This window comes from Crinia signifera, chromosome 2, assembly GCF_055691185.1.
Source record: "Crinia signifera chromosome 2, ASM5569118v1, whole genome shotgun sequence".
NCBI classification, from domain to species: Eukaryota; Metazoa; Chordata; class Amphibia; order Anura; family Myobatrachidae; genus Crinia; species Crinia signifera.
This window is the reverse complement of record NC_139218.1, coordinates 8,484,711-8,546,070: the sequence shown is the minus strand read 5'-3', so window position 1 is coordinate 8,546,070 and position 61,360 is coordinate 8,484,711. Positions and strand designations below refer to the sequence as shown.

The 61,360-nt window shown below is 48.1% G+C and overlaps 3 protein-coding genes across 5 annotated transcripts in view; 2 read left to right on the top strand and 1 right to left on the bottom strand.

Annotated features, from left to right (window-relative positions):
• Window positions 1-11,000: 11,000 nt before the first annotated feature.
• NAA50 (N-alpha-acetyltransferase 50, NatE catalytic subunit) lies at window positions 11,001-20,104 on the top strand. Of its 2 annotated transcripts, none has more exons than XM_083171538.1 (5): window positions 11,001-11,314; window positions 16,847-16,980; window positions 17,706-17,825; window positions 18,244-18,310; window positions 19,563-20,104. In XM_083171538.1, the coding sequence occupies exons 1-5, from the start codon at window positions 11,307-11,309 to the stop codon at window positions 19,741-19,743; spliced, it is 510 nt and encodes a 169-aa protein (XP_083027664.1). In that variant the 5' UTR covers window positions 11,001-11,306; the 3' UTR covers window positions 19,744-20,104. The 2 variants fall into 2 exon arrangements, with proteins under 2 accessions (XP_083027664.1, XP_083027663.1); XM_083171537.1 differs by having other exon boundaries at window positions 11,005-11,314; window positions 16,844-16,980.
• A 4,336-nt stretch (window positions 20,105-24,440) lies between these two features.
• USF3 (upstream transcription factor family member 3) lies at window positions 24,441-47,946 on the top strand. Of its 2 annotated transcripts, none has more exons than XM_083171535.1 (8): window positions 24,441-24,543; window positions 26,482-26,662; window positions 29,078-29,207; window positions 30,881-30,949; window positions 32,727-32,755; window positions 35,635-35,717; window positions 38,638-38,734; window positions 39,899-47,946. In XM_083171535.1, exons 4-8 carry the CDS (start codon window positions 30,903-30,905, stop codon window positions 46,114-46,116), a joined length of 6,474 nt encoding a protein of 2,157 aa, XP_083027661.1. In that variant the 5' UTR covers window positions 24,441-24,543; window positions 26,482-26,662; window positions 29,078-29,207; window positions 30,881-30,902; the 3' UTR covers window positions 46,117-47,946. The 2 variants fall into 2 exon arrangements, with proteins under 2 accessions (XP_083027661.1, XP_083027662.1); XM_083171536.1 differs by having other exon boundaries at window positions 29,067-29,207.
• Window positions 47,947-55,386: 7,440 nt separating this feature from the next.
• The window catches only part of SIDT1 (SID1 transmembrane family member 1), a 53,480-nt gene continuing 47,506 nt past the window's right edge, over window positions 55,387-61,360 (bottom strand). Inside the window, exons 20-23 of the mRNA XM_083170647.1 lie at window positions 60,267-60,372; window positions 58,586-58,696; window positions 58,026-58,139; window positions 55,387-56,271 (exon numbers count right to left, since the gene is read on the bottom strand). Coding sequence (XP_083026773.1) covers window positions 56,209-56,271; window positions 58,026-58,139; window positions 58,586-58,696; window positions 60,267-60,372 — 394 coding nt within the window. The 3' untranslated portion in view covers window positions 55,387-56,208. The remainder of the gene's footprint in view (window positions 56,272-58,025; window positions 58,140-58,585; window positions 58,697-60,266; window positions 60,373-61,360) is intronic.

Sequence of the window (61,360 nt, the reverse complement as noted above, 5' to 3'; positions counted from 1 at the left end):
AACCGTCTCCAGCACAGAGCCCTCAAATAGGGACCGTCTCAGGCACAGAGCCCTCAAATAGGGACCGTCTCAGGCACAGAGCCCTCAAATAGGGACCGTCTCCATCAAAGAGCCCTCAAATAGGGACCGTCTCCAGCACAGAGCCCTCAAATAGGGACCGTCTCCAACACAGAGCCCTCAAATAGGGACCAACTCTGGCACAGAGCCCTCAAATAGGGACCGTCTCCAACACAGAGCCCTCAAATAGGGACCAACTCTGGCACAGAGCCCTCAAATAGGGACCGTCTCCGGCAGAGAACCCTCACATAGGGACTGTCTCTGGCACAGAGCCCTCACATAGGGACCGTCTCCGGCAGAGAACCCTCACATAGGGACTGTCTCTGGCACAGAGCCCTCACATAGGGACCATCTCCATCAAAGAGCTGTCAAATAGGGACCGTCTCAGGTAAAGAGCCCTCACATTAATAAACGTACTACTACTACATAGGGACCGTCTCCAACAAAGAGCCCTCAAATAGGGACCGCCTCCAACAAAGAGCCCTCAAATAGGGACCGTCTCCATCAAAGAGCCGTCAAATAGGGACTGTCTCCAGCACAGAGCCCTCAAATAGGGACCGTCTCAGTTAAAGAGCCGTCACATAGAGACCGTCTCCAACAAAGTGTTACGTAACTCAGCTGGGTTTAGACTGATTCGACAGCTGGCAGGTGGGAAAAGGTCAGGCGTGAGCCCGCAGCTGGGACCGCTGTTTAGGACGGCCACAGCGAAACCTACACTGACTCTGTTGAGTCCCCCGGGCAGATGGAATACCCCTGCAAGTGCTAGGCTTCGCCTGTAGCCGCCGCGTTCGACAGAGCCAGTTAGGCCGGCTCTGACCCCGATGCAGCCAGGTGTTAGGTGTAGACAAAGGGTGAACGATCGCCAGGGGGTATCTCAAAAGGATGGTCTAACTAAAAGGGCCTAGCTGAGAAATAACCCCTGACTACCGGCACCAGGCCAAGGACGGGGATAGCGACCCAGTCGCAGACACAAAGGATACAATAGGGAATCTGCGAACGGGGACACACAAAGACAAGTGATTCCCCAAAGCCGGGAGCAGAAGAAAAGGGGTACACCCCTGCCTAAGAAAGCTAGGGCCACAGACAACAACCAAAACAACTGAAAGGAAGACACAACAGCAAAATGGTGAGCCCACGGAGGGGAACCGCCACGGAGGGCAAAGGAGCGGAAAAGGGAAGAAACACCGGGCTCCGAAGGAGCACTTACGTGACCCACAGGTGGATGACGGATGTGGATCTGACGCAGGCTCTGATCCGAGGCTGGAAGGCAGACCAGGTCCAAAGGGGCTGCAGGAACAGAAGGACACTGGAGCTGCAGGAACAGAAGGACACTGGAGTGTCCAGGAGAGAAGGTACTGGAACTGACAGGGCTCCAGGGACCGGGTTCTAAGGCTTATGCTTTAAACAAGCAAAGAGCTATAACCGGCGTCTGTGCCCAGCAGACGCCGGCTATTTATTTAAACCTCGCGCCGCCTGCATGACGTCAGGCGCGCGCGTTCCCTGACAGCCGGGCGGAAGTTCAAGGACGTTGCCTGGCAACGCCCCGACGCCCGTGCTCAGAACGAGGCTTGGGACGTTGCCCGGCAACGTCCCCCGCCTCCAGCCTCTGTGCCAGAACTGCCGTCCGTCCGGGTGCAGCAGATCCCGGACGGCGGCACGCAACACAAAGAGCCCTCACATAGGGACCAACTCTGGCACAGAGCCCTCAAATAGGGACCGTCTCCGGCAGAGAACCCTCACATAGGGACTGTCTCTGGCACAGAGCCCTCACATAGGGACCGTCTCCGGCAGAGAACCCTCACATAGGGACTGTCTCTGGCACAGAGCCCTCACATAGGGACCATCTCCATCAAAGAGCTGTCAAATAGGGACCGTCTCAGGTAAAGAGCCCTCACATTAATAAATGTACTACTACTACATAGGGACCGTCTCCAACAAAGAGCCCTCAAATAGGGACCGCCTCCAACAAAGAGCCCTCAAATAGGGACCGTCTCCATCAAAGAGCCGTCAAATAGGGACTGTCTCCATCAAAGAGCCCTCAAATAGGGACCGTCTCCAGCACAGAGCCCTCAAATAGGGACCGTCTCCAACACAGAGCCCTCAAATAGGGACCAACTCTGGCACAGAGCCCTCAAATAGGGACCGTCTCCAACACAGAGCCCTCAAATAGGGACCAACTCTGGCACAGAGCCCTCAAATAGGGACCGTCTCCGGCAGAGAACCCTCACATAGGGACTGTCTCTGGCACAGAGCCCTCACATAGGGACCGTCTCCGGCAGAGAACCCTCACATAGGGACTGTCTCTGGCACAGAGCCCTCACATAGGGACCATCTCCATCAAAGAGCTGTCAAATAGGGACCGTCTCAGGTAAAGAGCCCTCACATTAATAAACGTACTACTACTACATAGGGACTGTCTCCAACAAAGAGCCCTCAAATAGGGACCGCCTCCAACAAAGAGCCCTCAAATAGGGACCGTCTCCATCAAAGAGCCGTCAAATAGGGACTGTCTCCAGCACAGAGCCCTCAAATAGGGACCGTCTCAGTTAAAGAGCCCTCACATAGGGACCGTCTCCAACAAAAAGCCCTCACATAGGGACCGCCTCCAACAAAGAGCCCTCAAATAGGGACCATCTCCGGCAGAGAGCCCTCAAATAGGAACCGTATCCAAAACACAGAACCCTCACATAGGGACCGTCTCCGGCACAGAGCCCTCAAATAGGGGCCGTCTCCGGCACAGAGCCCTCAAATAGGGACCGTCTCCGGCACAGAGACCTCACATAGGGACCGTTTCAGGTAAAGAGCCCTCACATAGGGACCATCTCCAACACAGAGACCTCAAATAGGAACTGTCTCCAACACAGAGCCCTCAAACAGGGACCATCTCCGGCACAGAGCCCTCAAATAGGGACCATCCCTGGCACAGAGCCCTCAAATAGGGACCATCTCCGGCACAGAGCCCTCAAATAGGGACCGTCTCCGGCACAGAGCCCTCACATAGGCACTGTCTGCATCACAGACCATAGTACCAGTGTCATACAGAGCCACTCGCTGGGCTGCGAGGGATTATCGGATGAGGCTTTTGACCAAAGGCAGCGAGCGAGCCCTTGGTACAGTATATGTTTGCCTTTGCTCGCTCCTTGCAGGGTGTTTCACCCTATGTGCATAACTGCATTCGGCCGGATGGCGTTCACCTGCTCACTGAGCTCTGAACACTTGCAGCCCAGCAAGCAGGTCCGAATCATGCTCTAAATACCCAATAGGAAAGCCTATACCATAAGGGAAAATATGCTTCATTGTCAAGTATACAAAACAAATGGAGGTACTTATGTAATATCTGGACTCCCGTTTTTCTTATGAGACCGCGTCCCCTCGCGGGGCTCGCTGCGCTCACCACGCTTCGGGCACGGTGGCTCGCTGCGCTCGCCACACTATATAAAATCAACTCCATGCGTAGTTGGATAGTAGGGGTATGAAAAAACGGGGTGCATTTAACATGGGAGCCCAGATAATACAGAAGTACCCAAATGGGTTTGAATTTCTGATGCGCAATCAAAAGTGCTGCTAGCCCCCTCTACCAGGAGTTATCAACCTGGTCAAACACAAGCATATATCACAGAAATATTTTTTGGGAGGACAGCGCTCTACTGAGGATAATATACATAAATTGAATAGCAATTATATTTTACCAACTTGAAATCCTGGACTGTGTCCTTTCCAGTATTACTTGGTATGGTTACATGCAAATAGAAACAGAAAAAAAACACAAAATGTGTAGTAGTCCACAAAACATATAGTCTATATATATGCAAGGGTCCCATGGAGCTAGATGAGTTTGGTGAATTCCTCTATGTCCCTTGTGTGGTAATAAAAGGGCTTATTTTAGGGGATCACCTCGTGCCAAAATATGATAACAGCTTACACTCTGCTTACATGAGAAGGTCTAGGGCCCCTTATATAAAGGTTTCTTTCTCTTTATATCAATCAGTAAAAGGTGCTTACTTATGCCCCTTTCAGACCGCACTTTAAAAACGGTATATTGCCGTTTTTTTACCGTTTTAAAACGGTAATGTGTGCGGTCTGAAAGGTGCAGGACCACTTAACCGGTTAGAAAAAAACGTTTTTTTCTAACCGGTTAAAATGCAGGGTCCTACCCGTTTCAGAACCGGTATTTTAGGCTCAAAATCGGTTCTGAAACAGTATTTAGGACCCAGCCAATGAGCTGGGTCCTAAATTCAGCACAGTGAATACTTAATGAGCGCTCATTAAGTATTCACAGCACTGGAGCCCCCCCCCCGCGCGTGTCGACGCCCCCGCGCGTGTCGACGCCCCCCCCCGCGTGTCGACTTACCCCGTGCCGGTATCTCCGTTGTGGTTCCCGGCACTGCAGCTCAGTATGCTCGGAAAGCACTTATGAAAAAAGTGTCTTTCAGAAAATGGCTGCCCCCATACGAAAGACAGTTTTTTTAAACAGGGTTTCCTATGGGGCAGCCATTTTCTGGAAGACACTTTTTTCATAAGTGCTTTCCGAGCATACTGAGCTGCAGTGCCGGGATCCACAACGGAGGTACCGGCACGGGGTAAGTCGACACGGGGGGGGCGCCGACACGCGGGGGGTGGGGGCGTCCACATGCGCGGGGGACGTCGACATGCGCGGGGGGCGTCGACATGCGCGGGGGGCGTCGACATGCTCTCGGTCGACACGCGCGAGGGGGGGGGGAGCTGCACGGAGGGGAGGGCTGAAGGCTGCACTGGCTTTGACCCTGTATTTGGAAAGTTTCCAAAAACGGGTCTGCCAGTGTCAAAAAATCGGCACTTAAACGGTAATATACCGTTTAAGTGCTGCGGTGTGAAAGGGGTTTTATCTGGCAGACCCGTTTTTGGAAACGTTTCCAAATACAGGGTCAAAGCCAGTTATGCGGTCTGAAAGCAGCATTATAGCTTACATGCAAGGGGGTGGTGGAACTCTCATCAAGGTTTCTTTGTACAAAAGTATCTCCAATTCCATTCAGTAAAAAAATCCTCTTTTTATTATAAAAATGACACAAAAACCGGTGCCAGATGAAATACAGAACCAGAAAACACAGAAGCGGCAGATGGAAACCCGGGAAGCACACTCACGGTTTTGCTGGTATAAAGGGCAACTCGGTGACATACAGACTTCGAAAGTAGTGGCACCCCACCAATGCGTTTCGACTTATGGGTTGTCTTTTTCAATGCTTCTTTGTCAGATTGCAGTGTGGACACAGGAATATAGGGGGTGATTTTGGGTGACGCGCAATATAGCGAATTGGGCCCTGTCCCGATGTTTTTGGGACTTGCATAGTCAACGAGCCTTATTCTGGTTCACTCACAAGACAAATTCCTTCTCAAATGGACAAAACCATGCTGCACTGCAGGTGGGGCAGATGTAACTTGTGCAGAGAAAGAGTTAGATTTGGGTGAGTTATTTTGTTTCTGTGCAGGAATAATACTGACTGCTTTATTTTTACACTGCAATATTGATATCAGTTTGAAGTAAACTCCTCCCAAATCTAACTCTCTCTGCACAAGTTACATCTGCCCCACCTGCAGTGCACATGGTTTTGCCCATTTGAGAAGGAATTTGCCTCTGTGACTAAACCAGAATAAGGGCCATTGTGGATATCTCCCCTATAATGAGGGTGTTTTTCATTGTGATTTTCACATGTTTATAGTTTTAGCGCACGGATTTGCACACCTCCCAACATGTGAGGGATGGGAAGTGGGACCTTGCACGCTCCGAAATTTTAGGGGGTGACCTATCGATAAAGGGGCGTGGCCTATACGTTCAATATTCCCATGAGGACACGCCCCATTTTCACAGTGTGGGGGCATGGTCAGCCCCTCTGTCTGGACTGCCAACTGCGCCCCCACCAGGGGACACTACCGGCTGAAAATTGGGACAGTCTGGTATTGCACAACTATGTTTGTGTGATGATATGTTTTTATAGCACCAGTATATTCTGTAGTGCTATATAATTGGGAACAAAACATTTACAGCATGGACGGTGCAATGTTAGCATTACTGCCTCACAGCACTGAGTTCATATGTTCAATTCCCAACATGGCCCTAACCCCATGTTTGCAGGGGTTTCCTCCGAGTGCCCCGGTTTCCTCCCACACTCCAAATATATGCTGGTAGGTTAATTCGCTCCAAACAAATTGAACCCTAAAATGTCTATGTGTGCGTGTACATGTGGTAGGGAATATAGATGGCAAGCTGCATTGGGGCAGGGACTGATGTGAGTGTTCAAATATTCTCTGTACAACGCTGCGGAATATGTGTGCGCTATATAAATAACTGATAATCCCATTGTGCACCAGTTCGGTGGTAGAGGGAACACAGTGAGTTTTGTGTGAACTGTGTGCCCAGAAACAATACCGCTGAGTTGTATTTATTTTATAATATTTTATTATGCTAAATATAGTTTAGTAGAAATTAATCAAGATTAGCCATGTAGGCAGTGAACACAGAGATCCCATGATATAACATGAGTTTACAGAGGGTCCTAGACTGACCAGTGCCCCATGTGCTGAACGGCTAACTGGAAGGTTTCACTTGTCACCCTCTGCAGTGTAATGAAGGACGGAACAAAGGATCAGTCTATTGTTCATTGCCTAAAGCCGTGCACACATGGGGCTATTCTTCTAAGCGTTGACTTCATCGTCAAAATGGCTTAGAAAGTTTGCCTGATTCGCCCCATGTGTACACAGCGGGTGATAGCGTTAGCGTCACTGTCACCGGCCAGACACTGCAGGCAAAAATAGTTTCACTAGACATTGCAGTGTCTGCTGGGGATGGCCGCCAGCTTATGGGCCTGATTCTGGTTCACTCGCAAAAGCAAATTCTCTCTTTAATGGACAAAATCACATGCACTGCAGGTGGGGCAGATGTAACAGGTACAGAGAGAATTAGATTTGGGTGGGGTTTGTACTTCAAACAGATCTATATTGCAGTGTAAAAATAATGCAGCCAGTATTTACTCTGCACAGAAACAAAATAACTCACCCAAATCTAACTCTCTCTGCACGTTACATCTGCCCCACCTGCAGTGCGGCAGGGTTTTGACCATTAGAGCGAAAATTTGCTTTTGCAAGTGAACCAGAATCAGGCCCTATCTCCCACAGCAACATCTCGACTTTGACTGAGAAAATCGCCCAGCCTCCAGCCGGTGTGTACTCCCCTTATGTGTATAATGGGTGATCTGGGTCCAATGTGAAAGCTGGGTCGGACTCGGCTTAGTGTTGTGAAAGTGGTAATATTGGGTCCGATTCAGGTTTAATTGCGCAACTGCGTTTTAGCAGCATGGGTCGATTATCAAATGACTGCGCATGCATACAGCCTGCATTACACATGCGAAAGCCATTAATCCGTCAGGAGCCTGTGATGGCTAGCCATCTGATTGACACCCTGTGGGCATTTGTTGCCGGAAAGAAGGGAGGGCCGCTGATGTCATCAGTGTCTCCTTCTCCCCATGGCCATTGCAGCGCTGAGTAAGTCAGGACTTACTTGGTGCTGCTAAGAGAGGGGGAAGCCATTCAATGGTGAGTACCTTTGAACGGTTTTCCCCTCGTGCATGGTAGTAATCGCATTCGCAGCTGTGCACATGGGCGAGGGAATGCGGTCAGTGCGGCGTTGGGGAGACGTTTACCTGATTGCTGGGCTCAGAAATCCTGCAGCCCAGCAATTAGGTCTGAATTGGGGCCACTGTCCAGTTACACATCGTTCTGATATGTACCCACCCTAAATGGGTGTGGTATAGGGTTCCGACAGTCGGGATCCCGACTGGCCGGACTCAGACAGCATGGCGAGCACAACAAAGCCCCTTACGGGCACGGTGGCTCCCGTATTCTCCCTCTATGGGGGTCGTGGACCCCCACGAGGGAGAATAGCCGGTGGCCGTCGGGAACCCGTCTGTTGGTGTTTTAACATTCGGGATACCGACGTCGGGTAAATGACTGTCGGGACCCCGTCCACCCCCCCCCCCAAAACTGCAGGTTAATCCCAAGTTAGAGGTCACAAGTTTAAGCCTGCACTGAATATACCCCTTGGATTCCCTACCAGACCAAGCTTTCACCCGCTGTGTTGAATGCTGTAGCATCATTTGCTTACTTTATTCTACTGTTATACCGGGCCTTATTCTAGTTCACTCTTTCTGACAAAATCCTTCTTAGATGGACAAAACCATGTGCACTGCAGGTGGGGCAGATGTTACTTGTGCTGAGAGAATTAGATTTGGGTGGGGTTTTACTTCAAAGTGAGATCTATATTGCAGTGTAAAAATAAAGCAGCCAGTATTTACCCTGCACAGAAACAAAATAACTCACCCACATCTAATTCTCTCTGCACATGTTACATCTGCCCCCCTGCAGTGCACTTGGTTTTGTCCATCTAAGAAGGAGTTTGTCAGAAAGAGTGAACTAGAATAAGGCCCACCATGTGCTGTGGTATTGGGGCTGCGGAGCGCTCATGGTGACGATGAATGATTGATGACATATCTTTGTTTGTTGGTTGTGATTAACGTTGCAGGGTTTGAGAACAAAGCAGAGGCCGGAGCAGATCTTTAGTGGTGACCCGGTAGCCGAACCTACCACCATGATGGATTGACGATCCCACTGCATCACTGGTGTCCAGTCAAGGACTATTTTGAGAGCACAGCATGGGGTGGAAGGCTAAAGCATCATGGCAATTTTGGTATGGGGTCTGATTATGCACCATTCCACCCCTGACTGGGACTGGACAGCTATCTTTGCCTGGTCATTAACCCTTTGAGTGTCAATGTCGCTGTGAGCGATCCTCAAAATATCTACTAAAAACACCACAGCGAGTGTTAGTACAAATAAATACATAAGACTTCATAGAGGGGCACTCGCTCATGCCTGATATTGGGGGTCGTGGCCTGATCATGATCTGCGTCTCTCATCCACACTCATTACTTGCTCCCACTTACACTTGCAGGATTTTTGTCGGGCAGCACCCATCCTATGGAATGCCCTTCCACGCACACTAACACTCTCCTCTAGCCTCCAAACTTTCAAGCGTTCCCTGAAAACTCGCATCTTCTGGCAGCTTATCATACTCAGGACTCCCCCACAACCTCCAGTAGCGTTTATACCTATTTGCATCCCATCAGGACTGTCCTGTAATCTGGTGGGACTGCCATGCTATGGAATTCTATCCTTATGTGTCCCTCCTATTATCCCTATAGATTGTAAGCTTGCGAGCAGGGCCCTCCTACCTCCATGTCGATTTGTATCCACCCAGTTTGTTTAATCACTGTTGTTTCCAATTGTAAAGCGCAACGGGATATGCTGCGCTATATAAAAACCTGTAAATAAATAAGTGGATGTGGCCTACAAATTGCATCACTCCCACGAGGCCATGCTAGGGGTGGCCATCGACGCATCTTCCATCGATGGCAGTTTATGCAGGAACCATCGATGGCTATAAACCATTCTATCGGCAGCCATCGATGGTTCCCACCATCGTGTATTTGCGCATGCGCAGCGGAAGAATGGGGTGGCCGCCACCGCCGGGAGGTGCGCGCATGAGCGATAGAACTATAACTGATGCGCTGGATAATAATGTTTCTTCTGCGCCGCGCGCATGCACAAAATAAACCTTATTATACAGCGCGTCAGGTTAGTTAGTTCTATCGCGCATGCGCGCACCTCCCGGTGGCGGCCGCCCAGCCTGGGCCCATTCTTCCTCTCCGCATGCGCAAGTAGTAGACGATGGGCACCATCGAGACCGGCCTGCTCCTCCTGGCTCTGTCCTGCTCCGGAGTCCGTCCAGGGCACGGAGCAGCTGCCTTCAGCAGTGAGTGAGACGGAACTGCAAGTCTACTTGTCTTGTTTCCGGGGGAGTGATGCAACGGCTGCTCACTTCCCCGGGCTGCACTGAGAGACCAGAGGCAGGCCACCACCAGTGCGCGCATGCGCACAAACAACTTCAAGAGACAGTCCCGACTCGCAGTGCTGCTGCAGCTGCGCCACATGACATAATTTATCAATTCAGAAAGTGAGTCACAGTCTAGGACTCGGAGTAGCCGGGCAGCTGGCCAGCAGGGTAAAAAAAAATTAAAATCGACATCGGATGCCATCCATCAATGGCATCAAACTATTCGACCCTTGCCTATCGATGCCCAAAACATCAAGCACTAGGTCCAGACCATCGATGTTTTGGGAACATCGATAGCCATCCCTAATCTGGTTCTCCCCCATCGATGGCGAAAGTATTCGACATCGACCATCGATGATTTCGAATCATCGATGGTCGATGGCCATCCCTTATACCTCCTTATCACCTGCTGGGCAGCAGTGAATAGTTGGTGCAGCTCATAGAGCTGCTGGCCACGCCACCACAATGGCAAACACTGCCATAATACCAACCAACAGACAACTCTATAAACACCCGCTCTCACACAGTGTACCTCATCAGCCGTAACCCCCATAAAATATACTACACAATTACCACCATTCTACACAGCTCACACAAAACTTATATGTGTTCTCTCCCTACATTTACACAACACAAGTCCATGCAGAAGTTCGCTGTATGAACATTGCCATACTAGAGTAAGGGTAGCACAGGTGGAATGAATGGGAGCCTGCTGCACTGTCCCAGCCATCACCCCTAGGACATTGGTGGGAAGGACAATACATTGCTTTGCCGCCGGTAGACTAGCTCACTGGACTGGTACTGTACTGCACTGCACATGCGCTGAACTTCCTGCGTTGATACTGCGCATGCGCTAGTCTTTCCTTGGCCGTGTCATTGTAACCGCGCATGCGCCGTCTAGCCGCTCTGACTACGCATGCGCGCTTCCCGACGACTGTAAGTGGTCACATGATCTGCAACGCGCTTGCGCAATTCCAACCTCCTGGTAAAGGGTTTTGATTGGCTCCCGGCTGGCGCAGGCGTGAAGCTGTCGCCAGCTCCGTGCGCCGGATTGGAGGGTGCTCTGCGCACGCGTGCACCGATCTCCCGGCTCGGGAGCCTTCGCGCCATTCGGAGGAGTGTGGTAGGGGGTGGCGCGTGCACGCGGTCAGCGGGTCACGTGCCTTTAGGTCGCGCACGGGGGGGCCGGCGGTGGCGGAAGAGAGCGAGACCTCGGGCCCAAGTTACCACAGAGTGGGGGGCGCGTTGTCCCCACCGACACCACGGGACTCCGGCCCCAGAGACGTCGCCGTGACACGACCCGTGTCTCCGAGCACCCGCTGTCATCATGAAGGGGTGAGCTGTCACACACCGCCGCCATGTGTCCTCTGTCACACCGCCCCGATCCCCCGCCATAGCTGCTCCCTTATACTGCCCCTGTATATTGCTGCCACCTGTATACCGCCCGGACCCACGTGATAGGTGCCCCCTATACTACTACCACCGTCATATGTGCCACCTATAGTGTCCCTGTATACTGCTGACTCCGTCATAGGTGCCCCCCATGCTGGCCCTGTACCCCAGTATACTGCTGCCACCTATATACTGCCCCTGACCCCTGTCATAGGTGCACCCCATGCTGCCCCTGTACCCCAGTATACTGCTGCCACCTATATACTGCCCCAGACCCCTGTCATAGGTGCACCCCATGCTGCCCCTGTACCCCAGTATACTGCTGCCACCTATATACTGCCCCAGACCCTTGTCATAGGTGCCTCCCATGATGCCCCTCTACCCCAGTATATTGCTGCCACCTATATACTGCCCCAAGCCCCTGTCATAGGTGCCTCCCATGATGCCCCTCTACCCCAGTATATTGCTGCCACCTATATACTGCCCCAAACCCCTGTCATAGGTGCCCCCATGCTGCCCCTGTACCCCAGTATACTGCTGCCACCTATATACTGCCCCTGACCCCTGTCATAGGTGCCTCCCATGATGCCCTTCTACCACAGTATATTGCTGCCGCCTAAATACTGCCCCAAACCCCTGTCATAGGTGCTGCCCCTCTACCCCAGTATACTGCTGCCGCCTATATACCTATGCTTTTTCCTGGATACTACTGACCTGTTGTGCGCCCTGCATAATTCTGACACCTATATGCTGCTGACCTGTCGTGTGGCCTATATACTACTAACTACTTCCATTCTGCTGACCCCTGTCATATGTTCCCAATATACTGACCCAGGTCCACTGTATATTGGTGACCCCTGTCATATGTTCCCAATATGCTGACCCTGGTCCCCTGTATATTGGTGACCCCTGCCATATGTTCCCAATATGCTGACCCTGGTCCCCTGTATATTGGTGACCCCTGTCATATGTACTCTGGTTTGCCTCTGGCCCTGTAATATCTATAATTTGCTGACAGTTATATCATTGATGCAAATCTTTTCTGTAGCTTGTTTCTGTATATACATAGGCTTACAGTAATATTCCTTTAAACAGGGACATTACACAGGTTCTGGGAATGGTTAACTTCAAGCCTCCATTTCCCTTCCTGTTATATACTACATTTAAGTTTTCCCACACTGGCAGTTCTATATTTGTATGTACATTGTGTGGTGGGAGAGTGAGCTGCAGGGCAGATTTATAGCCGCCGCCCCCCCCCCCCCCAAAAAAACCTTTTCTTTTACCCAATCACTTTTTCTCCCACACCCTGCATGTGGGGGGGGGGGGTGCAGGGTGTGGCCAATGGGCAGCAGCATTACACAAGTCGTCAATGAGACGTTTCGCATAATGTGGGATATTTCATATACTACTGAATAAAAACCTAGAAGTGGTATTAAGACATTGGTTATAGTGAATAGGAAGGTCCAGTCATTAGCCTGTATTGGATAACTATGCCGCCAATTAATGACTTTGTGTCTGCTGGCGTTGCAGGTTTGTAGCACCATACTGTGCCCACTATGTGCTTCTAGAGGTGTGTGATAAATATATATCTATATATAATATGTTTTTTAAGCAAATCTTGATGAAGCGTAATAGTGGGTACACATAGTGCGATTTTGCTTTCGATTCAAGACCATTCTTCTATTCCATTTATACCCCTTTTACACTTTTTGCATATGAACGCGCATCAACCCGGTATATAGCTCAGTGTGAAGGTTTCTTGTCACCGCATCCCGTGTTCAGCATTCTGGGATTTATACCCAGGTCCTGACCTGGGTACATTCCGGAATTGACACGGGATGCAGTCAGTGTGACCCAGATCCCGTTCACTGCCGTGAAAATGCACCGCTGGAAGTTGCTGACATCTCCCAGCGCCGCCCCGGCCAAGCCTCCAGATGACGCCACCCGTCCGACTTCATTCTGGGTCGGGTGGCCAGTGTGAAAGCACTTGCAAGCCGGGTCACACCCGGAACTTAGAACCTTGCTTGCAAGTGTGAAAGGGGTATTACACTACACAGGAGCGTGCAATGGGATCGAATCTGCATCCAATGCTGCTAAAAATATTCAATGTTCAATTTCGATTCCTGTTTGCTTCTATAAGCAAAATCAAATAGAAAAATAGTGCATAGCTCATTGTGTGTACAAAGATGTAGGTGAGTTATTCGCTTTTGCTTGTAATTTTAATATTTAATAGTGAGCAAGTTGCGGCGGGCAGCTGTGGCATTAGGTAATGAGGTTACTATTACACTGATCTAATACTTGGATAATAGTTACCCCTGGTTGGCTGAGAGGGAGTTTTGAGATGTGGGGAGTGTTGGTTAATGGGGATAACCAGTAAGCTAATCACAAATGGAGAAGACGTGCTGTGGAGGGCATGTAGTAACTGGTGAGACTGGCAGCATTAATAAGATGAATGTATTGGTAATGAGCAGTGACTGGTTTGGTATAAACTGTAATAGGTGGTACTATTAATGTTAGTAGGTTGTGTTCTGCTATGTTGCCTTACTGCACTACATTCCTGTCTGCCCTGCATTCTACTGCTGAAAAGCAATTAACTTTTTTTTTTTTTTTTCAACCGTGCTTTTTATTGCCATTGCTTGAAAGGCGTTGGTCACAAGTCAGCCTGCTTTCATGTCCTGTAACAGGTGGGAGGATCCTGCTTTTACCTGAAGGCGAGAAGCAGAGCTTCCTGCTTGTGCAGAGGCAGCTGCTTTGCTCATATCACAGCTCCGTACATAACCAGCTCAGTGGTAGCACTACCTCCTGCACTCACGCACCATTGCTTGGCAGCAGCGTCCCTTGTTGTACTATGCAGGTTAGAAAGCGAGGATGATAAATGTGACTTCTATTTAGAGCATTATGTACAGCAGTACATTTTTCATTTCAGTCCTGATGCTGGCTTCAGGGGAAGAAGCAGTTTGCTAATCTTGGACACTGGTGTCCTGTAAACTGTAGAAAGCTGATCGGAATTACAGAACCGATCGCGGAGCTCCTGCGGCCAAGCATAGCTCTCCATTTAACGATGTGTTATGCCTTGGCAGGCGCTGTGTGAGAGGCACGCACATCTGCTGTTCTATTGTAACTAGACATCCTGGACGCCGCGTTGGAGATCCTAGTGCAGGGTTATTTGTCACTCGTTTGAAAGATTTATTCATTTTTTTTCTATTGAATATTAATTTCTCACAATGATACTTACTCAATATAAAGGTTTATTAACAGTGATGATATACAGATTTAGAGGCCATATGCTGTACAAGCCTATAACAGGATGTGTCTGTAGCATAGGGCCTGGGTTGCAGAAAAGAGCATTCTCTTCTACTGACTGCTTGTATGTATTATGCTGCTTTTACACCGCAAAACGTGCTTAGACCCTAGTAGTTCCCATCCACTGCAGGGACCCCGCTGCTGATCTCACATCTGCTACGCCGCAGGGACCCCCTGCCCGCCAGCGGGATCATTCCCTTCCCTGCGCTGCCCAGGTGTGGGTGGGGTGGAGGTTTGAAAGTGTGCGTATCTAACGACCGCACTGCATATTTAATGAGAGGGTCCCCACCTGCTCATTAATTATTCACTGCCTGCTCATTAGATATGCTTTGAGCGTGATCACTATTGGCTGGCTCCTAAATACCGTTTCAGACCCGTTCAGACTGCAAAAAAAAAGGGTCTGAAATGGGTAGGACCCTGCTTTTTTACCATTTCCAAATACCATTTTTCTTCAAAGCGGTTCAAAATCGGAAAAATAACGTTTTTTTTTTTTTTTAGTGCGGTCTGAAAGTGGCATTAATGTTCTATAGCTTAGGACACTTCCTGCTGTGTCTGACGTGAGTGACCCAGAGACAAGATTCCTCCTGTCCCAGTAATGTGAGGCAGAGCATGTGGTGAAGCAGGTGTGTCTGAACGCCTGTTTCCTCTCACCCCTTTGATTGTAAGCTCACACAGCAATCTTCAGCCCCCTTTTTATGGCCTATAAACTTATCACAGCAATGCTGAAAAGGAGATACTGCCTGAGACATCCCCCAAATGCCATTGTCATGCCGCTGGACCAGAAACCTGGCTGCGTGTCCCGCTTATCCCAGGAGATCTTAATTCAAAGTGCATCTTAATGACCTATTTCACTCTAGTATAGGTTACAGCAATGGCAGGTTAGATGCTTCATGATGATTATCCATGGACAACGTGATTCACAGCAGCAGCTGCATCAGGCGGCCCAGTAACCTTCACCAGCGATGCGCGGTACTCATCACCTTAGTGGTCATTTAAATAAATACAGTTGGTCAATGAAAGACGTCTGTCTATAATAAGTTATTGGCAGGCCTTTTAAATTGATCTTACAGGCTCTTGTAGACAAAGCCAGGAGTGCCTGGGGGTGCAAGTTAGGGCTTGGTTGGCCGTCTGTCACCCGTCACAGGTCTACATGGACCTTGCATTAATCCTAACCAACGCCACCTCGCCATCCATGTGGCAGTAATGAGGGTCTCTGACTAAATTTAACCAGCCATAGCTGTACGTAAATATATTTTGGTCTTGATGGAGTGATCTGCAGAGGGATCAGTTTCAGGGCACCGCATTCCTTCTCCGCCGGTCACAGGCTATTTATAGCTATGAGTAATACAACCAGCGCTGAATTCTGGTGCGTATGAAATATTTTTCCAACTCCAAATTGTAACATTTCACGATCCACAAGTAGAATCCATTTCTTGTGCGTTGTTGCTGTTAGATCTATTGTGTATACAGTGTCTGTGTGTAACCACTTACCCTAGTACGGGAAACTATTTAGCTGACGGTAGAGAATACAGGGCTCTACTGATGCCAATCGCCAGCTAAACAGTGTGCCCTGAGGTTCCCCCCAGCGCCAGTCTCTAGGATTCACTCCTCTTGCCATTTGACAAAAAAAAAATTCGATGCCCTTTCCATGATAGCAGCTTTTAGTCTGTTGTCTGGGACGCTGAGGCCGCACTCCTCCGGCCACATGCTCAGCTGTCAGTGCTCTGATTATACCTGTTGTGCATTTATCAGGATTAGGGAGGAGGAGAGAGCACGCACAGATTATTGCTTTGTGATCTGTTGCTAGATCTCCCTGCCATAGTGTTGTGATGTCTGCGTGCCCCAGGACATCAGATTAGAGGCAGAGGATGGCACCTTGACTTGGACTAGATCTCCTTTGCATGGCAAATTGTGCTGAGTAGTGCAGCTTGGGGCTGTGTGTGACACTTTGTGCCTTGGCCACTTGGTGGAATGAGCCGAGAAGTGCCGCGTATATCTGATGCATACTGACTATATAGCACATTAAACTTTCTTGCTGGAACCGATGCACTTTAAACAAAAATTCTTAGAAGTGAAAGTATAAGAAAACGACTATATAATGCAGTCTCGTTGTATCGATAGATAGTATTTTTAGGAATGATAATTTAATCCTATTTTGTTTTGTTCCAGTAGCCGGATCGAGCTGGGAGATGTGACTCCACATAACATAAAGCAGCTGAAGAGGCTGAACCAGGTCATCTTCCCAGTGAGCTATAATGACAAGTTTTACAAGGATGTCTTGGAAGTTGGGGAGCTTGCCAAACTCGGTAAGGTGCTTGTGGGGTCTTCCGCTGTTAACGTAAAAATGCAACACTTGTGTGTAGATTTTGTACTAGTCTATTAGAGAATTGGAGCCTGACCCTAATTGGGACTTCACACATGTTTTCTTGACGACCTAATTATGGTTGCGGCATGTCGCACTTAATATACCTGCAAGCTTGCACATAAGGTGTGATGTGCCTATGCTGCAGTAAGGGGTTGGAAGATGGCTGGGAAAAGAAGGGGGGAGGGTGTAAATAAATAGCAGGAGCAGAGCAGCTGAGGTGACTCGGCAGATCCTATATTCTAAAAAACGAACATTGCTCCTCACCTCTATGGGGGAATTCAATAGTTTTGCACTAGATGGCACCCCACAGAGCAATTAAAATGTTGCCACGCATTGCTGCCCGCGCTGACATTATAATGATGTGCGGTCATTTTGATGGACATGGAGAATTAGTTATTAATAAAAGGAGCTTTGGCACTTTCTCAGGTGCATCCCAATTACTATAATGCAGGTATGGGGGAGCCTTTGGCCCTCCAGCTGTTGTACTACACATCCCATCGTGCCCTGCTTCAGTTTTGCTATTTGCCCATGCTGCAACTGTTGCAGGGCATGCTGGGATGTGTAGCTCAACATCTGGAGGGCCGCAGGTTCCCCATCCCTGCTATAATGACTTATTTGTGGCAAGTTACAGTTATTGCTGCTTCTGATACATTTTCTGTGTTTTAGCCTATTTCAACGACATTGCAGTGGGAGCTGTATGCTGTAGAGTCGATCACTCTCAAAATCAGAAGAGACTTTACATCATGACGTTGGGTTGTCTGGCGCCGTACCGCAGGCTTGGAATAGGTAGGTCTTCATGCTTCTCCTGTGCCTGCAGGCACACATACAACTAGTTATTATCAATGACCTGTGGTCATACAGAAATTCTAGCTTTCATGTCCGTATAACCCCCGTCTTGTAGCTAAGTGTTGGTTAGATATGCTCCCTGGACTTCCTGCTGGATTTGTGGGTTCAGATGACATAGGTAGGGGCTTAGCATATGCTGGTTCCTGGTGTTCAGTTTGGCACAGTTAACCATAAGAGACTGGCAGTGTCTCTAACCAAACCTTTATTGGTACCATTTATTTATTGCCATTAATGAGTACACATAAAGAAACGTCAGATCATTGTCGTGAATTCAGTCGGCGTCCCTAAATTCATATTTGCCCCTTGCGCATCCTTCCATCTGACGATCAGAGCTAAAATTACTGTTTTACTTTCACAGGAACAAAGATGCTAAACCACGTATTAAACATCTGCGAGAAAGACGGCACCTTTGACAACATCTACCTGTAAGTGTCTGGTTATGGCACTCTTGTCCTGTGTCAGTGGTTCCTGCCTGGTCCTGTGTTCACTGCTTCTACCCACCTATAGTGCCATATAGGCCGGGATCCCCCTTTGGTTTCCCATCCAGTAAACCAGTGTGGCAAAACCATGGATAGTTGCATTCTGAAAAATGGGGATAGTTGCATTCTGAAAAATGGCTCTAAGCTCTTATATCTCCATGAACTAATGTAAACTATAAATAACTTGTCAGACAAGGACCTGAGATGTATCCTGTATTGCAGGTTATGGTAACTGTTCGCTGTGGTACATTGTTTTTTTCCCCCTGTGTTTTCTTTTGCTGTCTGCTATTAGGATGTAGTTACTGTGACATCATAGATAAGGTTGGCCATGACACATGAGGTCATGATAGGTTGTAGATGGCAAGCAGACATCCTAATATTGCACATGAAAGAGTTTGCTTCGGTGTCAAACGTGATTCTTCGCCAGTTGTACATGGTTAAATGCTTTCAGACCCATAATTGGACCCTCTCCTTCAGGGAGAACATGCTCTGTTCCTGGGCTTCCCTGGTAATGTAGGATTGCCAGCACCTGTGGTGACACCTTCCTTATCAGTTACCTAGCTCCCCACAGGTGCTGGCAATCATACATTATCCATACCTACCAGCATGCCCCTCTCCAGGAGGACACAATGCTCTGTTCCTGGGCTTCCCTGGTAATGTATGATTGCCAGCACCTGTGGTGACACCTTTCTTATCAATTACCTAGCTCCCCACAGGTGCTGGCAATCATACATTACCAAGGAAGCCCAGGAACAGAGAGAGCATTTTCTCCCTGAAGGAGAGGGTCAGGTAGGCAACCCTGCGTTACAGTGAATCTAATAGTATCATCAGTAAGGGTGTTCAGTCTGGGCCATTCTGTGCATTTCTATTGGTCAGCCAGAAGTGGAGCATATGAAAGGGGATGTCCCTGCATATAACAAGTGTTTGAAAGGTGTGTGTGTGTGTGTGTGTGTGGGGGGGGGGTTATTGCCTGGTCTCTATTACCGGTTGCCTTTAGGCAAAGTACTGAACACTTTACATTGGTGGAAATATTCCTAATATTATTCGCAAACCTGCAACCAGGAGAGAGCCATTGTGTGGGGTATGGCTGTTTGCAGCAATATGGTCTAGGCTACCCCCACGCACAATGGTTGCCTCCTTCTCCATGTTCTGTACAAATTGTTTTCTCTTGTGATCTCATACATTTGTTTGATTACAGGCATGTGCAGATCAGTAACGAGTCCGCCATAGATTTCTACAGGAAGTTTGGCTTTGAGATCATTGAAACAAAGAAAAACTATTACAAGAGGATAGAGCCGGCCGACGCTCACGTGCTGCAGAAAAATCTGAAGCTTTCCTCTCCGGCGCAGAATTCCGACGTGCAAAAGAGTGAAAACTAAACGGAAACGAACAAAACCCACTTCTTGCACTTGCTTGTCGCCAAATATGGAAAGAGACCCGTTGAGTTTTGCTCTGACCGTACACTTCTAATATCTCTTCTTCCTTCTCCACTTGAAAAAAAAAATAATTAAAAGCTAAAAAAAAGTGTGTTGAATGCTTCTTCAGAGCTGTCCAATCTCACATATATGTATATATATTGTTTGGTTGAACTCTGACATGTTTTCCGTTTGTGGAGATCATACTTGCAGGGGAGTTATGGATTTTCTTCGGCTTTTCATCCTTTTACCCCCATTTGTTTGGGAGAATGAGCGGCTTCTATCAGTCTGGAATAGTCTTTAAATAAAAACAAATTTCTTTTTAGCATCCTCTTTCTCTAACCTCATTGTTTTATTGTACAAGGTGACTTGTTGGTTATTAATGTGAAGATGTGTACAGAGGTGTGACAGGGTGGTGGCAGCAGTTTGGTAAGAGTTTAGGACCCACAGGGGCTTTCTGTGTCAACAGCATGGTGAGAAACCTGCTCACTACTCTCACATTTATCTACACTGGGGACCAGCCTACTGGACGTCTTCCCTGTAATGAGAATGAACTTCCCTTCACACCGAGCTAGTGTCTGCTATATTATCTGACAGATGTCAAATTGTGTTGTCTTGTTTATTTATTTTTCAAACAGTGACTAACTTGCAGGTGAAAAATGGCACTTGTCTCATGTTGCATAGAGATGTAGGGGGCTATTCAATTTGCGGTGATGAGCACGAGGTGCCGGGGACTTCATCAGAATGTCTGCACCATTTTTCTTACCCCATGTACGCAGCTATTCCCCCTGCAGCAGTTGAGGGACTACACATCCCAGCATGCCCTCATGCCACATTTCTATTAGGGCATGCTAAAACTGTCAGGCAATGCTGGCGTATGTAGTTCAGGAGCCCCTGGAGCACTGCATGTTGCGGCCCTTTGGCCTCTGTGAGGTATGAGGCACCTTAATGATGCCTCAAATTTCATTCATAAGCTGGGTATTTGTCCTTCATGCTAATGACTGATCTACAGTAAAGCACAAGTACCTACTTAAAGCCGAGTACATTCCGATAGATTTCTGTCCCATCTGTGTGGTGTGAACGATAATCTGGTAATGAAGGAAAGCCTATAACAATCATTTGCTCCCAAATGCTGAAAAATGGGCAAATAATTGTTCAACAAATCAGTTTGATCATGTGCTTAATCATCTTGTCTGAAGAACCCTTGTCAGTTTTTAGAGCGTTTGTGAACAGATGATTGTGATTTTTCTCCAGTACATTGCCAGATCTCTGTTCCCAGCAGACAGATAATATTTAGGTGTGTACACATGGGGCCTGATTCTGGTTCACTTGCAAAATCAAATTCTCTCTCTAATGGACAAAACCATGTGCACTGCAGGGGGGCAGATGTAACGTGGAGAGAGTTAGATTTGGGTGAGTTATTGTGTTCCTGTGCAGGGTAAATACTGGCTGCTTTATTTGTACGCTGTAATATAGATATCAGTTTGAATTAAAAACCCCTTCCAAATCTAACTATCCCCTGCGCATGTTACATCTTGGTCCTTTACAATTTCTGGGGTCAGCTTCTTGTAGACGTAACACAGGTGTTTATTCTCGTCTCCAGTGCAATACTATGGGGCCAGTGCAATACTATGGGGCCTGTGCTCCTACAATTCGTCCATATTGTGTCCGGGAGCAGAACATGCAGCTGAAGCACTGTTGGGACTGGATTTCACCTGCAGCACTTTCCTGATCCTATGTATTGGCTTGTACTATGCTTTATATACATATGCAGGCTATATATGTAGGAGGTACTGTGCTGCGTGGGGATGATCGTGTATGTAGGAGGTACTGTGCTGCGTGGGGATGATCGTGTATGTAGGAGGTGCGGTGTGGGGCTGATTATATATGTAGGAAGTACTACGTTGCATGGGGATGATTATATATGTAAGAGGTACTGTGCTGCGTGGGGCTGATTTTATAGGTAGGAGGCACTGTGCTGCGTGGGGCTGATTTTATAGGTAAGAGGCACTGTGCTGCGTGGGGCTGATTTTATAGGTAAGAGGTACTGTGCTGTGTGGGGCTGATTTTATATGTACGAAGTGCTGTGCTGCGTGGGGCTGATTTTATATGTGAGGTGCTGTGTGGGGCTGATTTTATATGTAAGAGGTGCTGTGCTGCGTGGGGCTGATTTTATATGTAAGAGGTGCTGTGCTGCGTGGGGCTGATTTTATATGTAAGAGGTGCTGTGCTGCGTGGGGCTGATTTTATATGTAAGAGGTGCTGTGCTGCGTGGGGCTGATTTTATATGTAAGAGGTGCTGTGGTGCTGATTTTATATGTAAGAGGTGCTGTGCTGCGTGGGGCTGATTTTATATGTAAGAGGTGCTGTGCTGCGTGGGGCTGATTTTATATGTAAGAGGTGCTGTGCTGCGTGGGGATGATTTTATATGTAAGAGGTACTGTGCTGCGTGGGGCTGATTTTATATGTAAGAGGTACTGTGCTGCGTGGGGCTGATTTTATATGTAAGAGGTACTGTGCTGCGTGGGGCTGATTTTATATGTAAGGTACTGTGCTGCGTGGGGCTGATTTTATATGTAAGAGGTACTGTGCTGCGTGGGGCTGATTATATATGTAGGAGGTACTGTGCTGCATGGGGCTGATTTATATATGTAGGAGGTACTGTGCTGCGTGGGGGCTGATTTATATATGTAGGAGGTACTGTGCTGCGTGGGGGATGATTTATATATGTAGGAGGTACTGTGCTGCGTGGGGGCTGATTTATATATGTAGGAGGTACTGTGCTGCGTGGGGGCTGATTTATATATGTAGGAGGTACTGTGCTGCGTGGGGACTGATTTATATATGTAGGAGGTACTGTGCTGCGTGGGGGCTGATTTATATATGTAGGAGGTACTGTGCTGCGTGGAGCTGATTTTATATGTAAGAGGTGCTGTGCTGTGCTGTGTGGGGACTGATTTATATATGTAGGAGGTACTGTGCTGTGTGGGGCTGATTTATATATGTAGGAAGTACTGTGCTGTGGGGCTGATTTATATATGTAGGAGGTACTGTGCTGTGTGGGGCTGATTTATATATGTAGGAGGTACTGTGCTGTGTGGGGCTGATTTATATATGTAGGAGGTACTGTGCTGTGTGGGGCTGATTTATATATGTAGGAGGTACTGTGCTGTGTGGGGGCTGATTTATATATGTAGGAGGTACTGTGCTGTGTGGGGCTGATTTATATATGTAGGAGGTACTGTGCTGTGTGGGGGATGATTCTTGGGCCACGTGGTCTGTAACTCCTGCCATCCAGTCTCTCACTGACTATTGTAGTCCATCAAATCTAAGAAGTGATTACACAGAACCCAATTTGCGCCCTACATACACCAATTATTATATGGACTTATTGGGGGAATTATATAATTTACTCTTGGTATATAACAATGTATCGCTAGCGCAAATGCCTAACATCACTTTCCTGCTTACGCTGTGATGTGGTTCTGCAGCATTTATACCAGGTCCTGTCACATTATCTCCGATCTACTGGGAAATACATACAAACTGCCTTTAGTAAGCGACATTTAACGGCTACTGTATATCATCCTAGAACACTATCTATGTGTAAGTAAAGTGATTGGTGGAAATACAGATAGAGCCAGGTCCTTCTTGACTAAGTTTCTGTACCTAGGCACAGGAAATGCTTCCTTTCACCTACTGTTCTCAGCTGCAATACAATAGAGAACACTACAGCGAGGGGATTAGTGTGACTGGTCGTTCTCAGTTAATCCTATTAAAGGCCAAGAAGAAAGAGGCTCCATCTGTAATTGGCCATAACAGACAGGTCTAAATGTAGAATCATACATATCATAGGTGGCTCTGCTCAATTTGTGGGTTAACAGATTCTTTGCCTCTTTTCCATAGAAACTGATGGCATTATTGATGCAGGGATGCAGTTAAAATCCCGACGATCGGGATCCCGGCTTTCAGAATCCCGACCGCCGAAATCCCGACACTATCTCTCTCCGTGGGTGTCCACGACACCCCTGGAGGGAGAATAAATTAGTGGGCAGAGCGTAGCGAGCCCGCAAAGGAGGAGGGGGGGGGGGGGGCGATCCACGTCCCCCCCCCTTGTCGGGATTTTGAACGCCGGGATCCCGACCGCCAGGATTTCATACTGAATCCTTGATGCACAAGGTATCTGGGTCGACACCTAAAAAGAGTTGATGTACCTTAGGTTGACCCAGACAGGTTTACATGATTACTTAAAAAAATGTTTTTTCATACTTTACTATGCTACTGGGCTTATAATAGTGTGGATTCTACCCCTGACATCGTCATCTACGCCAGTTTATTGAGACACCACTGAGACACGCAGTGCCTCCTGCCTCAGATGTTACCGGCAGCTAGGAAGTCTGTATGCCCTGTGTAACAGAATGCCATGTGCAGGTGAATGGCTGATGTGGTGGTACATGGAAATATACCAGGTGTCACCGTGTATGGCACAGCAGCAGTAGCCCACCCAGCTGCTGACAGTCGTAGACGTATATCTGGGGCGCACTAGGACCCCACCACGGCACTGGCATAGGGGTAGTCTCACATTCATGGCCAGCCAATCACATGTGGATCTCCGTGATCCGTTCCGCCCCTCCCCCATCTCGCCTGCTGACCGGCGCAGAGCGCAGTGAGGACGCGCATGCGCGCTGGGGGTAACCAGGAAGAGGGGCAGCAGTAGCAGGCGGAAGAGAGTCTGCCCCTGGCTGCAGACCCGGATGGAGAGAGGTGAGAGACTGTGTGTAAATACTGGACTGCTGTGTGTGTATGTACTGTACCGCTATGTATATGTGTGTGTGTGTATGTATGTACTGTACCGCTATGTATGTGTGTACTGCTATGTATGTATATGTGTATGTAATGTACTGCTATGTATGTATATATGTGTACTGTACTGCTATGTATGTATATGTACTGTACTGCTATGTGTGTGTATGTACTGTGTCGCTATGTATGTGTGTACTGTACTGTAATGTATGTATATGTGTGTACTGTACTGCTTTATATGTATGGGTATGTACTGTACCGCTATGTTTGTACTGTACCGCTATGTATGTGTATGTACTGTACTGTACTGCTATGTATGTATGTGTGTGTGTGTATGTACTGTACTGCTATGTGTGTGTGTATGTATGTATGTATTGTACTGCTTTATATGTGTATGTAATGTACTGCTATGTATGTATATGTGTGTATGTACTGTACCGCTATGCATGTATATGTGTCTGTAAGTACTGTACTGCTATGTATGTATGTATGTATGTATGTATGTATTTGTTATTCAACAGTTTCTTATATATACACATATTCCGCAGTGCTTTAAAGAGAAAATTTGAACATTCACATCAGTCCCTGCCTCAGTGGATCTTACAATCTATATTCCCTACCAGATCTACACGCGCACACATTCACTCTTGGGTTAACTTTTTGTTGGAAGACAATTATTGTACCTGTATATTTTTGGAATGTGGGAGGAAACTGGAGTACCCAGAGGAAACCCACACAACCAAGGGGAGAATATACAAACTCCGCACAGTTAGGGCCATGGTGGGAAACAAACCCATGACCTCATATGTATATCTATGTATGTGTATTTGTATATACTGTACTGCTATGTATGTATATGTGTGCATGTACTGTACTGCTATGTATGTATGTATGCAAGTACTGTACTGCTATGTGTGTGTGTACTGTACTGCTATGTATGTATGTGTGTGTATGTATAGGTACTGTACTGCTATGTATGTGTGTGATATATATATATATATATATATATATATATATATATATATATATATATATAATGCGTGTATACATACTGTCTGTGCATATATATCTGTGTATGCAATATTATATACACACACATTTATTAGTTCCTGGGGTGACACTCCAAACCTGGTGCTGGGTTCCAACTGAGGGAGACTTTTTAAATGAGCTGGTGCCCTCCGTGAGAGTCAGCCTGATAGCTGACAGTATGTGTACAGCGTGGGGGTGACGGCGGCACTCGGAAATAAATCACTCAGCAAACGGATGTACTCTACTGCTATATATGTGTATGTATGTACTGTACTGGCATGTATATGTGTGTGTGTATAAATACGGTCTGCATATATACAGTATCTGTGTACAGTACAGGCTTCATTACAAACAGCAAACTAGGATTATTTATTTTTATGTGTTTTACCCATCATTTTCCAGCCCCCTCCAGCCCCAGCTCTATCTGCTTTTCCGCCTATTTCCAGCTTCCGTGCTTGCTATCACGGAGGCCGTTGTCTTCCATATACACAGCTGTCCATCCCACGTTCGAGTCCATTGGTGGAGGCGAGATCCACGATTATTATGTAGATTATGGGGGAATTCATGCGTGCCTTTAGCTTGTTGGTGATAAGAAGCACATGCTTAGAGGTGTCTCGTGGGTAATCCAATGTAATATACATGTGTACGTCGCTACCACAAGAGGGCGCCACAGTAGTCGCGCCCATGGGAACAAACAATAGGATAGCTCCCGTTTGTTTAGATGGGAGCTGATTGAGGCTGCTAAAACAATTGAATTCCACAGAAGTGGGTTTAATTGATTTAGCAGTGTTGCCGGTTTGGGGAGTGAAGTATTTTATTGATATATATATATATATCTATATATCTCTATCTATCCTTTTTTCCCGGCAGGGTCCCAGCACCTCAGGGTCCAGACAACGAGCAGCTGAGCTTCTACATAACAGCAACATGTAGTGAAAGCTGCAGGATATCGTAAGAGAGAGAGAGCGGAACAGTCTCCCAACTCTCCTGATTGTGGTGGCGCAGCAACAAGTAACGGTGTCGTTCTCTCAGGACTTTGTACAGTGGGGAGGTATGTACCGCGTCACATTGCCCATTAGATGTATTAGCTGTATGATTACACATGGTATCATGAGGGAAAGGCGGGTATAAGCGGTGTGATGTGATGGCAACCGTCTTTAGTCCGCCCATTGCACAGGTTGTACTTTTGTGTGGGGCTTTGCTTTGGCTTCTGCATCCTCGCGCCTCAGGTGTAAGTGCTGAGAAGGTAAATTGCCCTTAAGGGGATACAGGCGCTGGAATGGGTGTTATTTTTCGAGCTGCTGTGTGAAGTGGGGGAGTCGCTCCCACTAGTAGTAACTAAAAACAAAAGAAATATACAAGGAAACACAGCGCTATTTTTGAGGAAGGATCAAATTGTATTCCATGGGATGGTTAAAAGATAACAATAATGTTTATTATAAAAGATAAATGTAAATGAATAAAATAATGAATACAAACTTGACTTGAACCATGAATTAGTGGCGTCGTGATAAATACAGTCTCTCACATCGGTGATTGGTAGTAAGTAAGGGGTAGATCAGGGCTGGGCAATTGCGGCCCTCCAGATGTTGAGGAACTACACATCCCAGGATGCTTTGCATTAGTTTTGCTATGTGGCCATGCTGAAACTGATGCAAGGCATGCTGGGATGTGTAGTTCCTCAACATCTGGAGGGCCGCAATTGCCCAGCCCTGGGGTAGATGTATGAAGCAGTGATAAAATGCCTGGTACTTTATCACTGGCCAATCAGCTCCTGACTGTTAATTTACAGGCTGGGTTTCAAAAGGGACAGTCAGGAGCTGATTGGCTGGTGATAAAGTACCAGGCACTTTATCACTTCTCCTCCCTTTATCATTGCTTCTTACATTTACCCCTAAGTGCTGTAAAGGAATTCTGCAGCTCTGTACCTAACGTAGCTGCATTCAGGAAACATTTCCCGGCTATAAACCAGCTGGAAAACCATAGCTCAGTCTCTTAAGCTGTGTGCACACGGTGAGATATTGGGTGAGATTTAATAGGATTCAGTTTTTTTAAAGTGGCAATCATTTACACATCAAAATCAAACTGGTTTTGCAGTGTAAATGATTGCCGCTTTAAAAAACTGGAGATTTCTTAACAAATCTCTCACTTTCTGAATCTCTCATCCTATTAAATCTCACCCTTTGTGTTTTGATTTTGACTATATATCAAAATCGAATCGAAATCAAAAGGTTTTCAGCCTAGTTTGATACCAACTTAACCCCGATGCAGGCTCCTGTTTTGTGTAAATTGAACAGTAAAATAGACTGTGCAGGCAAGACGATATAGTACAGATCTGTAATATATAGTCCAAATCCAATGCGTTTTGCTTGCCGTTCGATTCAATCCCATCCCAATCGAATCGCAAGCAAAATTGCACCGTGTGTACACACCTTAACTGTTGAATCTAATGTGCTGAAGGGTAGATACATCAAGCTGTTAGGAGTGGATTGGTTGGTACTTTCTCTCTCCCAACTGCCATGTTACAGGCTGTGTTTGAAAAAATACAGTTGGAAGCTTATTAGTTGGTACTTAAAGAACTTTTGGGTAGATGTATGAAGCAGTGATAAGGGAGGAGAAGTGATAAAGTGCCTGGTACTTTATCAACGGCCAATCAGCTCCTAACTGTCCCTTATTAAACTTAGCCTGTAACAGCCGGGAGCCGACTGGCCGGTGATAAAGTGGAGCTCTGCCCTGCGTACTTCCAGCCCGTACTTCCAGCCAAGTGGAGCTCTGCCCTGCGTACTTCCAGCCCGTACTTCCAGCCAAGTGGATCTCTGCCCGGCGTACTTCCAGCCTGTACTTCCAGCCAAGTGGAGCTCTGTCCGGCGTACTTCCAGCCAAGTGGAGCTCTGCCCGGCGTACTTCCAGCCAAGTGGGAGCTCTGCCCGGCGTACTTCCAGCCAAGATGAGAAGGTGGAGACGCGAGCAGGAGGATGGAGATGAGAAGGTGGAGACGCGAGCAGGAGGATGGAGATGACAAGGTGGAGATGCGAGCAGGAGGATGGAGATGAGAAGGTGGAGACGTGAGCAGGAGGACGGAGATGAGAAGGTGGAGACGTGAGCAGGAGGACGGAGATGAGAAGGTGGAGACGCGAGCAGGAGGATGGAGATGAGAAGGTGGAGACGTGAGCAGGAGGACGGAGATGAGAAGGTGGAGACGTGAGCAGGAGGACGGAGATGAGAAGGTGGAGACGTGAGCAGGATTACGGAGATGAGAAGGTGGAGACGTGAGCAGGAGGACGGAGATGAGAAGGTGGAGACGTGAGCAGTGGTCCAACGATTACACACTTATTTATATAAAGTGCAGCACATTCCCATTGTTCTTTGAAACCGTTATGTATTTAGCAGAAGGTCTAAGAAAAAATGTTCTGTCTTCTTGTGACGTTGTTGTTGTTGTTGTTCATTAATTTTAGGACCACTTCAGTCCTCTCTGTTTAGGCTTCAGTAGACTGAGGGATGCGAAGACCTGTCTGCCCGGAACTTGGAGGAGAGAGCAGCAATGGGGATGGTGAGAGCAGAGTGAGACCCCCTTATACTCAGGCCTGAGGTTGGAGGTGAGGTGATGCTGGTATCTACATTACTATAATTGAATGGTGTGTGTGTGTGTGTGTGTGTGTATGGATGGATGGATGTTCCACAATAACTCTAGAACGCTTTAACTAATTGTCTTCAAAGTTTGCACACTTACTTAAGGGACAATCTAAGTTCGAAGGTGGGTTTAATTGGACGACCCCTTAAGGGTGCTGTCATAAGGGTCCATGCTGTTTCTGTTGTTTTTATGCATAGTGATATGTCGTTGGAAAGTTTATGACTTTCTGAATAGAACCAGTGCCACTGTAAGTGCCGCAGGACCCCGGTAAAAACAGGGGCGTGTTAATGGAGGGGGCGTGGTCACAGGGGGCATTCCTGTGTTTGGCGGCCCTTATCCTCCCCGACCGGCGAATGGGAGGATCGGCGGGGTTTGGGGGGTCCCGTCCCAGGGAAGTACAGTGACGGGGATGGTGGTGCACCAGTGGTTCCAGAGAGGCACCACTAGCGCACCCTTTCTTTACAGTGACATGCCTGGAAATTTCTCGGGAGAGCCCGCTCCTGCAGCGCAGCTCAGCCCGAAAAATTTCTGGCCATACCAACAAAGGGGTTAAAGGCCTATAAGGGTCCATTAAATGAAAAACATTTTCACTTTACAAAACTTCTGAGCATTACATAAGCATAAACTTTCGCCCGTCCGTCGGAAGGCCTTAAGACTAGTCTGTTATACATGTACAAGTGGGGTTTTGGGCATGTTTCTAGGATTGATCACATTCTTATAGCCCACAATGGTTAGATCCTTCCGGGACCTGGATATATAATAGAATCCACATATTGAGGGCTGTGCGTCTGGTAAGAGCCTGTATAAGGGTGGAGTTGTGGGGGTTATTCTGATTCACTCAGAAAAGCACAATCACTCTCTAATGGACAAAACCATGTGCACTGCAGGGTGGGGCTGATGTAACATGTGAGCTGTGCGATGTACTGTGTGTGGGAGCGCGCATCTCATCGCACCAGGCAATTGTACCATGTATGGTGACCCCAACTGGAGAACTGGACCAGAACTTGCATCATAACTTTATTGCGTATCCCCATCTATCCCCTTCGCTGCGCACTGTGGGTACAGCAGAGGAAAGCGATTTCCCTACAGAACAGCTTCCTCCATTTGCCACGCTGACCAGGTTTGCGCTGGGTCCTCGATGTCCCTGCTAGTTGTGGGCACCCTCTGTCCTGCACATAGCAACGTTCTCCCGTGTGTGCAGAAGTCTAGCACCTCTCCATGAAACACTCCATAGGGGATTGCTCTAATTTTGTATATGTAATATTTCATGGTAGGTTGAGATGACACTGTGGGGTTTATTTACTAACCTGCAGGATTTCAAAGCCACTGATTGTTGCCAACTTAAACCGCTGGATTACAGCAATGGATGCAGAATAAGCCTGAATTTGTTGTTTTAAATGTAGCGGTCCGCACCACTATTTAATGAATAAGCCCCCATGTGTCTCATCACATCCTGGCTTATGGGATACGTGACTGTAGCAGCTACATGTCTGGGCTTCTGCAGCGTTGTGGCCACGTTGCGTTGATTCTGGCTGTACAGCTAGTAAGGCCTCTGCTGGTCCCTTCTCTTACTGCCGGAATGAAAGCATTTCTATGGATGTCATGTGTAACATCCGTCTTGTTCTGCTTGTCCCTCAGTGGCCACCCTCTGCATGTAAGCATGCCGGAGATGACTCAGAGCGGAAGTCCTGACAAGACCAAGCATAGGTAAGTGGACACAGTGCACCTCACATCCAACGAAAGCTTTGCAGGGCACCTAATGACCCCCCATCATTGCTCCGTGGCTGTCACTGGGCCCTAGTGAACGATTTGGCTGGAGTCTCATGAATGTTCGTTCAGCTGTAGTTATGGAGCTTTAACCCTACGAAGAACCCGTCCAGGGTCCTAGAGAGTTCTGTCTCCGTTACTACAAAACAAAGCACAAAATGCAAGTAAAGACCCAAAATATTCCACCAGAATAATCTGCCATTGAAGATATGGTCCCATTCCCATCCATTGGTCCTTCGTAAACCATCTACGGTAGGGGTGACCAAACCTGTCCTCAAGATCTACCACCAGTTCATGTGTCTCAGGCAACCTGTGGTTCTATAGTGGGAATAAATGCAGCATGTTTGACAGTTAGTAATAACCACACCTGTGCACCAGCTAGGTGATTTGGAAAACGCGTACCGTTGGGAGATCTCGAGGGCTATGTTGGCCACCCCTGGTCTACTGCCTTCCTTAAGACAGTAAATATATCATTTTTGTCTAACATCTGTGTTCAGATACATTGTTTACTGGTCAGAAAAAAAATGCCAATCAATAACACAAACATTAGCAAAGACAGTGGTATGAGGAGAAGAGCTTTTAAGGTTGGACCCTACAAGACGAAAGCTCCTGTCTATGGGTTGGGCAGCTGGATCTCAGTCTCTGCAGAAATCACTGTTCGCCTGTTAAATGTCCTCCTTAAACCTAAAATTGCTATCCTGAGGCAGAGAGTTAGTAAGGTCACCTGCCTGAATAAGCCTTGTCTGCTTGGGGTTACTGGCTGTAACAGGAGCAGGAGCTGATTTGTGGTTCATCTCCTGGAGCCCAGAGGAGACCCCAACGTGGTCAGACACAACGGGCAGACATTCATTGTGGTAAGCGCTATGCACATAATTGTAGGATGCAGAAGAACGTTACCGCCCACTGCGAAGCGGTTTACTCCATCACAGAAATAGCTAGGACTAGCGAGGGATCATGATGGTAATTGACAGGCTCAGATATCAGACCGGAGATACAATAATGAGAGAGTCCTGGCGAGGGGAGATTACTCAGTAACGGGGCCCGGGTTGGATGACCTTGCTCACCCATTCACACTTTTCCTTAACCACAGTCCGTCCCAGTCCAAACCTGCTGTACTTGGTTTGGGTTTCGAGGTCACTGGATCCGGGTTACTCTTCAGGGACCCGTTCACACTGTGGCACAACCCTGGTTAACCCAGTTTATTGTGGTGATCTGAAACCTACACACAATATTTTATCTTTTGTCTCCTTAACTTCTCAGTGACCCCAGGCCAACGTCACTATGTAATGGGATCATACAACCACCAAGGACCTGTGCAATCCTTAGGATATCCCTATTTCCCTAGAAGAAGCCCTCTGACATTTCTTTATGACTGTTTGTTCCTACTTTATAGTATAGGCTGGCACTGTGTAAAATGTCACAATAAATCAATCTGGGCTGCTATGAATATTCATGAGCATTAATGAGAGAGTGAACTGCCCATGGTGGGGAGATTGAACGGATGAGAAGCAGTGGGACCTCAAACTGCCAGCAATCCGTTCATTGGCGCAGAATGATCACATGACATTAGTGTCATAGGGGTAAATTAACCAAGATGGGAGTTCTAATTTAGATGGGTTGTTGCCTATAGCAACCAAACTCCAGAACGGCCCAGTATGCGTGTAAATAGGCAAATAATAATTAGACTGTCACTCATATTATTCATTCCTTCTCCTAGGAAGAAAAACCGCGAGAGTCACAATGAGGGTAAGAATCTCATTTAAATATCCTAGTATATTCCATTAACTTTTTCCTTTTCAGGGTCCATGGGTCCCACAGGGGACAGTAAAACTTTTGCTGAAAACAGTGGTCAGTCGAACAATAACTAATCAGCTATTATGTTCAGTCCATAATCCTGCAGTTTTACCTAGTAGTAGTAGTAACAGCAGCATCCCCATTACTGGGGATGCTGCTGTGATGCATCACCATTACTGGTATATGAATGCAGAGGGGAAACATGTGATATCCCATCAGTCAGCATCCCGACAGGGGCTCAGTAAGTGTCTTAAGGGCCCCATACACTAGAACAATTTTGCACGATTTCATCCAATTTTGGCGTTTCAGCCCGATATGAAATAGTGTCAAATCGTTTGTGTTTTTCATCTGAGCTGATGCACGGTCCCGTGGGTGTCTGATAGGAGCCCCTAGGTTGGTCATACTGCACCAGTGATCGGATGGAAAATAGAGTGCTTTTTGTGCATGCGATATACAAGGTGTGTCTATTAAATTCCAGGACTGTACGTGTAGTTAATGAAAGAAAATGTGTAGGAACGCGTCATTATGCGGATGTGATAGCGTACCCAATGAGGCGCGAAGGTGGAACAAATGGGTGATTGCGTCAGCATTTCCGGTTTGGCGAAGGTAAACACAGGTGGTTCATTAGAGCGCGTGTCACGGTCGGTGATGGAGCAAAGAGTGAATATCAAGTTTTGGTTCAAAATTGGGAAAACGCCGAGTGAAACCTACGAGTTACTGAAAATTGCATATGGAGATGCTGCTATGTCAAACTCCCGATTGGTGTGCACGCTTTCACGATGGCAGGTGACTAATCCTGGTGTTACCAGTACGATCCCGAAACAAAGAGACAGAGTAAAGAATGGAGATCACCATCTTCTCCAAGACAGAAAAAATTCAGTTTCCAGAAGTCGAAAGTGAAAGTCTTGTTGATCGCTTTCTTTGATGCACATGGACTGATCCATCACGAGTTTGTGCCACCTAATCAAACTGTCAACAAATAGTACTAAGAAGCTGTTTTGCATCGGTTAGTTAAACGAGTACACCGTGTGCGACCGAATATGGATAAAGGCATCTGGCTCCTACTGCACGACAACGCAAGGCTCCACTGTGCTCTCAATGTGAAGCACTTTTTGGCAAAACATGACATCGTAGAGGTTAATCATCCTCCGTATTCTCCTGATTTGTCACCTCCTGACTTTTACTTGTTCCCAAAACTTAAGACTGCTCTGAAACGGCATCGATTTCAGGACGTAGAGGACATAAAGAAAAACGTAACCTGTCAACTTCGAAGCATATTTTCAGAGGACTACGAAGCGTGTTTCCAGAATTTGTACCGCCGTGCACAAAAGTGTGTGAGTGCCGGAGGTGATTATTTTGAGGACTATTAAACGTATGTTTGTTTTTTATTATTCATTCCGTTGTATTAGCCCCAGTCCTGGAATTTAATAGACACACCTTGTATATCGCATTCAATATATCTCAGGACGTTTCACTGGCATTTCCAGTCCCTCAAGTCAGCCCATCATATATATCTTATGGTACAATTTTATACCAGAAGATATATATATCTCGTGAGATTTATCTTGGCTTGATCAATCGTATGAGATATATCTTATGCAAAAATTACACCAAAGTACAAAATCAAATGGAATCACTCCCGGGAAGGTCCAGGGGGGGAGTTCAAGGGAAATTCCATCTGACTTCAGGGTCAGGCATATCATCGTAGTGTATGGAGCCCTTTAACCCTCCATGCTTACATGCTCTAAGGTTCCCACACGCTAGATAGATATATTTTGAACACCCCGTCAGTCCTGGACAAAAGATTTTGTGCAGAGAACATTTTGACAAATATTTATCTTAAGATTTCAGAAAAATTTGAACCCCCTTGGTGGTATATCTGGAAATTTTCCAGGCTGAGCTGCGCTTCAGGCCCTTGCCACTGACATGTAGGTGTGCGTCATAGTCGCTCACCCCGTCGACCACATGCCACGCTCATTTGCCGCTGCTCCTACTGTCGATCGCCTGAAAGCCCGAACACCCAAATATTTGAGCTCCTCAAACATAGAAACATAGAATGTGACGGCAGATAAGAACCACTTGGCCCATCTAGTCTGCCCCTTTTTGAAACACTCAACACCATGGGTCCTCAAACTGCGGCCCTCCAGATGTTGTGAAACTACAAATCCCAGCATGCCTTGCCACAGTTTTAACACTCCCTTATAGCAAAACTGTGGCAAGGCATGCTGGGATTTGTAGTCAAAACTGTGGCAAGGCATGCTGGGATTTGTAGTTTCACAACATCTGGAGGGCCGCAGTTTGAGGACCCATGCTCAACACACTTAAGTGTGCCCGAATACCAGAGCACCCAAACAGCTGAGCACGCCTGAACAGCTGAGTGTCCAAACATTGGTGCAGATTTATTAAGCCTGGTGAAAAGTGGAGACAAAGTAGGAGGTGATAACGCACCAGCCAATAAAATCCTAACTTTCATTTTTCAAACACAGCTGATTGGCTGGTGCGTTATCACCTTCTACTTTGTCTCCACTTTATCTTTTCACCAGGCTGAATACATCTGCCCCAATGTTTGGACCTGTCTGTGCTGAAGGATACAGCTGTTCCTTATGGTTCAACCTCTTACAAGTCACCTCCTCAGTATTTTGCTACCATGCTGCTTGGAATAGGGCCCATAGCTGCTTTGGGATATGCCTCTGCCATGTGCGGTACTCCTGCTGTCTGCTGCAGATGGGCGTGAAGGGGAGTAATCCATTTATGTACAGTTAGTGCAGGAGCTGCCTTATACCATATAACAATAGCGGGTTTTCTCTTATGTCGCCACCTTGTGTTTTTAGTGGAGAGGCATAGGAAGAAGAAGATAAATTCAGGAATAAATCGGATCGGAGACCTCATTCCGTGCTCGCCAGCGCTGAAACAGGTACTTCTTCTGTAACAGATAGATATGCTATTGTATTGGTTATCTTCTCATGAAATATCAGCTGTAACCAGACTATCACAACCACATGGAGCGGGCTGCAAGCGTACTAATTGGTTTTGTCTTCTTGTCACCGGAACGGGGTCTGCTGTGTATACTAGCCACCAGAGAGGGTTCTGTATGGTCACTAGAATGGGGTCTGCTGTGTATACTAGCCACTAGAGAGGATAATGTATGGTCACTAGAATGGGGTCTGCTGTGTATACTAGCCACCAGAGAGGATACTGTATGGTCACTAGAATGGGGTCTGCTGTGTATACTAGCAGCCAGAGAGGTTTGTTATGTTGTAAATATTCATTAACAATTTCAGGGCAGAGGGATTTGCCACTGTTGATGATGGGATGGGAGAAGTCTGTACTTATGGTGTTCTCTGCATGTGGTGTTGACCTGAGGGAGAGCTTATTGGCTGTAAGGGGCAGGTGAGGGGGGTATAATGGTGTGGAGGGGATGATGGGGGCTGCTCTGCATGTGGAGGAGACCTGAGCGAGAGCTTATTGGCTGTAAGGTGCAGGTGAGGGGGTATAATGGTGTGGAGGGGATGATGGGGGCTGCTCTGCATGTGGAGGAGACCTGAGCGAGAGCTTATTGGCTGTAAGGTGCAGGTGAGGGGGTATAATGGTGTGGAGGGGATGATGGGGGCTGCTCTGCATGTGGAGGTGACCTGAGGGAGAGCTTATTGGCTGTAAGGGGCAGGTGAGGGGGGTATAATGGTGTGGAGGGGATGATTGGGTGGGCTCTGCATGTGGAGGAGACCTGAGCGAGAGCTTATTGGCTGTAAGGGGCAGGTGAGGGGGGTATAATGGTTCGGAGGGGATGATGGGGTGGGCTCTGCATGTGGAGGTGGCCTGAGGGAGAGCTTATTGGCTGTAAGGGGCAGGTGAGGAGGTATAATGGTGTGGAGGGGATGATGGGGTGGGATCTGCATGTGGAGGTGGCCTGAGGGAGAGCTTATTGGCTGTAAGGGGCAGGTGAGGGGGTGTAATGGTGTGGAGGGGATGATGAGGGCTGCTCTGCATGTGGAGGAGACCTGAGCGAGAGCTTATTGGCTGTAAGGGGCAGGTGAGGGGGTATAATGGTGTGGAGGGGATGATGGGGGCTGCTCTGCATGTGGAGGTGACCTGAGGGAGAGCTTATTGGCTGTAAGGGGCAGGTGAGGGGGTGTAATGGTGTGGAGGGGATGATGGGGTGGGCTCTGCATGTGGAGGAGACCTGAGCGAGAGCTTATTGGCTGTAAGGGGCAGGTGAGGGGGTGTAATGGTGTGGAGGCGATGATGGGGGCTGCTCTGCATGTGGAGGTGACCTGAGCGAGAGCTTATTGGCTGTAAGGGGCAGGTGAGGGGGTGTAATGGTGTGGAGGGGATGATGGGGGCTGCTCTGCATGTGGAGGAGACCTGAGCGAGAGCTTATTGGCTGTAAGGGGCAGGTGAGGGGGTGTAATGGTGTGGAGGGGATGATGGGGTGGGCTCTGCATGTGGAGGAGACCTGAGCGAGAGCTTATTGGCTGTAAGGTGCAGGTGAGGGGGTATAATGGTGCGGAGGGGATGATGGGGTGGGCTCTGCATGTGGAGGAGACCTGAGCGAGAGCTTATTGGCTGTAAGGGGCAGGTGAGGGGGTGTAATGGTGTGGAGGGGATGATGGGGGCTGCTCTGCATGTGGAGGAGACCTGAGCGAGAGCTTATTGTCTGTAAGGGGCAGGTGAGGGGGTGTAATGGTGTGGAGGGGATGATGGGGGCTGCTCTGCATGTGGAGGTGCCCTGAGGGAGAGCTTATTGGCTGTAAGGGGCAGGTGAGGAGGTATAATGGTGTGGAGGGGATGATGGGGTGGGCTCTGCATGTGGAGGAGACCTGAGCGAGAGCTTATTGGCTGTAAGGGGCGGGTGAGGGGGTATAATGGTGTGGAGGGGATGATGGGGGCTGCTCTGCATGTGGAGGAGACCTGAGCGAGAGCTTATTGTCTGTAAGGGGCGGGTAAGGGGGTATAATGGTGTGGAGGGGATGATGGGGGCTGCTCTGCATGTGGAGGTGCCCTGAGGGAGAGCTTATTGGCTGTAAGGGGCAGGTGAGGAGGTATAATGGTGTGGAGGGGATGATGGGGTGGGCTCTGCATGTGGAGGAGACCTGAGCGAGAGCTTATTGGCTGTAAGGGGCGGGTGAGGGGGTATAATGGTGTGGAGGGGATGATGGGGGCTGCTCTGCATGTGGAGGTGGCCTGAGGGAGAGCTTATTGGCTGTAAGGTGCAGGTGAGGGGGTATAATGGTGTGGAGGGGATGATGAGGACTGCTCTGCATGTGGAGGAGACCTGAGGGAGAGCTTATTGGCTGTAAGGTGCAGGTGAGGGGGTATAATGGTGTGGAGGGGATGATGGGGTGGGCTCTGCATGTGGAGGTGACCTGAGCGAGAGCTTATTGGCTGTTAGGTGCAGGTGAGGGGGTATAATGGTGCGGAGGGGATGATGGGGTGGGCTCTGCATGTGGAGGTGACCTGAGCGAGAGCTTATTGGCTGTAAGGGGCAGGTGAGGGAGTATAATGGTGTGGAGGGGATGGCACGGAGAGGTCTCTTTGGCACGGAGAGGTCTCTTTGGCACCTAGACACATGGGGGTCTGATATGTATATGAGGTGGTATGATCCCTTGGGGGCATGGGGTTACGGCGCATCTGATGGACATTTGGGGTGGATTGATGGTCGTATTTTCACAAAAATGTCAGTTACAGTGCGACCTAGAAATGGTAAACTAGAACCCCAATTCCTTTTAAGTGCTGGATCCCTGTGACCCACGCTGTGTCAGTGTGTGACATCGGTAACCTGTAGCTGCTCATTACTGCGATGACTGCGTCTCATTGTCCTCTGTGATTTCCTCCAGAGCAAAAACATGATCCTGGAACAAGCCTTCAAGTACATCACGGAACTCAAGAGACAGAACGATGAACTGCTGCTGAATGGCGGAGACAAGGAGCAAGGTGAGGGCTGGCCCCGGCTCAGGGTGTAGTAATCAGGAATTCAGGTGCCATCCTGCCAAATCCCGGGTCCAGGAGGGCTCCGTCTATGAGCCAGGGGAAATGTACATCCAGTTACTGTAGAACGTGTCCATGGCTTGGGCTTCCTGGGTGCTGGGCATTCTCTGGAGTTGTGGTGTCTGGGGATCTATAGACCGATTTTGTTTATTACCTTGTTACTAAGCATTCACAGCCCACAGGTACAGCTAGAACATGGCTCCACGGGACCTGATCGAGTAGGTGTGATCTCTATTATCTACTCAGAATAACTTCCCATGGAACGTAGTTCATTGCTATCGATGGGGGTGGGATGGCTTGTAACATCCAATAACATTCCAGTTTTCATTTATCTGATACCTTTGGTAACTAGATTCTGATTGGTTGCCATAAGTAGCACCTCCATTTGTTCTCTTAGAACACTTGATTCATTTCCCCCTTTATCTGAATACATTGACGCAGGTTTATTGAGAAAGTGTTTACATGACACCCCCAATTCTGTTAGATATATGTAGTCTATGTTTTTATATGAGGTTTGTAAACGGGCACCAGCATTCTTGCAGCCACTTTACGGCCAATGTGTGGCTTATCCATTTGCTGGGAAGTAGTGTCCTCACTGAGGCGCGAAGTAGTGCTCATTCTAGCAACCTGCGCCTTTTTAAAATCCATGCAGTTCCTCCTTCCTACCTGGGGGAACTGCAACCTCTCTGTTGTACTGCTTCTAGCACAGTTTGGTCGATATCCCTGTGCTGAAATACAGCCTGTGTTAGAAGCATCACAGCAAAGAGCGACACCCCAGGCAGGAAACATGAACTGGACGGGTTGTGGAAGGTGCAGGGTGCTAGAATGACACTAACTTGGTGATGGCGGTAGTTCCGAGCCTTCACAGCATACACATGACTGCTTACTGTAATATACATGCCTATCCCAGATGCCACTGCCTGTGCTCAGTCCCTCAGCAAGCTTACACGTCCGCCTCTCCCTGAGATGTAGCAGAGTTGTGTGATCCGGGTATTGCATTACAGCGGGGAACTTAGACCTTATTCCCTCTGCTCTGTGTATTGTGCTGAATAGGTTTTTTTGTATTTTTTGAGGAGTTATTTTTCCTTTACCATCTTTGTTGTTTTCCAGCCTGTGAGATCAAGAAGCTGAGAAGAGAGTTGTCTGAAATCCAGCGGGAGAATGGGCGTTACATCGAGCTTCTGAAGGGGAATGGCATCTGCCTGTATGACGATCCTACACTGCATTGGAAGGGGAATGCCAGGAGCGCAAAGGCTTCGCTAATTGTCCCCGCTGACCAGGTCCCGAAGCTTCCACTTTGCATAAATGGCAACCAGCTTGGCTCTGCTAACCAGGGAATCACGTTCAACGTGGGTCACAACCTGCAGAAGCAAACGGCCAATGTTGTGCCAGTTCAGAGGACATGCAACCTGGTAACCCCCATCACCATATCCGGCGTATTTCCCCTGGACAAATCTTGGCAGCAGAACTCGACGTCCGCATCCACCTCAAGTCCACACGTGGAACTGAGTCTTCCTGTGACCACTGTAGCCCCAAGCGCCACTGGCCTCCTGGTATCCACAGCCCAACAGACCGTCCACTTACCAACCAGCTCTACGTCTCCTATTACTTCTCTGCCTGGCACAGCAGGCCAGAGTTCTTCTTCCAACCAGCTGGCACGACAAGAGAATAAGGGTGAATGTTCAGGTAGGAAAATCCAGGACGTTGTACCCAAACCTGCTGCTTCCACCTGCAACAGCCTTCCATCACTGGTAACCCAGCCCAGCGTGCCAGCAACAAATCCGCCCGGTCCTCCTAATGTGATTCATGACCAGACGCCCGGAGCTGCTGTTTGTGTTGAAATGGTGAAAGGTGCAGTCACAGAAGTTGACGCCAATTCGAACCCAAGTGTTCCCATTGCTCCAAGAGAAATAAACTCTTCTGTAGAGGTTGAGGCGAGTTCTGCTGGGTTGCTACCATCTGCCCTTTCTCTGGTGACCAGGTGGTCCGTTCCCAGTAGCTTAAATAATCTCAGAAGTGTCTGCAGTTTAACAGATGGAAATACTCAAACCACTTGGACGACTCTGCAGTTGGCAGGGAACACTGTGCAGCCGCTAAACCCGCTCTCCGCCATTATTCCAACACCATCGGCTGAACAGCCAGCAGTCTCTAGAGATAACTTGAGTAACCGGCAGATAACTGCTTGCGTTAACGTAAACAGCATGGCGCCCTCCAATCCTGTGGAAAACGTCATTGTAAAAATGTCTTCTTACCAACCCGTTCCAGTCCAGTCCCTTATCACCCAGCCACAGCTGCAAAGCACAATCCAGCCGCTAAATCCCCCTGTTCAGGTCATCCAGGTGGCTCAGCCTTTCGGTGCTGCAATCAATTCAGCTCCAGCCAATCAGAACATTATATTCCTCCAACCTCCGGCACCTGCTCCCTGTCCGCCTGTTCCTAAACCAGCAGTGGGGCAGCAAATTGTTATAATCCAAACAGCACCTAACCAGAACCCTGTCCCTCTCATGTCTGCTCAGCCTTCACCGTCGGTGGTGATGCCGATTAATGCCGCCAACCCTGCAGCTTGTCCGGCAAACCCGGTACAAAGTGCGATGGTCCAACAGACGCACAGCGGGAAACACCTTGTTCATATCTTGCCCAGACCTACGACTGTACAGCCTGCCAGCTCAACCCAACAGGTGCCTGTGTCTACAACTGCATCAAACCAACAGCCCCCAACAATTTCGTTAAATGGACAGTTGTTCGCACTGCAACCCATGAACGCTTCAGCCGGCGCCTCAAACCAGGCGCCTATGCAAATCATCCAGCCGACAACTGGGGAAGATCCCAACACAAACGTAGCACTCAACACCTTTGGCGCGTTGGCCAATCTGAGCCAGAACATATCTCAGATGACTGGACAAAGTTGCCTGCAGTTTACGCTTAATCCCCCAGCTGCCTCTGCTTTAACCACCAACAACATCCCTGTGAGCTGCGTTTCGGTGGCTGGACTCGGCGCGCCACCCGTCACTGCTGAGATGACATCCACTTTACCCGTTCCTTCTCTCCTGGCAAAGTCTTCATCTTTTAAACCTATTAGTGGGACACCATCCATCACCAAGCCAAAAAAGGCCGCCAAGAAGGCCTGTAGTAAGAAAGGAGCTTCAGTAAAGAAAGATTCCACTGCAATAACTAAATCAGATTCACCGAGCTTAGAAGTTCCGGATCAGCAGTCTGGTAATACAAATCCGATTTCCGTGGAAAGTGCACCTGTTTTACCAGTCTCTCTCACTACCGTTCAGGAAGATTCGGATGCATTAGCCGGTTGTCCACAAAAAGTAGGCGATGCTGACAAATCTCAAGAACCGATCGCTTCCCAAGCAAGCTTAGTGGTCAGTGCTTTGCCGGAGTCCATGCACGAGGAACCAATGCCCACAGAGTCTGCTAGGGATCTTGTTACCCATGAAGTCTGTATGGTGCAGGATGAGCAGAGACCACCTACATCAGCCCCTGAATTCCTTAAAGCTAACGTAGTATCCAGCACTGCTCACTTCAACCATCTGCCCGTTGAAGAGTCTCTTGTTGTGGTTCCTCGTGATCAGATTGGAGCAACCTCGGATGGAAATTTAGAAACTGCTGTGACTTCCCGAGCTTGCCTCACTGAAGGAGACCCTGCAAGATTAACTGCCACAGATTTATTGGACGTACAGATTTTAACCGATGATCCAAATGAGAAAAACCCACTTGTAAAAGCCGCCACCAAGGATCTTGACAGTCATGGGGTATTATACAGAGATGTCAAGTCGAAAGAGTCTATCTCTTCTGAAGCAACCAAGCCAAACTCCTCAGTTGTCCAAGCTGCCCAAAGTCAGAGCAGTATCTCCGAGCAGGAAAGTGGCTCGTGTGCTGCTAGCCGTCAGACGGACTCTCCCCTGTCCGGTAGTTCTGCAAGTAGCCGGAACTTTTCCGTGGCCTCAATGTTGCCAGACACCAGTAGAGCGGACGTGATCAGTGGTGTTTCATTAGTGCCAACATTTAACACTTGTGGGTTTTCCGAGCAGAACGATATAGTTGCAGTGGCTGCAAAAGCTCTTTTCGACCAGGAAAGTCTTTCAAAGGGAAGATCAAGGACACAGTCGGATGTCGGAGATGCTGTTGCCAGGAATGTAGAAGCAGAAGAATCGCATGCGGACTGTCCACTGCCGTTCAAACCACATTCAGCCAAGGAAAATACTTCTCATGTTCCTCCTACATCCGTTTCTTTCAGTACTCTAAGCACGAAGGCCCACGCTGGCGCTGACCGCTTGGTGGACAAAAGTAACTGCCCGCTAGGAGCGAATCCCACCAGCCTCTCTATGCAGATTGCGGCGTCTCAGTCCCAGAGTGTGACCAGCTTGAGCATAAATAATTTGCTACACCAAGGCGGAATTACCCACTCTGTTTTGAACTGTGCAAGTATGTGTCAGACGTCAGAGCACATATCTCTCCCTGTAACCACAAACCCTTCCATGTCCTCCAGCACTTACGAGAGCCAGACAGAAGTGACATCCGCCTTATCCGAGTACGCTCACGAGCACATGCATGCTATGACCTCCGCCGTTATGCAGGTGACTCCGGCCGCCGATTCCCTTTTAAAACAACAAGTGGATGGCAGGAAAGAGTCGAACAAACGCACCGCTCATGTGGACGGGTTACTTTCCGCAGCCAAGAGACAAAAGCAGTGTCAAGCACCAGTCCGACTTGAACGGCTGCAACCTCCGGACAATGGTGCAGAGCAGAATGACCTTCTAGTCAGCCATGTCTCTTCCGAGCCATCTACGTCGGTGTCTGGGAGTCTTCAAGGCCACAGGGAGGGACTTTCCAACCTGTTCTCCTCCAACAACTTTGTCAACTCAAACCTGCGACAGACGGACATTCGCTGCAGTTCTCAGCCTTCCATTTCTGAGCACGGCCAGATGGGAAACCAGCACCTCCAGCCCCTGCACCAGCAACACCAGCAGCAGCTACCCCTTCATAACAGCAGCCCCTATCTAAAGCCGCAGCAGGCCGGACATTTGCGCGACCAGCATCACTTGTATCAGCAGCATCACCAGGTTCCGCTTGTGGACAGCTCAGTCCGCGCTCAGTCCCACAACATGCAGCAGCAAAGAATGATGCAGCAAGAGGTCCAGATGCAAAAGAAGCGCGCTTCTGTGCAGGGGTCCCAGGCAGCACGGTTGTCCATGCAACAGAAGCATCTCTCTGAACAGAACCGCCAGAAAAGCGCTCAGTCCCAGCGCCAACAAATCCAGCAACAGCAGCAGCTTCCTCCTCATTTTGGATCTGGCCAGCCGGATAAGACCTGCGACAACAATACACCTTCCCGTGGCCTACACGGTGCTCATCCGCAGAGCCACGCGAGTCAGGATATCCGTCACCAGCATCAGCAGGAAATCGGCAGCCGCTCACAGGGGCCTGTGGTGTCTTCCGAGCACTTGTCAAACCACAACCAAGTCCAAAGGCTTATGACTTCGAGGAGTTTAGAGCAGCAGATGGTTTCGCAGCCCAGCATTGTCTCCCGGCCAGGGAACATGACGTGTGCGCCGCACAGGCAGGAGAGAAATCGAGTTTCCAGTTACTCCGCAGAGGCACTTATAGGTAAAAGCACTTCCAATTCTGAGCAGAGGCTCGGAGTCTCCATCCAGACTTCACGGGTGTCAGAGCAGCTGGAAATGAGAAAGTATTTGGACATTTCTAGGAATAAAGGGATACCAGCTCATAATGTTCAGGGGCGCATGTCTGTAGAACATGTTGTCAATATGGACTCCCAGAGGCTCCCGGACTGCCAAACCTTTAAGCTTGGAGGCTTGAACCAGCAGCAGCCGGCTAACTTTGACATCCAGACCTCGAGGAACAATGATGGGGGCGCTACATCCAGCATGAGGGGGTTGCAGTCACAGAGCTATAGGATTAGTCAGAATCCGAATTCAGCCATGGATCGGCAGAAGCATCTTCAGTACCAGGCGGCGCAGGAAGTACCCCTGGCAAACACACTTCCGATTCGAGATAATGAAAACTCGTGCCACCAGAGCTTCATGCAGAGCTTATTTGCCCCACATATTGGAGAGCAGGCAAGTGCAAACCAGAGGTCCATATCTGGTCATCAAAGGCCACAGTATAACTCCGCATCCAGCCTGGAGTTTAGCTGCCCGCCAGCACGCGATACCCTCCACCTCCGACGAGAGGGCGAAGGACAGAACAGCTGTGACTTGGTCATGGGACAAGTGGCATCGAGGAATAATTCTTTAAATATCCCCTTCTCCAGTTCTTCTTCCTCCGGAGACATCCAGGGAAGGAACACAAGCCCTCACAGTTCCATGCAGAAGTCCAATTCTGTCCGGCCAGCTGATGGTCAGGGGGCAAAGAACCAACTGAACATACAAGTGTCCATTAACATGCATGGCATGGTCCATCCACCTCTTCCCCATCAGTCTGTTTCCCATGTAAATATTGATCAGCGGCAGGCAGTGCGGCATGCCAATCCCCCGGTAGCCCAGCGATCACGACATCCGCTGCAGGAGGAGTCCGATTCCAAAGGCCGCCAGCCGGAGAGGAACAGATCGGGGAACCAACGACATGGCAATATGTTTGACTCTGCATTGCCTCACCTTCCTCTAACTGGTCCTAGTACCATGATACTTGGGCGCCAGCAGCCGGGTACTGACAAGAGGGCCGGAATAGTGCGCTTTATGCCGGACAGCCCTCAAGTGACCACTGACAATACAGCTGCTGACCAGCATGCGCTGGCCCAGAATTTTGGCTTTCCATTCATCCCAGAGGGTACGATGAACCCACCCATTAATGCCAATGCATCTTTCATTCCCCCAGTGACACAGACGACTGCCACACGGACACCTGCACTTATCTCCGTAGATCCACAGAACACGTTGCCCTCTTTTTACCCACCGTACTCACCAGCTCACCCGAGTTTGTCTAACGACCTCACCATACCGTATTTCCCTAACCAAATCTTCCCCAACCCCAGTACAGAAAAGCCCAACAGCTCTGGTCTGAATAACCGGTTCGGCTCCATACTGTCTCCACCACGACCTGTAGGCTTTTCCCAAACCACGTTCCCTCTTCTTCCCGAGATGCCTCCAATGCACATGGCGAACCCCTCTCACCTCTCCAACTTCAACTTGACATCCCTTTTCCCGGAGATCGCCGCGGCTCTTCCCGCCGACGGCTCAGCCATGTCTCCCCTCCTGTCCATATCGCACTCTGCAGCTTCAGACTCTTCTAAGACCTCAAACCGGCCAGCGCACAACATAAGCCATATCTTGGGGCACGACTCCAGTTCGGCAGTGTAACGTTACCCCAGGGGGACTTTCTGTGGAATGTACACCCATCACTTATATCATCCTGTGTATATACTGTATATTGTGTTATTAAGTTGGGAGATTGGAGAATTGTATACAACATATGACCTTTTATTATGGACATGTTAATGGAAGCACCCGCTGATGTGTCCGGTCTCACCCGATATTTGCTGTATCCATTTCCTTAACGTATCTGCATAGATCATTTTATGCCTCTGGGTTACAGGAGCGCGGGAGTATCCAGATTAACTAAATTAAGATACAGTAGTTAAACAATTTTTAATATTAAAGCATTGAAGGTGGGATATAAGACGCATGGAAACCTTTTTTCCTCTATTTAAGGATCTCTTTGTAGGTCTCTCGGACAAATGACCGGATTACAGTGTTAAGATAAACCCAACACTTCTGGTTGTCTGACACCCGTCTGGGCAATTATTAACAAATTGCTCAACCAGATTCACATGTAACCAGCAATACATTAGGTTACGCTGGCTACGGTGGAGATTTCTGGGGATTTAGCTTAAGGCGATAATCTGGTGCTGAACCTCACATCCTGGGGCAAGACCTGAATTTCCCCCTTTATCTCTTACATGCTTTGATTAAATACCCCCATTTGTTGTATAAGGGGGTCACCTACCTATTTTGTTTTATCATATAATTTGTGAATTCATATTCTGGTGTGTAAACAGAGTTTACTGTTTTCCAATGTATCTACTTGTGAGCCGGTGATGTCCTACTGGATCTTCACTCACCGAGAGTAGATTTTACTCTGTATGTAGCAATGTTTCAGAATGTAATATTTCTTTATGAATGACATGTAGCCCTGCATAAGACACTTTGTGTACCAGTATAATATTATAGGAACTTGACAATCTCCTATCTGTCTGTCTCAGTGGCTGGAGCCATATGTGATTTTATAGGCTAGATTCAGAGTTGCAAATAAGCGCACAACTGGGTAATGCCATGCTGCACTGCAGGGGGGCAGATGTAACAGGAGCAGAGAGTTAGATTTTGTTGGGGAATGTTCAAACTGAACTAAATTGCAGTAATAGGAATAAAGCTGGCTGATGTGGGCAACATGCAAAAGCAGCTGGTATTTACCCTGCACAGAAACAATATACCCAACCCAAATATAAATCTCTGCCCGTGTCAAATCAGCCCCGTCTGCAGTGCCGTTGTGTTGGTTTGCTTACAACTCTGAATCTTGTATGCACAGGGAGGGAAGGCAATGTGAGAAGAGGAAGGTTGGACGGGGGATCAGACCGCTTCAGTTATAGGGACAATACTTTTATTACGTTCTATTTAAGCAACAGTTAAATCTGTTTTATGGTGACATTAGTATCTCAGGCTGATTGCATTAGTGTTGTACATGATTTATGTAAGATACAGGGTTATGGTAGCAATATCCTCTGTAGACAGATCCTCCTTGTAGCAGGACGTTCAGTAAAACATCCAACGCATTTCAGTGTTCATCCTCTGTATATATTCTGTACATATGTAGATTACGAGGAGCGCCCGTCTCCTGTGTACACTTTATGTACAGTTCTTTATACTTTTTGAATATTTGGGGAGACTTTAACTAGCACCCCTCGAAGTTCCAGATTTGCTTGGTTTCTGTGGGTTGAGTGATCGGCTGGTGGGGGAGGGTGTTGGGAATTGGAGTTTGACATCCATTTTCTATTGGTGCTTTGGGTCCTGCAAATCTCATGGTTAAGTTTTGATTTCTAATCATTTGTATTTAATGTAACACTCTGGTTGTAATAATCCTATTTGTAAAGAGCTGAAGATATTTTATTAGTAAAATAAAAGTTCTCATGCCTATTTGTGTGTTCTTTTGTATTGTGTTCTTTTGTATTGCGCTCTAACAGAAATACACAAACCAAAATAACACAGTTACCTGCTGCATGAGGGGGTCTAGAATAGTCGCCTTCTCCCTTTTCCTGTAACTGGACCCCAGGACCCTCTCACGGGGGCCACACCTTATACACCTGTAATACTGCAGCTATGAACAGCTGAATTCAGGAATAACCAACTGCCATTAATACTACCAGCGCCAATAGCATTGTGAATGGGATGACAGACATAAATGAGTGTGGCCAACTCCTCCCCTTCTACTTCCCCTCCTAGGCAGTCCTAAGGATGTGCCCGAAGGGAGCTGGAAGAAAGGACACACTTCCAAGAGGAGGTTAAACATAACACACGTTAACAATCAAACCATTATAGATTGAAAAGTGAAGATATCAGTGAGAAACAACACTGAACAATACACACCACACAAGAACATACCAGGAAGTTCCAACAAACATGACCGGAACCTAAACCTGGCAGGAAGAAGCTTCAACGTTCCTCTAAACCGTTTTTGTAATAAAGGTACAGCGCTGAGGCGGGCGTCCAGTTACACCTGCGAGAAAAGGATTTACGGTAAGTACAAAATTCCTGTTTTCGCCTTCATCCACTAGGTGTCACTGGAGTAACAGTGGGAACCTCCCAGAGCTCCCAACACGGGCGGGAATGCACTGAGACCCCCTTAACACCGAGCGTCCAAACTGAGAAGCTGGAGCCACAAAGGTGTCAAACCGGTACCAGGTGGCAGCTATACAGAGCTGCTGAAAAGAGATCCCACGGGCAGCCGCCGAGCGCGTAGAATGCGCCGTAATAGAGGAAGGAGGAGGTTGAGAGTCAGCGACATAAGCCTGATGGATAGTAAGACGAACCGGACCGGATCATACGTGACAAACAAAGCATCTGACTTCCTGATGGATGCCGTCCTTGCCACATAAATATGCAGAGCTCTGACCACGTCAAGAGTTCAAGTGTCAGGAGTATCCTCCCCAAAGGCCGTCACCACAATCGGCTGGTTTATGTGGAAAGCAGATACCACCTCTGGCAAGGAGAGCTCAGCTCCGTCAGCATGGAACACCAAAAATGGTGGTCAACATGCGACGGCTCCAAGATCCGAGACCCTTCTGGCTGAGGCCAGGGCCAGGAGAACCGTTTTCCACATAAGATACTTAAGATCGACCTCCTCTAACAGCTCAAAAACTGCCTTTTGCAGGAAACCAAGGACCAGATCCAAGTTCCAGGGAGCCGTAGGAGGGCGGAAGGGTGGTTGCAGCCGCAACACCACCTGGAAAAGGTATGTACATCCGGCAAGAGCACCAATCGTTTTTGAAAAAAGATTGACAATGCCAAGACCTGCACCTTCAGAGTGCCTAAACGTAGCCCCGCAGCTAAGCCTGCCTGCAAAAAGAGAAGTCTCCCCTTCTTAAAAAGGGGAGTGGAGGCACCACATTCCTCACACCAAGACACATAAGCCCGCCAGATGCTGTGGTAATGTTTTGAGGTAACGTCCTTTCTGGCCTTCATCATGGTAGGGATAACAGCCCTTGGAATTCCTGCGCACCTTAGAATGGTCCTTTCAGCTGCCACGACGTCAAATGAAGACGACCTAAGTCCAGAGAGACGAGAGGCCCCTGATTGAGCAGATCTTCTTGAAGGGGCAGAGGCCATGGTTCGTCGATTAGCAGGGATGTGAGGCTGGTGTACCATGACCTGCCAGGCCAATCTGGAGCTATCAGTAGGACTGTGACCTTCTCCCTCCTGATCCGCTGCAGTACCCGAGGTAGAAGTGGGAATGGAGGAAAGATGTAAACAAAAGTGGAACGGCCAAGGTGCTACCAGCGCACTCCTGCCACCAGCGGATCCTTTGTCCGAGCGAAGTACAGGGGCAGCTGGTAATTGTGATGAGATGCCATCCCGTCTGCCTGAGGATAACCCCATCGGCGAATGAGGCGTTGAAACACTTGAGGATGGAGGCACCATTCTCCTTGGTATACGTCTCCTCGACTTAAGAAGTCGGTCTCCCAATTGTCCACGCCGGGTATGAAGATTGCAGAGATGGCCAACACTTGAGCCTGTGCATAAAATCGGGATTCAACACCCCTCCTTCATGGCTGCACGACTGTGCATGCCGCCCTGCTTGTTGATATAGGCGACAGCTGTGGAGTTGTCGGACTGTACACTGATGGGATGACCCTGAAGGAGATAATGAGCCTGGAGAAGAGCAAAATATACCCATATACCCGTTGTGAGGGCTGAAGCTGGGATTTCTGAAAATTCAGAATCCATCTGTGGTGGATGAGCGTGCTATGTGTCAGAGTGATGTTTTCCAACAGGTTCTCCCTGGACGGAGCCTTCAATAGAAGGTCCTCGAGATACGGTGTTACCGTCACTTCCTGCGTCCGTAGTATCTCCATTATCACCGCCATGACTTTGGTAAAGACGCGGAAGCAGTGGAGAGGCAGAATGGTAGGGCCTGAAACTGCCAATGTTGGTTGCGAACCGTAGGTATGCCTGATGGGCTGGCCATATAGGAATATGGAGGTATGCATCCTTGATATTGAGAGATACCAGAAACTCTCCCTCCTCCAATCCAGCAATCACAGATTGCAGGGACTACATCCTAAACTTGACTGGTTGTAGATATGGGTTCAGATCCTTCAAATTGAGGATGGGGCGAGCCGAGCCGCCCGGCTTCGGAACAAGAAAAAGGCTGGAGTAAAACCCCATTGTACGTTGTTCGGTACTTGTGTATTATAACGGCGCCCCCGATATTGATCGTGCAATGTTTTTATCGCATCGCATGCCATACACCCGATGCACTGCGATTTTAGCCCCTATTCGATTAAAAATTGTATAAGCACCCTAATGGGTGCTTACAATGTTAAATGCACCCCCACGCCACCCCCCACTATAAACGTGAACCTGAAGCGTGGCGAGCGCAGCGAGCCCGCGTTTTACGACCTGTTCATACCCCCACTATCCACATTGTAAGCACCCATTAGGGTGCTTATACAATTTTTAATCGCATCCCATCTCATTGTATGGCATTGTATGCCATATACAATGCCATACAAGTTTGAAATTGTATGACATTGTACAACATTGCACGATATCGCATGCGATGTGATGGACGCCGTGATAATACACAAGTTCCCGTTGTTCCTCCGGAATCACCACCCCCGCCTTCACGAGCTTCAAAATGGCTGGGGTTAAGAGCCGTCCTTTTGTGTTCTGAAACTGGTAAACCGGTCTTGAAAAATCGGCGAGGGGGTGGGGCCTGTAAATGGATCTTGTAGCCGAAGGCTATCCGATCTCGAACCCATGCCTCTTGGCAAGATTGAAATCACACGTGCTTGTAATCTTGCAGACGCGCTCCCACCTTAGGGTCCCCCAGGTGGGCCCACAGCCCGTTATGCTGAGGGCTTGGCAGAGGCCTTAGCCTCCTTCGCGGAGGCGGTGGCACCATTACCACAACCTCGGGAGCCTCTGTGAGAGGCAGCACCTCCTCTAGAGCGCCCACGGAACTTTTGGCCTGTGAGATCCACTTTTCAAGTTCGGGCCTGAACAAGACACCTCCTGCTATGGGGAGGGCCTCCACAGCCCGCTTGGACTCTGCATGAGCTTGCCACTGGTGGAGCCAGAGTGATCTGCGTGCTGAAACAGAGGCTTCCTATGATGCAGATATCGTTTGAGGCCTCCACCATCTATGCTGAAGCTTCACGTATTTGTTCTGCCAATTTTAAAAGGACCTCAACATAGCACCTTGATTTAGGTGCGTAACAATCTGAGCAGCCCAAACCTCCATGGCCTGAGCCAGACGCTGTAGTACACCAGCCGCTGTATAGATAGCCTTAAGCGCAAGTTCTAGCTTGCGGTCCGAGGCATCTTGGAGAGTTGTGGCTCCTGGTACCGGTAGGACAGTCTTTTTAGACAGCCGGGTGACTGAAGGGTCAACCACCGGGGGCGTTTCCACCTTTTTTCTGCCCTCAGCATCCAAGGGGTAAGATGCCAACAGCCTCTGAGAAATTTGGAATTTCTTGTCAGGGTTTTCCATGCCAACACCATATGCTCATCTAATTCCTCAGAAGGAGGAAAAGATGGCACCTGTTTTTTTGTTTTTACCAAAAAGGGAGGGGCGGCTGGGAGCAGCAGCTCCATCATCAATGTCCAGAGCTAACTTTACCATATCAATAAAATCATCTAACCCCTGGGTGGCCTGTTAAGGCTCCTGGGGTAGTAAGGGTAGTTGCTCTTCAGCATCTGGAGTAGCATACTCGCCCTCCTCTAGGTCTGGCATATCCTCATCCGTATCAGTGTCTACAATCTGCGTAAGGGGCTGTGAGTCTTGTGCTCTGGCCCTGAGGGCTGGGCCGTTTCTGGGGTCAAGGCTTTTGTTAAAACCTCCACAGCTAGAGTTAAATCTCTCTGCTGTGTTCTGGAGGTTTTTCTGTCCTTCTGTAAGGCTGAAAGCTCAGAAGACAGGCGTGATATAACCTCATTGGGCTATAAGGCCCAAGCAGGGGAGGCCTGTGACAGAGGGATCTGGGGTGCACTTATCACACACCAGTGTACCCTCAGCAGACTGTGTAAGCTTAGTATTACACTTTTTGCCAGATCTCTTGGAGCTTCCTCCTGCCATGTTAACTGTGATTGATATGCAGTATAATATATATATATATATATATATATATATATATATATATATACACAACAATCAGCCAGTTATAACTGTACACACACAAGAGGATAATACAGACAAAACCAGGGTGAAACACTGGACAGGAGAGACAGTACAAGAGCAGAAGCCGCCACAGGCTAACAGCGCTATGGTATATATCAGGGAGTGCTATATCCTAATTTGCATACAGACCAATTCTGTCTCACCAAGCTCTAACCCCACTGTCTGCTCGCAGAACTTGGGGAAGCTGTTTGCAGGTCTGGTCACCGGGAGAATAGGCTGTTCCTGAGTCCGGAGACTGTTACAGCAAGTGGAGCCTCCCTGTTAGCGTGCAGCGGCGCCTTGTTTGAAAATAAAAAATATCGTGCATTACCGCCATCTTTTAACTGACCCTGTGTGGCTAACCGGGGGGGTCAGGCATACATTACTAAGATTATTGGGGGGGGGGGGGGTCTTAGAATGCACACCCAAGATACATGAGGTGCTATCATGCTGGGACTTGTAGTTCTGCAAAGAAAAATACATGGTGCAGATGCACACTCCATATTATTAATCAATAATAGAGGCTCTTGGTATATTAATTGGCCAAGAAATATTTGCCCACCAACCAGCTTCACGGTGGCCTCATTCCTGGTGGGTCCCTAATACTAAGTTTGAATCTGGGGCGCGGAACCCCGAAAAGGTTGGCATAGGCCAGTCACCCCAGGGCAGCACACAAGTGAAAAACTAAGCTAAAGGTGTATTCATACGCTAATATTGTGTACACCTGAAGTTTGGGACTCCTTCAACTTAGAGTAGCACCCCACCCACCTGATTTGAATATTATTTTACCAGCTTGGTCCCTAATAGCCAGACTGCAAACTGGAGGCACAATATAGGTAAGACCTAAAATTGACATTTATCTTGGGGATGGATTTGGGCGCGGCTCCCCTTGGGTTGGTGTGGCTGAGTTGCTTTCGGGGTGGCACACCCTAACATTTATTTAGCACTATTTATTTCCCACTAATATATTATACTTTCTAGCACTTCACTTTTTAACCTCTAGCTTCTGCTACTTTCTTATGAATACACCTTTAGCTTAGTTTTTCACTTGTGTGCTGCCCTGGGGTGACTGGCCTATGCCAACCTTTTCGGGGTTCCGCACCCCAGATTCAAACTTAGTATTAGGGACCCACCAGAAATGAGGCCACCGTGAAGCTGGTTGGTGGGCAAATATTTCTTGGCCAATTAATATACCAAGAGCCTCTATTATTGATTAATAATATGGAGTGTGCATCTGCACCATGTATTTTTCTTTGCATACATTACTAAGATGCCTTGCTGGCCGGAGGCGGTAGGGCTGAGGGAGGACAGGACGCCCACCACATGCGGTGGCGGCAGTCGCTCCAGAGACAGTGGTGGCTGGGTCACCCCCGGCAGCTCCCACGTTGCAGACAGGCAGCGGCAAGACCCTGCCTGTCTGTCCAGTCTGTGCAAATCTTCTTTGCTAATCTATAACATTATGCCTGGAGCAAGCCAGAGTCTGACCAGCTCTCAGATCTATCTATGGAAAGCACAGGGATCTCTAGAATGTTCATTAGCTATAGAATGATTAAGTTCTATAGAATGCCCAGTACTTATGGAATACACAAGGATCTTTAGAATGCTTAGTATCTATGGATTGCACAGGGATCTTTAGAATGTCCAGCAGCTATAGAATGTTTAAGTTCTATAGAAGGCCCAGTATTTATAGATTACACAAGGATCTTTTGAATGCCCAGTATCTATGGAAAGCACAGGGACCTCTAGAATGTCCAGAAGCTATAGAATGCTTAAGTTCTATAGAATGCCCAGTAGCTATGGAATGCACAGGGATTGTTAGAATGCCCAGTGTATATGGATTGCACAGGGATCTTTAGAATGTCCAGCAGCTATAGAATGCTTATGTTCTATAGAATGCCCATTAGTTATGGAATGCACAAGGATCTTTAGAATGCTTAGTATCTATGGAATGCTGTCCAGTATCTATGGAATGTACTGGGATCTTTAGAATGCCCAGTAACTATGGATTGCACAGGGATCTTTTGAATGCCCAGTATCTATGGAAAGCACAGGGATCTCTAGAATGTCCAGTAGCTATAGAATGCTTAAGTTTTATAGAATGCCCAGTATCTATGGAATGCACAGGGATAGTTAGAATGCCCAGTATATATGGAATGCACAGGGATCTTTAGAATGCTTAGTATCTATGGATTGCACAGGGATCTTTAGAATGCTTAGTATCTATGGATTGCACAGGGATCTTTAGAATGTCCAGCAGCTATAGAATGCCCAGTAGTTATGGAATACACAAGGATCTTTAGAATGCCTGTATCTATGGAAAGCACAGGGACCTTTTAGAATGTCCAATAGCTATAGAATGCTTAAGTTCTATAGAATGCCCAGTATTTATGGAATACACAAGGAACTTTAGAATGCCCAGTATCTATGGAATGCACAGGGATTATTAGAATGCTTAGTATCTATGGATTGCACAGGAATCTTTGGCATGCCCAGTAGCTATGGAATACAAAGGAAATTTGTGTCATCGTATATACGTATACGGCTTACAGGAGATTTTACTCCTGTTACATGAGAATTTCATTATGAAGTTGTATGCAGTTACCAGAACAGGACAGTGCTGGTACTAGAAAGGGGCCACTGGGTCTCTGCCTCATGCGTTACTTTACATCGCAGCATTAATGACGGAAACAAGTCAATGATACCATTCTGGATGCATTTACTGTCCTTCCACCACAAGCATGGTAATAATAATTATGTGGGACTATGTTAGGGGTTCATAAAAGTGCTGTTCCAGACTACTTTATGTGTCTTAGTCCAGGGAACGTGTTCACAAGTAGTCCAACATTCACATCTTCTTGGCCGCCCGCAGGTAAACTGGGGCGTGTTGAGGTTTCATATAAATAAAATAAGTGCAAATCACATTAAAATAAATAAAATCCTAAAATCAATGACGAATGCTACAAACATGAGCAGCGATGTGGCACTGAGGGATAAATGCAGGATGGCGCACGGTGGACATAAGTGCAGTTTAAGCATCAACTTTCTTGGGAGATTGTTCTTTAAAAATGTTTTGCGATTAACAATTAAATATAAAATGTGTAAAGACACTGATTTAGCCACGGCAAATACCGGGGTGTCCATTCATCTGGCACCAACACTGTCTCCCAGTAGTAACTGGACTGTGCCGCCATGAAAGCCTTTATACAGAGTGACAATGTCTAATTAATGGGGACTGGCATCATTGAGGATGTTGGCTTCCATTGCACCTGCGTTTCAGCGCAATGACTTAGTCTTGCAGGTAGGTGGCACTAGACCCGGCTGGCTCCAGACTGTATAGGCAGCACTTAGTTCCTCCTGAAAGTCAGACAGAACATTCCCTCAGGCTGTTGCTCCTGCGCTGTTCCCTTGGCAAAGGAAGGTAATCTGCCATATCATCCCCTGCCCGGGGCATGGGCGTAACCAGATACCGACGGCACCTGTTGCAATAGTTGGAGATGTTGAACGTTGCCGGCTTATTCTCATTAGAAGACCGGGATCTTGTCTCTGCGAACATCATCCAGGTCGTCGTCCAGGGTGAGAAGGACCTGAGGAGAAATGTGCAGGGGTTTAATGCAGGAAAATGCACACATTACCATGGCCCAAGGAAATGATCAAGGGCCTATAGTGAGAAAGACAGGTGTTGTGAGCAGTACCATGTGGGTGTGATCAGTGCTGCATGGGCGTGACCATTACATGTGGGTATGGACAGTGTTGTGTGGCTGTGACCAGTGCTGCGTGGGTGTGACCTTCCACATGTGGGTATGTCTAGTGCTATGTGGGTGTGACCAGTGCTGCTTGGGCGTGACCTTGTACATGTGGGCGTGACCAGAATTGTGTCGCTGTGGCCAGTGCTATGTGGGTATGACCATTCTTTTGTAGGTGTGGCCAGTTTCATGTGGGTGTGACCAGTACCGTGTGGGAATGGCCAGTTCCGAGTGCGTGTGACCAATGATGTGTGAGTTTGGTCAACATCATGTGGGTGTGGCCAGTCACATGTAGGTGTAGCCAATGCTGCATGGGTGTAGACAGTGTGTACACCCCCTGCACTACAGCCCGCCCCCAATGTACTCCATTATAATAACTCAAAGCCTCATTCATTCTATTATTTTACTACCATCAGCCAGTATAATGTTTTTTTTAGATTATACCGGTATGTTTTATGTTGTTTGTCTTGTCTGATTGTCTATTCATTGTGCACTTTGAAAACTGTATTCTAATATGAATTATATGTTTTTTAATAAATGTGATTGATTTATATTGAATTTGTGTGAATAATAATTTCCTGAGCAGGATAGCGCTTCTTAAAGTGATAGCGACAATTTTTTGTTGCTGTCACAAACTCTAGTTACTCCATAATAACACACATTTTTGCAAACTAGCAACACAAAGTTAATAGCTGTGACTTATGGTGAGCTGGTCACTATCATGCTGTCATGATGATGGGCCTATTGTTGTGGAGGCCTGGAGCCGTAGCCCCATCCTTCCCATTGTCATTACAGCCTCCGTCCTACATATTGGAGGTTATGTTGGTTCATGCACACCCGTGCAAAGTCACATGGGTGCGCAATGTTTTACAACTCGCACCCACCAGTGCGCGAAGGGGGTGTGGGGTGGCAGCAAGTAGTCACACCCATGGAAACGCTTCATGGCCGTTCCCATGGTAATCATCCAGTGATGTGGATTGCCGGGGGCGGGCAGCTGGCATCACTGGATGTCAGCGGCCGCCATTTTCCCTTAAGAATACACGCAAAGCTCAGGCACCTGAGAATGTCTTAGTTTTGCATGTACCTTCCACATCGTTCGATTCAATTAATGCCAAACATCCATTCGCAGCCGTGTGGGGGGGAATTCGCCCTGCAAAGGAGGCGGCGGCATATGGGCGAAAACTGACAATAAAGTCCATTATCCTATATTGTCTCTATAACAAATCAGTGATGTCCATCGGTTGCCGGATAGAGGGGGATCATTGTGCGTCCGCTGGGACTACAGCTGGAAGTATAGCAGTACATCCCCGATACACATAATCAGCCCCCCTGTCTGTACACTGACACCCCGCGTCCCAGTGGGTGCAGCAGCCGTCATCTGAGGGTCACGTCCTGTATGTGAGGGCCTTCTATAACTACAGGTTCACAGACCAAGTCCTATGCCCTGACCAATGTCCGTGGAAGGTGGGACCACAAAAAGCTTTGAAGGGCCAGGTCGGAGCTTTCTGGCACCACCATATACTATGTATTAGGTTTCCGGCTCTGTTCCTGGACAGACCAGGCCACGTGCAGCCTCCGTGGCCGGACGCACTCACCAGGAACGAGAAGAACATGGCAGTTGAGGAAAGAAAGTGCCAGATATCATGGTCATCGAAGAAATGCATGACGATGCACTCCCGGTTCTTCTCCCGCGACTGGGCCGGGGTCTCCTACAAGTACATAAACACAGTGACAAGAGCTTGTGAGTCTGTGCAAAGGGCCCAATTCAGACCTGCTTGCTGGGCTGTGTGTGTTCGGAGGCCAGCGAGCAGGTTAACGCCGTCCCGCCGGGCGCCGGCGTTATGTGCCTGCCCCTAGCACGTTCACTCCCGGCGTTTCTATGAGCATGCCCAATGTTTTTGAGGTTCCACCCCAGTACTCCTCCCGCCTGTCAATCAGGCTGCGAGCTCCTTGACAAGGACACAATTTGCCGAAGGCACTCGCAGCCAGGCCCTGCACAATGCACATTACCAAAATAACCTTGCGCACATGGCCCAACATCGGATAGGGGCCGAATTCAGACCTGTGCATGCAGGCCTGAATCAGCCCCCAAGTACCGCAAGCTGCCGGTCAGCAGGGGGCGACAGGAATGCAGGCCCCCATGGGTCAGTCTCACCTCCCAGCTGCTCAGGGTTTGGAAGAAGAAGTATAATGCAGAAGCCCAGACGCCGGCGGTGGCAACGATGCAGAACAGCGGAAGCGGCTGGATCTTCTCCGAGCTGCGGAGCTGCAAAATACAACAGAAGAATGTGAGAGCAGAGTGTTGTCCAATCAGATTCACCGCACTAACAGAGCGTTCCAGCTCCACTGGTCCCAGCACAATAGTCACACGGAAAGCGACTGTAAAGGGAAAAGTTCATTATGGGGATATGTGTCAAAATGGAGAGAGAGAGATAGAGAGAGAGTATCATCCAATCACCTCCTGTCATGTTACACAGCTGCATTTCAAAAAGATAGTAAGGAGCTGATTGGTTGGTACATCTCCCCCTTATGTGTATTTAAAGGCTAACTTTATTCTGAACTGAACATATAGATCCTGGTGGAGATTTGCGGTGTAAGGTGGTAATGATGGAGCTGATCTCATTAGAGCGCCATTCTCGGCCCCATCCACCGACCACGCCCCCTGTCAGCGCTATGGATATGTCGCGCTGGTGGGCAGGCTGAGGCTGGCTCCGTCTAGATGAATTTTCTATCGTTTATTATTTATTTACAGTTTCTTATATAGCAGCAGATTCCGTTGCGCTTTACAATTGGAATCAACAGTGATAAGACAAATAGTTACAGACAGACGTAGAGGTAGAAGGGCCCTGCTCGCAAGCTTACAATCTATATAACTAAAGGGGCCCATACACAGGTGTTTTCATCGGATTCCCACAGAATCACAATCGGACCATCAGTGGAACATCGCCCGCGATGTATCACATCCGATTTCCCTTCATCTCTCCCGGCAGCTCCCCGGGAGTCATTTTATCGGGAATAGCATTAGGTAGGTGGACAGTCAAAAAGGTTGACGTGAGTTTTTCACCTTTTTTTTTTTTTTTAGCCAACATGCTCCGACGGGTGGTATTTCATACCCCACCATCCACTACAGCATGGTGGGAGAATATAATAGTGATGCCCCTGTGCCCGATGTGACGGTGTCCATGTCAACTATGTCGACATTTGGGAAATAAAAATGGGGGGAAACTCATATCGACCTTTTGACTGTCGACCTTCCCATTGTCGACCTAATGCTTGTGCCGACCTTCTGACGTCGACCTTAGGTCAACACCTAAAATAGGTCAACATGGCTAAGTCCTGTCGACCATCAGTGGTCAACCTGATGTATGTTGACTTTCATGCAGTCGACCCTACGACCTATTCTCCTTTATGGCATATCAAGTGCAAAATCCGACGTGAGACCCACAGGGAATTGGCGGAGAGTTATAGGGAAATCAGATCCGACTTGTCGGTCCTGTGTATGGGGGCGTGGCATTATCAGGGCTCGTCCTCATTGGTCTCCAAGTTATCATACTGAGTCACAGGGAAGACTCCTGCTTTATATAACTCCTGTATGTGGTGTTATGGTGGGATTGGCGCTCAGGGCTGAACCCTTGGAGCACTCTGGGACCTGGAATAACCGGGGAGATTACAATTTATATTTCCTTGTGTTTCACTGAACTCTTGACATTTGCTGCTGTCTTCCATGTTGTTGTAGCCTGATGTTAGGGACTATCTGACAATATAAGCTAGGATCAGGTCTGGGAACCTTTCCATATGTATGTATAAAGCTGGCAGACAATACGTATAAAAGTTACCTTCATGATGATGTAGAAGGCCAGGTACAGGAGCAGGTTACAGATGAAGATCCCCAGCAAGTAGGAGGCGAAGTCCCGAGGGCGGTAAACCAGCCCAAAGATGGCACTGAGAGATCAGGAGAAAGGGAGCGGTAATAAAAAGACGGACTGGTGACAAAGCTCCTAAGGTTCACAAAACTACTGTATAAGACCATGGACCTTGGGGAAGGCCGGCCCGACACAAAACTTCCACTGAGTTCCTGAGTGAGATCTCCCTGGAATATTACATACTACGGAGGATTCAGCAACTGTCCATAAATGACTGAACAGCCGAGGTCTGCAGGCAGCTGCCCGGTATCTGAGGAATAGTCATCACCCTTATTCAGGTCCGCAATATGGGAACACCCAGCATTCGTGCTAACGAGGCCATGACGGACATGCGGGGGACGGGCGGCTGACATCACCCGATGTCAGCTGCCCACCCACTTCCCCCCGAGCGTACATGCATATGTAAGGTTACTCAGAGCAATATCCTGTCCTAGTGGTGAGATCCTGTCCTAGTGGTGAGATCCTGTCCTAGTGGTGAGATCATGTCCTAGTGGTGAGATCCTGTCCTAGTGGTGAGATAATATAACAGTGGCAGGATCATGTCCTAGTGGTGGGATCATGTCCTAGCGGTGAGATAATATCCTAGTGGTGAGATCATGTCCTAGTGGTGAGATCATGTCCTAGTGGTGAGATCATGTCCTAGCAGTGAGATCATGTTCTAGTGGTGGGATCATGTCCTAGCAGTGAGATCACGTTCTAGTGGTGAGATCATGTTCTAGTGGTGAGATCATGTCCTAGTGGTGAGATCATGTCCTAGTGGTGAGATCATGTCCTAGCAGTGAGATCATGTTCTAGTGGTAGGATCATGTCCTAGCAGTGAAATCATGTCCTAGTGGTGAGATCATGTCCTAGCAGTGAGATCATGTTCTAGTGGTAGGATCATGTCCTAGTGGTGAGATCATGTCCTAGTGGTGAGATCACGTCCTAGTGGTCCGATCATGTCCTAGTACAGTATATAAAACAAGGTTGCCCTGGAACACCCTACTGTACAATAGGTGACCGCTGCT

Excerpts from the sequence above, each read along its gene's own strand:
- NAA50 (XM_083171537.1), top strand. Across the intron at positions 17,826-18,243 it reads GTACCGCAGGCTTGGAATAG|GAACAAAGATGCTAAACCAC; the intron begins GTAGGTCTTCAT and ends TTACTTTCACAG. Across the intron at positions 18,311-19,562 it reads ACCTTTGACAACATCTACCT|GCATGTGCAGATCAGTAACG; the intron begins GTAAGTGTCTGG and ends GTTTGATTACAG.
- USF3 (XM_083171535.1), top strand. The coding sequence starts at position 30,903 with ATGCCGGAGATGACTCAGAGCGGAAGTCCTGACAAGACCAAGCATAG. Across the intron at positions 30,950-32,726 it reads CCTGACAAGACCAAGCATAG|GAAGAAAAACCGCGAGAGTC; the intron begins GTAAGTGGACAC and ends TCCTTCTCCTAG. Across the intron at positions 35,718-38,637 it reads GCTCGCCAGCGCTGAAACAG|AGCAAAAACATGATCCTGGA; the intron begins GTACTTCTTCTG and ends GATTTCCTCCAG.